This window comes from Hoplias malabaricus, chromosome 11, assembly GCF_029633855.1.
Source record: "Hoplias malabaricus isolate fHopMal1 chromosome 11, fHopMal1.hap1, whole genome shotgun sequence".
In the NCBI taxonomy this organism is placed as follows: domain Eukaryota; kingdom Metazoa; phylum Chordata; class Actinopteri; order Characiformes; family Erythrinidae; genus Hoplias; species Hoplias malabaricus.
Window position 1 is genome coordinate 9,509,271 of NC_089810.1, and position 71,817 is coordinate 9,581,087.

The 71,817-nt window shown below is 46.0% G+C and overlaps 1 protein-coding gene across 1 annotated transcript; it reads left to right on the forward strand.

Moving 5' to 3' along the window:
* The first annotated feature begins 20,214 nt into the window (after positions 1 to 20,214).
* Positions 20,215 to 46,330, forward strand: tle3a (TLE family member 3, transcriptional corepressor a). The gene is made up of 21 exons (XM_066684671.1): positions 20,215 to 20,629; positions 21,831 to 22,043; positions 22,782 to 22,882; positions 23,121 to 23,184; positions 24,406 to 24,450; positions 29,181 to 29,243; positions 29,794 to 29,898; positions 35,771 to 35,972; positions 36,306 to 36,313; positions 39,192 to 39,314; positions 39,411 to 39,461; positions 39,603 to 39,755; positions 40,335 to 40,464; positions 40,762 to 40,925; positions 41,341 to 41,414; positions 41,644 to 41,893; positions 43,058 to 43,305; positions 43,404 to 43,551; positions 43,747 to 43,897; positions 44,217 to 44,293; positions 44,767 to 46,330. The coding sequence occupies exons 2-21, from the start codon at positions 22,020 to 22,022 to the stop codon at positions 44,872 to 44,874; spliced, it is 2,289 nt and encodes a 762-aa protein (XP_066540768.1). The 5' UTR covers positions 20,215 to 20,629; positions 21,831 to 22,019; the 3' UTR covers positions 44,875 to 46,330.
* Positions 46,331 to 71,817: the final 25,487 nt, after the last annotated feature.

Below are 71,817 nucleotides of genomic sequence, written 5' to 3' on the forward strand. Positions count from 1 at the left end.
TTAATTTTGTGTTATAGGTGCATGTTAAAATTAATTCATTCCTTAGATGTCTGTAACCCTTATCCAGTTCAGGGTCATGATGGGTCTGGAGTCTACTCGGAATCACTTTGCGCAAGGTGGGAACACACCCTGGAGGGGGCGCCAGTCCTTCACAGTGTGACACACACTCACACCTAGGAATGCTTTTGATTCGCCACCACCGACTGTGGGAGGAACAGCGCACCAATGTCCTCACAGACAGTCACCCGAAGTGGGGCTCGAACCCACAACCCCCAGGTCACTGGAGCTGTGTGACTGCGACGCCACCGTGCCGCTCATGTGACCCATCCACAGGTGTGAATCCAGGGTTTGAAACTCTTCTACTCGCTCTGTACCTGGTTGGTTTTCCACTGTAGTTGTAAGCCACCCTCTCTAACAGGAACTGGAGGCTTTGGAAAGTTAAGCTTTGTTTATTCATCATGTATTCGTTTGCTATTTGTAGACGGATCCGTTTTTTCATTCCTTCCGTGCACCGTACGATCTCTCACATTCGTAGAGTCTTTCGTCTGCCACTAATCGAGGAACCTATGGAAACTCTTGAGAAAAAAGCACGGCAGGTTTATTCCCTTTGACCAGCAGGATGCGAAAAATGAGGAGTGAAAGACCAGTGCTGTCTCCTCCTTCAACATCCACAGCTGAGTTGCCCTTGAGCGAAGCGTCTAAACCCTGACTCCTCCCTAGGAGCTGGGAGGTCTGCCCACAGATGGATTAAATGCAGAGACACAATTGTGTTGCACATAGTGCAGTGACAATTAAAGCATGTTTTTTTTTGAGTTTACATTTCTTTCAATCAAAGTTGGTGCCAAATTGTGGCTCAAGTCGAGGCCCAAATCATGGCTCTACTCCCAAAGACCTGGAGGAGGTTTCTCCTTGCTTCTGAAGTGCAAATGTCAGTGGTCACATATCTGCAGCGTGCAGGCTGTGGTGCAGTTTGTATTTCATTGCGTGTCCCGTCTTCCTCAGCCTCCGCGGAGGGATGAGGGTTTTGTGCCGAGGCATCAAAGCGTTCAAAGCGGGGGAGTGCAGTTCATGCCCGGTAGTGCCGCAGATGACATGCTTTAGTGCCGAGAAGAGCCGGCTCCGAGGCCGTGAGTTATTATCTGCCCTTCCAGCGCTTTCATGCAAACTGAACCTTTGAACCTCTCTTTCAAATCTGCGGGATTAAGTGGAATATTAGTCCCATATACACAGCCCAAATTCCTCCGATGGAGATAAACCTCCTCCGTATCTTAATGGAAGGCAGACACATCACTCGGCGGTGATGATAAATGAGTCGGCCTGCTCCGCGCCGGCAGATTTGCCAGCCCCGCTGTAATGCTGCGGATGTTATGATACATTATCAAAGCTCCCAGTTAGTTTAGGGCGGACAAAAGTGCAAGCTCAGGACTTTTCCGCTGTGAATGGAAAGGCCGGGCCCAAACAGCCAGCCTCCCTCCCTCTCACACGCTCTTTCAAGCTCACATACACACATACATCATACACACACACACACACACACACACATTCTCTCTCTCTCTCTCTTCCCTCGCTCTCAGAATGGCGCAGCTGCTGCACCTGCCCGTGTTTGCCGGCTCCAGGGCCTCTCCTGCATCTCCTCTCGTCTCTAAGCTCCGCTAATGAGGGGGATTTTAATTACTGATAGCGTGGCCCTATCCCTGCGCTAACTGTACTCAGCTTCATTAACCGCCATCAACAGGAGAGTGCTGCACATAAACACAGCTCATTAGTGCTGCCTCTCCACCTCCACTCAGCTCCCTCTCTCTCTCTCTCTCTCACACACACACACACACTCTTTTCCATCTGACCTTCTTTCCTCCTCTCTCCCTCTACTCTCTCTCTCTCTCTCTCTCTCTCTGTGTGTGTGTGTGTGTGTATGCAGACCTCCCTGTGGAATAAGAAGGCAGGTCATTTTTCAGTCCCTGCTGAGATTAAGATGCACAACTTCGTAAGCAACAACAGCAGCTCTGGGAAAATACAAAACTGTTTTTGTTTGTGCTGCTCTTTTTTTTTTAAACTCTGAGGGAGAGTCAATATTTGTGAGGTTCATTCAGATCGCCGTTGGATACCGAGGGAGGTCAGTTAGATGCAGAAATGTACGCATGGCTTTTGCTGAATTATCTTACAGAAATGTCAACATGACCTGGTTTAAAACCGGATCAAGTGAAAGGAATGGAGGAGAGAGAGAGAGAGAGAGAGAGAGAGAGAGAGAGAGAGAAGCCTGTCAGATAAAACAGATTAATCTCACTCTTCACACTTCACAGAGAGAGAAAGAGAGAGAGAGAAGGAGAGAGAGATAGCAGCATACACCTTGCACGCTTCACTCCGGACTGCTGCTCGGTGGAGTTGAAAATGTGTTTTCACATCTCTCATGTCCAGAGAGAGAGAGAGAGAGAGAGAGAGAGAGAGAAGTGAGACAGACAGGAAAAGAGAGTTATAGAGAGAAATAGAAAGAGAAAGAGCGAGGACAATAAGGAGAGTGTTAGAAAGAGAGGCACCTTGCCACAATATGAATATGAATTAGAGAGAGCGAGAGAGACAGTCACCACAAAACCATCCTGATCAAGTTTATTGATCACAGCTCCCCCTCCCTCACCTCCACACCTCCACCAAGAGGCCCACAGGCGTAGAACCCCAAGGTTAGGATTGGGGGTCTGGTAAAAGTAGGATTAGGACTAGGTAAGGGGTGTTTATGGTTAAGTTTCGAATAGATGTCTATGAATTTAATGTAAACATGCATTTATTTGTCATTATACAGTGTACAATGAAATTGTCTCCTCTATTTAACCCATCTGTGGCAGTGAAACCCCCACCCACACAAACACTAGTGCAATAGGGGCAGTAAACACACACACACACACACACACATACACACAGGGCCTGGGGAGCAGGTGGGAGTTAGGTGCCCTGATCAAGGGCACTGTAGTGCACATAGGCAAAGACACCACTCAAAATGGCCCCCTGTAAGTCAACGTCCCCACAATGAGTGGAAATAAACCTTGTGGGGACCAAAATCCGTAGTTGATTTGTCTTCCTTAAAGGGACAAAAATGGGTGTGAAAAGTTAAATTATAAGGTAAAGACATGTTAAGGTTAGAGTGAGGCTAGTGGTACTTTGGGTTCAGGCTGTGGTAAGAAACCATAAAATAATATATACAAGACTCTCTCGCTGTCTGTCTCTCTCTCTCTCTCTCTCTCTCTCTCTCTCTCTCTCTCTCTCTCTCTCTCTCTCTCTCTCTCTCTCTCTGTCTGTGTGTGTGTGAGAGCAGCTGCCCAGTCCAACCAGGCCTGACACATTCATGTCACTTCAGAGCGAGGCAGCGTCTGTGACATCATTTCCCCCTCGGATACGAAAAATGTGTAAATGCAAAAAAAGAAAAAAAACGTCCTCAACCCTCACAGCTCTCACAGACCGGAGCCACATCCAAAACCAGAGTCATCCGCTCCAAACCAGTACACCACAGCCTACAGACTCATTAAATACCAAAAAACAATCGATTATCTACAAACGTATTCACTGGAATATGATCAACGTAATGGCCATTTAGCGAGAAAACAACCAATAAACGAGAGACGTTACTGTACATTAACCCACATTACACATTAACGTAACGTGCTAACTGTGTTGCTAGCGTGAGAAGGTCTGCTGGTGTTGTGAAATGGTGTGAAAAATATTAGAAGCCATAAAACGGAGTTACAGGGTTTGGTGTTCCAGCGACGCTTTGATGTGATCAGAGGGGGATTGTAATGAAAAGTTAAAAGTTTAGAGCTTGGAGAGGCGGCTAGCTGTGATGTTGCGCTGTGTATGAAAAGTCTCCCACTTGCTCGAATGTGATAATAAGAGAGTAGGAGATAGATGCAGCGCTGCTGTGAGTAAGTGTGTAATTTGTAGTCCTTGGCCTGAGGTTGCTGTCGCGTTTCGAAGCCAATCCCGACGCCGTACGTCATCGAAGGCCTTGTGCTGCTAGCTGTGTTTACCCTCTTCTCTTAGCAATCTGGTGCACAGATGGCTAACAATTATTTCTCTGTGTGCTCATTGCTCCTGGCAAACCACCAGCGCGCTCCGAGATTTGGTGTAATCTTTTATTATTTATGATTGTCTAAGATTTCTGGATCAGGATTTGAGCACACAAGCTGTTGAATAGCTGAGAGGAGCGATTGTGAGAGGGGGAGGCGGAGGAGTGAAATTGAGTGTAAACAGAGGGCCCGGAAGCAGGAAGAAGTGGGAGAGCCGCCGTAATGAAGTTGTGAATGTTTGGGGGGCTGTTTGGAGGAGCGGCAAATTCGCCCCCTGAATTCGAACGGATTTTTAATCCCATTACCACACACTAAATATACAATTTGTTTTAAGCTTGCTGTCGGTTGTGTTTATGATAATAGGAGCGGTGCTGCGGGCGTTTTCCCGAAGACTTTTGGAGGGCACGGGCTAATAATTAGATTTTAAAAGGAAGTCAATTTGGATCCTCATTTGAAGTGAAAATAAGAGGCTTAGCTTCACACTGTGGAGCTGTATTAATTTGCTTGGTCTCTCTCTCTCTCTCTCTCTCTCTCTCTCACTCTCTCTCTCTTCTCTCAGGAATCCTTGCGGTCGATGAAACTAAAAAGTCTCAAAATAACAAACATGGCTTCCCTCCAAGAATATGTAATGGGCCAATGAGACGTCCGTAAATGGAGAATATTGTCATTTGTTAAGTGTGAAGGGAGTCGTTGGCAGCGCTGTGCTAAAAGCCGCTTGTGTACAGCAGAGGTTTAATACAACGCTGGTGTTTTTCTCATCCTTTGTTTTAACACCTTTCAAACTCACCAGCTGTCCTTTACATTGTGTGAACATTTCATAATTATGCTTCCAAATGACTCGTTATGAAATGTTGCCAGACGAAAGAGCCCAGTCATGGAACCAATTTGGTGTCGCATTGATGTTGTTTACACTGACGTTCCCTAACACACTTCTCACTACGTATCATCAATACCTTCCACATGATCCGAGCTGGCAATGAAGATGCAAAACAGTCTGCCTTCTCTTCTGTTATTAACAGTTACAAGAACCTACAGAAGTTTAGCTCCGCCCAGTAATTTTGAAGTTATAAGATGTGTTTCAGTCTGAACTGTTTTTGAATGAGGCACAATACACAGCAGCCAATCAGAACCAACATCATTCACATTAACCTTTGACATTTAAAAAACAAGACTGTCTGTGAGGAGTGTGGTGTGTTCTCCCTGTGTCTGCGTGGGTTTCCTCCGGGTGACTGTCTGTGAGGAGTGTGGGTTTCCTCTGGGTGACTGTCTGTGAGGAGTGTGATGTGTTCTCCCCGTGTCTGCGTGGGTTTCCTCCGGGTGACTGTCTGTGAGGAGTGTGGTGTGTTCTCCCTGTGTCTGCGTGGGTTTCCTCCGGGTGACTGTCTGTGAGGAGTGTGATGTGTTCTCCCCGTGTCTGCGTGGGTTTCCTCCGGGTGACTGTCTGTGAGGAGTGTGGTGTGTTCTCCCTGTGTCTGCGTGGGTTTCCTCCAGGTGACTGTCTGTGAGGAGTGTGGTGTGTTCTCCCTGTGTCTGCGTGGGTTTCCTCCGGGTGACTGTCTGTGAGGAGTGTGGTGTGTTCTCCCTGTGTCTGCGTGGGTTTCCTCCGGGTGACTGTCTGTGAGGAGTGTGGTGTGTTCTCCCTGTGTCTGTGTGGGTTTCGGTTTCCTCTCACAGTCCAAAAACACACGTTGGTAGGTTGATTGGTGACTCAAAAAAAAGTGTCTGTAGGTGTGAGTGTGTGAGGGAATGTGTGGGTGTGTGTGTTGCAATGTGAAGGACTGGCGCCCCCTCCAGGGTGTATTCCCGCCTTGTGCCCAATGACTCTTGTGACCCTGATTTGGATAAGCGGTTACAGATAATGGATGGAATTTTTACCAGATTAATTTAGTACTCGAATTAAGCTCATCATTAATTTATAGTTCATTCATTCATTACCTGTAACTGCTTGTCTAGTTCATGGATGCGGTGGGTCCAGAGTCTATCCGGGATCACTGGGCACAAGGCGGGATCACACCCTGTAGGGGGCGCCATTCCTTCGCGGGGCAACACACACTCACACATTCACTCAGTCTTGGTTCAGTATAGTCAGTTCCTTCAGGTTCCAGCGCTGGAGGTGCTCCAGTTTTGGATTATTTAAAAAAATAAAACTAATTTAGTTCCAGCAGCTGGTGCATTCACTCTTTAATAGCAACGGAAGTGTTTTGCACCTCTGACACAGTGGGTGAATACATTAGTTGTACTAAGCGTGTAAATGTAGCTAAAATAACTACAGGCTTTAGCTTCCACAACTGCCTTTTCATGAACGGTAATGCTTTAACAAATGATGACCAGGTCCAGCTGATATCTCCGGTGTCCAGGGATCATCCTTTACAAGCTTGGATAGGTGAGCATCCCCTTTTATTTATTTATTTATCTATTTACAAAGAAGGTACCAGGCTTTTTTCCTGGCTGCGATGATGAGTATGTTATGGTTCAGCTTGGTGGCCTAGGTCTGTTCCTCATTCTTTTCAGCAGATCTGTACAGAGTGTTTGATGGACTCTGATGGTGCTTGATAGTGGTTTGTGTGTGTGTGTGTGTGTGAGTGTGCTATGCCGCTCAGTGGATCTCCTCATCACAGTGTGTGATCTGTTCTGAAAGAAGGCCAGAGGCCCTCTCTTAACACCAAGACTCATCTCCTGTCAGAAAGCCCTCCCTCGCCTTCCATCCACTACTTCATGCTTAAGAACTGTCTGTCTCTCTCTCTCTCACACACACACACACACCCTCACCTTTCTCTATTATTTTTTTCGCTCAACTCATCCCTCTCATTTTCCTCCACTCTCTCTCGCTCACTCTATCACTCTATTACATTCCCTCCCTATTGCTCTCTCTCTTTCACTCTCTCTCTCTCGTTTTCAACTTAATAGCAGAATGGAGCCCCCCTCAGAGGCAGCGAGCTCGACGGATGGAGGAGTAATTTTTTTTTTTTAGGGGAGCATGTGTCAGTCAGCAGCTCTAGGAGTGCTTGTGCACAGGCAATTTTGCCTGGAGGAGCAGCGGTTTATTGCTTTTGTGGCAGGAAATAAGAAAAGAGACTCTCTATGGTGTGGAAGTCATGAAATTACAGTATCCTGGAAGAAAATGAATAGGGGGCTCCTTCGTGAAGTAAGCGGCCGGCTTTGTTCTGCGAAAAGCACGCACTGGCCGTCCTGAGCCTGTCCAAGTACTACGAGCCTCTCTCTCCCTCCCACTCTCTCTTTCTCTATTTCTCGGGGGTAAGGATTTGCTCATGGAGATCAGAAATATGAGACAGATATGAAATGTATATCTGTTCAAATGGCAAGGCCGCAATATCTGAGCACGCTTTTCCATTTCGCTGATAATTCCAAAGCGCCTGCGAGACGGGTGTTGAAACCAAATCAAAACATCAGACTGCTTTCCGTTCACTCCTACAAAGCAAGAAATTAAGATAGTGTCCCTAAATTGCCATTCAAGCCTCTCCATCTCCCCCCCTCTGTGCTTTTGGTGCAGTCATTTATTAGCCTAGCTCCTCTGCTACCCTACATTATGTGCGGTAAATCTACAGCTGTCATACGTAATGCTGCTCGGTGCGATATATCTTTATAATCACACAGCACTGTTGCTAGACAAGTGATGACTTAATCCCCCTCCTAATTCCCCACCAAGCCCTGGTTTGCGGTGAAGAGCCGCAGTTATTTCTGAATCCGTGACAAAAAAAAATCCAGAACATGTGATGTCTGCGGGATATTTCTCCAGTAATGCAGTACTTTCATTTGAAGTTTAGATGCTCATCAGGGTTCCTGCCAGGACTCGAGTCACAGATCTAGTCATCGGGCTTTCATTTCCTTTACTGACTGTACATCAGAGGTCCCCGTGTTAATAAAGCTCTAAACGTCGCATACTGTAAACTCCGTGGCCAGCGTTTCATGAGCAATATTCAGTATTTATCTTCAGTGGGTTGCACTTTTCACACTTTAAATGTTCCCATGGCAACTGCACCCTGTCTTTACAGACAGATCACGTTGTGGTGATGAGCATTTGCAGATCCTGTGTTTACAGGGAGTCCAAGTAGGCTCTGAATCCACATTTGAACACAGTCACATAAAGTCTGAGTAAGAGGAACTTGATTTCATTTGAAAGTATTAAAATATACAAAAATTCAATCAAATTATTCCTTGAAGGTCTCCCTCGCTTAGACTTTATGTGACTGTGTTCGAACGTGTGTTCGGAGCCTCCTTGGATTCCCTTGGATCTACAAAGGCTCGTCACTGCGATGCAGTTCACAGAGGTGGGAATTATTTGTTAAGATATTATCAGATAAAGCAACCACACACTGCACTGGACATTATTCTGCTGCACAATCCACAAAGCAGTTCACAGTTCCTGTGCTTCGTGCTAAAGCAGCTAATACATAACAGTGATTTTGTATCAAATAGCATTTTATAACAGGGTTAAAGAGCATCGTATTCAGTGGAGAGTATAGATATGTGAGAGTGTTTGACCACCTGTGTCAGCAGTTGGTGAATGTGAAGTAGCACTTTAAGTACTATACAGCATAGAAAATGTGTCCACAAACTTTGGGACATACAGAGCTCACCCACACAGGCTATCACTGACACAACAGGTTTACTGCTGTCATTTAAGTGTTAAATCAGGTGGCATAATCCATATAATGAATGACATTGTCTGTATGTGGGCCGTATGAATCTGAATGAATGTTTGACAGAATGGTTACGCAGGAGCAGTGACAGAGCTGCAAAAAAAAAGGCACAGAGAAAGTAAGAGTCGAAAAGCACTTGCAGAGAATGCCATGAAATGCTCTGAAATAGCGCACCTGAGCAGGCAGGCAGTGAAAAACGCTGACAAGGTTTAGTTAGCTTGTATTTGTTCATAGAATTAGCTTATAGCCATATGTAGCTTATAGCGTGCTGTTAAATTTAAAATAAACGTAGTAAAACTAGTTTGAAGTATATCCCAGTAAACATTTGGCTGTTGATTCAACGTTGAAATAACGTAATGACTGCCGTCTAATCAACGTTCTCTTAAGGTTGAAAATGAAAGTTGAAAAGACGTCCAAACACAGACATTGAAAAGACGTCCACTGACGTTATTAATTGGTCCCGAAATAAATTACTCGTATAAAACGCGTTTTGGACGTCCACTGACGTTATCGATTGGTCACCACATAATAACTAACTTATTACGATGGAATTTGGACGTCCATTGACGTTTAAAATATGTCCTTGACAGACAGACTACTTTTAGACCTATTTTGAACGTCCAGGGACGTTCCTTGTTTACTGCGATCACTGTAAGGTTGGTTATCTCCAAGATAGTAAAAACGATCCTGGTCCAGTTTAGGCCAACTTCCCCAGGTTTTATTTTTGCCACACAAGGGACACGTCAGCCACGCATTTGAATCTTTTGGCAACTTTTGGCTCACACTCAGCTTGCTTCATCTATGTCTTTACCAGAAGGGACTGTTTTGTGACACATGCGCCAAATGAGCAAGACAGTTTTGGTTCCCAAGCCGTCACCAGCACTGACAATGGGCTATAGTGCCATGTCTTTGCCAGACGTTGCCCACATCCGCATGCAGTCTGGGTCAATCACAAGCTAGTAGAATGTTAATTATAAAAGTATAATCTTAGTATAATAGTATAAGCTTAAAATGAAAATACCTAGATTTTAGAAAAAGTTGTTGTTTGAATGTGTAAACTAGCCTTGACTAGCCTGCATTGCTATTGTCTCCATTTTATATTCTTACTTTAAACTGTGATCAGTTATAAGGTAAACCCAAATAAACTGGCTTGAGTGGTATCTTACCTTGCACAGCATACTTTAATCTATTAGAACTGACCATGAACAAAGCATGTGCGTATATAGTATAATCCCTATAGACTTTAATTAAGTTGCTAATTTTTTTAGCTTTGTAGCATAATTTTTGTTCATTTTTAAAATAACGGTACACCAAACAACGTCAGAAACCACATATAACCCAGTCTCTATCAGTTGACAAACGTCATCACACAATATAGGTTTGCACAATGCTAAAGTCTGGCTTTGGACTTCATTACCATTGACTACCAATGAAATGCCATTTAGCACCAATGCAAAGCTAAAGACGTTTGGATGCCAAATATGTCTTGGCTGACTGAGTGTGTTTCGGATCCACCGGAATATTTCTTTAAGAGTAACGCACTGGTACCAATTGGGAGCCAGTTGTTCACACTGTTTCCAGCATTGCATTATTGATTGGTTCTGGCACTATTGGTGTGAGTGTGGTTGAGTGAGTGAGGAAGTGAGAGTGCTGCGGTGGTGTTTAGTGCGTAACTCTCACATAGGCGGTGGCAACTTGGCAAATGGGCCTCGTCTGCTTTAATAAGTAGCCCTTTCATGGAAAAAGCAGATAACGAGAGGAGTCATGAAAACACTCAACATGTTACAGTGAAGGAGGTGTTGCTTATGTTGCGGAGGGGGAGGTGTGAGTCTGCGAGCTGTGCCGACACCTCCCGTTGAGCACTGGTAGGGTGTGGGGGGTGTTATTGGCCACATATTTGCACTGAAGCCTTCACACTGCCCCCTATAGTCTGGAGCCAGCATCTCCAGGCATCTTCCAACAACACAGTTGTCTCTGTGGCTGGCATGTGTGAATAGAAATCCCATGGCTTTGCGGCTACACGTAGTGGCCCTGAAGGGGTCCGCTCTAGTTTCTGGCTCGGAGATGACATGATGACCCTGACGGACCACCTGCAGCTTGCCCTGAGGCCGGCATTCTCAGCTGCAAACAGACGACTGCCCCTCGATCAGCCCAGGCAAGTCCCCCCATGATTGACCCACAATCCACTGGGCCTTCAGTTCCCATGGTAACAGATTTCCATGCAGTCATGAAGTGATCTACAAAATAATGCACATCAGCGTTTCGTGTACTGCTCTCTCTCTCTCTCTCTCTGTTTCTCCCCCCCCCCACTTCTCAGCAGCTGGGAGCTCACAGTAAAAAACCTGTCAGACAATTAGTTTTGCTTAGATTCATCTGCAGCGCTGTCAGTCATGATGCTTACATCAATTACACTCCACTGATTTTCTCCAACTGCTGCTGCCGGAGCTCAGGGCACTGGAGATGTATGACAGCTAGTCCTAATTTGTGTGAAAATTAGTTTGAATGAGAGAGAGAGAGGAACTAATTAGAGTCTGCTTAATCTTTGAGGCTGTAGTAAGTCTGTAAATCATTAAATTATTAAAGGTACGATAAATAAGTTTTGCCTCGATGTTTTAAAATATAACCTTAAAAATAAAGGTGAATTTTTGAAACTTCGTTTAAAGGTTCGTTTTAAAAAACGTAGGGATCTTAAGTGGCCCTTCAGTAGCATCGCTCCAAAGAACAATTGAGGGTAGAGTTCCGTACACACATACAGACTTACATTAAATATAGAGGAACACTTGTGTTATGCTGTTTTCAAAAAGGAACAACGTAAATTAGATTTTCCATCCTAGAGACAAAGGTTACAAACTATTCATCCTTCTGGAGTGTTCTGTATATTAGCACTGTCTTCACTACAGGACGCTTGAAGTACCATTGAAAGGGGGTGGTACGTGGATAAGGGGTGGCACTGTGATGTCCTAGGCTGAGCAGAGGAAGCCATTTTGTTCGTCTGTGGAAAGTGGACGTTTCCTTGTTCTGTATCGCGACGAGGCATGAGGCCTGTAGCAAGCCGTCAACAAGCAAACATAAAAATGCTACTTGCATAAAAAGGCTCCTTTTGTCCTGCCTCTATTCCAAGCTAACAATGACGTTTCAGAAGAGCCCCCACCAACACCCCCCACCAGCTCCTTTGAAAGCCTTTGGAGGTGTGGTGACTTCTACACACTGATTATGGCCCATTGTGTTGACTATCCTTTGGGCACAATTCAAGCTGGAGCTCTGTAAGCTTTATGACCCTAAAAAAAAAATAGGAAGCACCCCTGTGGGGGTGGGGTGTTTTTATATGTGAGGAGGAGGAGGAGGGGGTGGATGGATGCTGGAGATTGCAGAGAGAGAGAGGGGGGGGGGGGGTCAGTGTGAGTGTTAGACAAGTGAGAGAGCCGCCTGTTGATCAGTGTAGAATAACGACGGCACAATGCCCTATTAGGCTCTGCCTTCCAGTGAGTAATCTTCCCCCGCTTTAATGAGAGGGAGCGGAAAGGCGAGACGAGACGGAGAGTGGTTTTATGCTTAGGGAGTTCAAAGGGACGGCTCTGGGAACTTTAGCAGCTCATTGTGAAAATTGATGTAAATGCCGAGGAAAAGTGGCTGTAGCAATTACCTAACAGCGCTGTGAAAGCGGCTCCGGCCTAGCTCGAGTTAGCGTGGTAGCGGGCGCTAGGGCATGTGAGACAGTGTGGACAACTCAGGGCCTTTTCTCACATCTGTCTTATGAAAGGAACAAAACTAGCAGAAAGCAGTGAGCACAGATTGACCTCAGACAGAAAAATCCCCTCAAAAGGAGAGGGAGAAAAAAAAACAACAACAGTTCATTACATTCATCTCAAGTGTTGTCATTTTCCCCTGCTCCACACATTAGCCTAAGGCTGTGTGATTGTGTATACAACCGAATTAATGGACTACTAATCAACAGTAGCACCAGAGGGTCTTTCAGGAGCTGGCGCTAGCTAAGAACGGCTGACAGGAGGTCAGTCTTCAAGGGGTTTGATATCATGCGGCCTGCCAGGCAGAGCGGAATCGATGATGGCCGTTGCCATTATGGAGGAGGAGAGGCTTTGTAAATGGGAGCGTACAAGCCTCTTGACAGATGAGTCAGGCGCAGCACACAATAGTCATTAATGGTGCTCTGTTCTCCAAGCGGGCCTCATTGCAGCCTTTTCTGTATTGTCAGCCACTGAATAGCATTAACCCCTGCTTCAGGGACATGAATGTAATCTTAACAGATCCTGCAAATGGGAAAAAAATGACCATCTGACCAGTGGTGGAATACTATTTGGGGGACGGTGGACACAGGGAGAGCGAGTAGAGTGTGTGAGGGGGCATCTGTGTGACCGTTAGGCCCCTCTAAAGGCCGCAGAGACAGGGCTATTGATTTTTCCCGACAGGGCGGTGAGGAGGTCATTGTGGCTGAGAGATTTTTAGGAGGATCTTTGCTGTTCATTCTGCCAGCCCTTTACCCTTACGGGCTGGTCCAATTGGTCTGCCGACCAATGCACCTGCACAGAGATGGTGGATTCGCTTGTTTTTAAGACTAATAAAACTATTTCAATCACCAAAACAATTTATCCACACGAGAAAAGGGTTGTTTTCACAAGAAATATAAAAATTTTAGGGCGGCACGGTGGCGCAGCAGGTCGTGTCACAGTCACACAGCTCCAGGAACCTGGAGGTGTCTGTGTGGGTTTCCTCCGGGTGACTGTCTGTGAGGAGTGTGGTGTGTTCTCCCTGTGTCTGCGTGGGTTTCCTCCGGGTGACTGTCTGTGAGGAGTGTGGTGTGTTCTCCCTGTGTCTGCGTGGGTTTCCTCCGGGTGACTGTCTGTGAGGAGTGTGGTGTGTTCTCCCTGTGTCTGTGTGGGTTTCCTCCGGGTGATTGTCTGTGAGGAGTGTGGTGTGTTCTCCCTGTGTCTGCGTGGGTTTCCTCCGGGTGACTGTCTGTGAGGAGTGTGGTGTGTTCTCCCTGTGTCTGCGTGGGTTTCCTCCGGGTGACTGTCTGTGAGGAGTGTGGTGTGTTCTCCCTGTGTCTGCGTGGGTTTCCTCCGGGTGACTGTCTGTGAGGAGTGTGGTGTTCTCCCTGTGTCTGCGTGGGTTTCCTCCGGGTGACTGTCTGTGAGGAGTGTGGTGTTCTCCCTATGTCTGCGTGGGTTTCCTCCGGGTGACTGTCTGTGAGGAGTGTGGTGTGTTCTCCCTGTGTCTGCGTGGGTTTCCTTCGGGTGACTGTCTGTGAGGAGTGTGGTGTGTTCTCCCTGTGTCTGCGTGGGTTTCCTCCAGGTGACTGTCTGTGAGGAGTGTGGTGTGTTCTCCCTGTGTCTGCGTGGGTTTCCTCCGGGTGACTGTCTGTGAGGAGGGCGGTGTGTTCTCCCTGTGTCTGCGTGGGTTTCCTCCGGGTGACTGTCTGTGAGGAGGGCGGTGTGTTCTCCCTGTGTCTGCGTGGGTTTCCTCCGGGTGCTCCGGTTTCCTCCCACAGTCCAAAAACACACATTGGTAGGTGGATTGGCGACTCAAAAGTGTCCGTAGGTGTGAGTGTGTGTGTGTGTTGCCCCTCTAGGGTGTATCCCTGCCTTGCGCCCAATGATTCCAGGTAGGCTCTGGACCGACCGCAACCCTGAACTGGATAAGGGTTACAGATAGTGGAATGATGGATAAAAATTTAAGTTTTTCAGGGTTAGAGACAGATTATCTCTTCATAAAATGCTCTAGGTCACATGGGCCTCTCTTAACGAGAGAGTTGTGATTCTTCTGAACATTTTGATATAAAACACGTGGGCAATATAATTATAATACAAGTACTTTAAAGACGAATTTCAGAAAATTGAGAAAATGTCCTTAGACCCCAAAGGGTTAAAGTGCCCATACGATGCCTAAACAACATTTCTGAAATAAAATAATTTGATGTAGTATGTACACAAGGCCCATTTTTAAACATCCCACTGAATCCTTAGTCCTTACATAAAAGCTAAGAACAGCACGTTGGAATTCATTGATTTTGCGCTGTCATGAATACCAACATTTATACAACACCAGCAGCAGTGAAGCCCTACACACAGGTGTTATAAGGAGTGATTGATTTTCTTTAATGACAAACAATACACAGAACAGAGGTCATTTACATACATCAGTGTCAAATGTGATGTGACAAACATGTTTAAAAAAGAAAGAAAAGCATAAACCCGACCAAAGTCGTAGGCTAAGTGCCTTTAACAACTGTACGTTTAAAGCCAAAATCCAGTTAGGAATTTATTAAACGCGTAACACCCACAGAACCGCACTTGGGATCGTTTTCGGTGGGCGCTGAAGGTGAAGTATTTGCATTAAAAAGCCTTACAGAGCTCGCAGCCCCTTTAGCTTCCAGCACACTGTGCTGATGCCTGTACTTGAGGTTTTAAGATATCGGTGAGTGGCTGTTGATGTCAGAGAATTAGAATTTCAGAGTAGTAATTGGCTCTGTTTCCCCCCGGCTGGCTGCATTGAGGCCCGGCCTGGAGCCCCTGCCAACGGCTCCATCCCTTTTTGTTTGGCGACACTGTTCATGTCTGCATTTGTCCCTTTTGATAAGGCCTTTCATCCTGTTTGCATTGATTACAGCCTGTCGAGTCACCCTGATACACTGTGGGCCATTCATACCCCACCACCACACACTGGGCCCATTGTGGGGGCAGGAATGTGTTTGTGTGTGTGTGTGTGTAGGTCTTTCCCTGGCTATAGGCTCTGGTTGGAAAGCATGTCAGTACTCTGGAGACAGTGGTGCAGAACAGCACCCACCCATCATGGAAATAAGCCCCCCATTTTCTGCTCCATGAGCAGCAAACTCGGATGGAGTGCACGCAGGAGAACAGCACGTTACTCATTTATGTGATGAGAGTTTGAATTCCTCTTTGGGTTGTGTGTGTGTGTGTGTGTGTGTGTGTGTCACATTAATGACCACATACTGAGCAATCTGCATATGGCACCAATCAGCTGGTGATGAATACGACTGTGTTTAATAATTTATCTGTGCCTTGTTTTTCAATGCGCGAACAGTAAATGGAGCTCCAAAGATGTATGGCCTCCTTAACAACAGACGTCGTATCTAAAGCAGCAGCTAGGCTCAGTGCAATAAAAATAGTTGACGCTGTGAAAAATAGTTGATGCGTTTACACTTAAACTAACATTAGTGTAAATATGGCTAATCTCACTGAGCAACACAGGGAAATGTGCTTAGCTTAGCTTAGCTGAACCTGGTACTCTAGGGAAAGAATATGACCAGCTTTTATTAAATAAAAATACACCAAATAAAAGGCAAGCACTGGGTATCGTGTCTTAAAGTGTAACCGAAACACATAACGTTAAAGTTTGAAACGTTGCTGTGAAGTGGGAGGGGCCTCCGCGAGGGGGAGGAGCTTTGCTGCATTGCCGCTTGTTTTGAAAGTGCGGCCCAGGGACACTTTCTTCCAAATTTGCATACAGTGACTTTACCTTCGTAAATATATTATTATTTATTTTTATTTTTTGCTTGATTATTATTATTTTTTTATTGTTATGAAACGAAAAAGCAGAAATATATCCAGATAGACTGTATGAGTGTATATTTACTCTCAGATTCCCTTCTTTTACAAAAGGGTAGGTTTTGACCATTTTTAAAAAAAATAATTTTAACAATCCCAGTCCTACGTGTGAGATGTTGTCCCCTGAGGAATAATACATTCAATTTTGACAGCGTTATCCATTTCCTAAACACCTGCATCAGCTGTGGTTTCTCTCCTGTAGTAGCACGCAGAAGTGTTAACGTCACAACAAAGTGGACTAGTGGTCATTCTGTCGTTTTGAAGACTGTGTGTGTGTGTGTGTGTGTGAGGAAAGCCAGGTGGGTGTGTGGGAATCAGGCAGTGGACTTCGGGTTGAAAGTGGAGAGGGTGATCCCTTGTTCTGTGAAGAATTAAAAGCACCTCCGCAAATAGAGGCATGTGTAAATCCTGGGGGTGGGAGGTTCACAGAGGCTGGGGTTTCCGTATAAATAAACAGTGAGTGAGTGAGTGAGTGAGGACTGCGTGGGTGGATGGCCCCTGGCCCCTAGACCCCGACCCCCCCCCCCCCATCCTTTCCTCCACACACACACACACCTCCCCTCCTCTCCTCCTCTCCGGGGTTAGGGCCAACCTTTTGTCGCTCTAAATCCAAGCACTTTCTATTCAGGAGGCTGGAGGGGGGTTGCCTGGGAGAGATTAGTCTGCCAGTTCTGGTGCACACACACACACACACACACTGCTTCTTTCTCAGCCAAAAGGAATGGCCCAGATAAACACCTCCTCTGTTTTTTTTTTTTCTATAACAAGGATGGTGCACAAAAAAATGGTTTGTGTCCCTGTGTCTGACACCATCGCCTCGCCACCACGACCATGGGGTCCTTCTATAACTCTGAGCCATAAGAACCCCCACCACCGGGATAGGGGTTAGGCTTCATGGAGCATTGCGTTTTCTCCAAATCTCACTTTATTTCTGCCTCTGTTTTATACGATGCAAAAAAATGCAGTACAAAAATGTATTGTTAAAAAATACAATTCTATTATTATTATTATATATTTTTTATTTTTTTGCATGGATTGACTTCTTATTCTGATTGGTTGTTGTCTAATTGTCTTCCCAATGCCACAGACATATTCTCCAAACAATTATTCGCTCAGAAATAAAAAATAAATAAAAAATCCCTTTCCTTTTCTCTCTCAAATAAAAAAAAAAAGACAAACACAGATAGCTCCAAAGGTCAGAATGACATCTCATGCTCTCGGTAAATAACTATGGCTGAGAGAGAGGGCATGGTTTTAGCCCAGAAGGCGAAGTGCTGTGTCTGTTTGACGTTGTTGTGCTGTGGAGACGTGCACCTCCTTCTGCTGTTGTGCGTTAATGGCCAACAGTACGTATTTTGGATTATTTTGCGTGGACGGAATTCTCTCTTTTAAAAAATCCGCCATTAAGTGTTTGCATGCTCCTTTGCTCCTTTGTTTTATGTAAGGCTCTCATTACCACGTGGTAGTAACAGATTGTTTGAACTGGAAAGAAAAGCCATTCGGAGCTAATTAAGCAGCCATTCCGGGCGCTATTCACGGGCAGAAGACCGAGAAGCGCAGGCATTTGTCAGCGCTTGACCCCGCGTGGTATTGATTGACAACGAGGCTGCCTGAATGACAGGCCCGGGCCGCGCCGTCCAATCCGCGGCGAGGAAGTGGGCGAGCCGCGCGCTGTTTGGCCGAGGCTCTGTAAAGCGGCGGAGCGAGCCCACGTGGGTCTGAGCACTGCGCCGACACGGGATTGGCTGCTGCTCTCCGGCGCGGAGACATGGCGATGTGCGCGGGGATCAGAGCCGAGCAATCATCTTATTCCCAGCGCGAGCTATCTGTCCGTCTGTCCACAGGACGGCTCGCGTCCTCCCCGATGTGCACCTTTAACGGGGGCGTTTAACAGAAATCAGAGCGACCCTCCGTACCCGGGCTGAAGCCTGCCGTCGCCGCGTTGTGAAATTAGACGCGCGAGGAGCCTATAGCGTCTCGCTGTCCTGTCTCGTTAGCGTCGTGTGTGTTTGTTTGGCTGTGGATTTCATTGTAATGTGTGCTGATGGTCTGGGGGCCGTTCCTCAAAGCGGGATTTCTTCGGTTCGGGCAGATAATTTAAGCCCAACAGTGAGGAGTGTCTAGAAATGACCCTACCCCTGTTTCAGTTGGACGGGCTGGAGGTATCTGCTGAACTGAGAAATGCTGCTTTGTGTAACCGCCGTCGTGTAAACTGTACACTTCATGTAGTTCCTGTTCTGTGAAATGTGGAATGGACCCGTGTACTGAGGAATGACACAAAGAGCACTCGACTTCAGGGGGGTTTCTCAGTTTAACCAGATTTAAGCCTCAGGTCCAACCCGTCCACGTCTAAGTTTATCGGGCTAACTCAGAAACCCTGCTTCGGAACAATGTAGGGAACAATTCCCTGTTTTGTTTTCTTCTTCAATGGTTATTATTATTATTTTCACAATGTGGCCAAACTTCATGTTGTATTCATATAATAGAACAGATATAGTGTAAACATGGGGTGCACCCGTATCGTCCACAACACAGGCACCGCATTATAGTTGCAGATTTTACAGGAGGGGGAAATAAACATTAACAAGGTATAGTGAGGAACCACATTCTCAGAAAGGCTAGGATGCAGCTTTACGTCTCTTAAAATGCAATAAAAAATGATGTGCGTAATATATAAATATATGATTACATGTTGGGAGTCATTTTCCTGATAGCTAACGATCACAGAAGATTGATACAAATAGGCTGAGGCCAGGAATTTCCACTAATGCAGATTCAGTTTTAGCATGTAATGGCAGTGCAGTATGATTAGTGTGGGAGTGATTTAACGGGAAATAGCCAATTATATCCAATAACAATTATATCAGCTTTGTTTTTAACTACCATCCTGATAGTTCTTGCCCCTAAACACGATCTCATATCATGTAAATAATATCAGGGCTCCCTCCCTTTGTCACATTTGTGTTAGCTTAATTAGCTTAACAGCCACACAGCTCCAGGGTCTCACGGTCCTGGGGTCATTCTGCCCATTGGGTTTTGGTGTGTTCTCTCAGTGTCTGTGTGGGTTTCCCCTGTGTGCTTTGGTTTCCTCCTACGGTTAAAAACAAATAAACCAAAACAAACAAACAGTCCAAAGTGTGTGGGGTTTTTTTTTGTTTGTTTTTTGTCCACAGGTGTGTGTTGGGGCATTAGTGTGTATGTGGTGCCCTGCGATGGACTGGGGCCCCAAATGTAGACTCCAGACTCACCGCAGCCCTGACCTGAATGAAGTAGTTATGGATAATAAGTAATGAGTTACATTATTTTGATAGTAAAGGTAGTAGGGGATGTTGTTGACATTAATAACAACAGCCTTAAATTTGTCTTTGTGCAGAAATACCTGGAAATTATTTACCAGTTGACTTGTGACTGATTGTATATGTGTTTTACGGTCTTCTAAGGGGGTCTTCAAGGTGTTGAACCACGTGGAACTAGTGATCTCTCGTGGCGCCCATTCAGCCAATACTCATTAGAAAGCAATGACATCAAGTTTTAATCTTAATGGATATTATAATAATAGGACTCTTTATATGGTGGGAGTAGGATGGACTGAGAGCAGCTTTTGTAAAAAGTCAGCCTTCATCCTTTCATGCCGCTTGGAAGAAGGAAAGGCGCAGAAAAGCCTGGAAATGTGGGAGAGTGTTGTGATGAGGACAGCTAGCCAGGCTGCCTACCTGTGCGGATCTAAAATGGCGATGGTGACGTCATGGGTGGGAGCTCTGTCCCCACGTGGGGATGCTGCGCTGTGATTGGACGAGGCGCTGGTACGCCGTGTTTGTGCTCTGTGGTTGGCTGAAGGGAGGCGCTTTGGCTGTGGCCCGGCCCTCGTGTCTGTAGACTGTCTGTGTGTGGCACACACAGAAAGAGAGAGAGAGAAAGAAAGAAATGTGAGAGTGGAGTGTACAGAGAGACAGACAGCGGTACTCTCCGAAAAACCTCGCAAAACCTCTTCAGCATCGGAAGTACATTTGGCACCGTGTCTTTTTTTCCCTCCCAGGATTACACAAACTTCTCTTTTCCCTTTATTTTTTCTTCATTTCACCTCGGAGTTTTTTGGTATATTATTTTTGTGTGTGTGTGATCGTCCTGAGTTAAATCCTTGGGGCGCGTAGCAGTCGTCCTCCACTCGGAGGAAGAAGGAGAGAAAGCTCGGGAGATGTGGACGACGCTGTTTTTCGACGCTTGGACGCCATAAAAGTGCACGCGCGGCGGCTACGGCTTCTTTTCACCCTTCTTTGAAGTTACCTCCGTTATTTTGGAGTGAGGGGACGGCTGAGAGACGAAACCGGAGCAGGTAGGGCATGAGGGCTGAGCCACACTGGCGTGTTACTCAACAAAGAGCCCGTTCACACCTGGCCGTTTACACGCGTCCTCGGTGCTCGGGTTATAGAGCCTCAATCGCGTTAAAAAGGCAGGTGTGAAAGCACTCGAGGCGCATTTCATACACTTTTCATTTCAGTCGCTTACACCGACACAGGAAAGAGGTCGAGATACAATTTAATAACATGTTTCTCGACTACAAGTGCAAATGCGAGTAGTTGGGAGTCTCAAAACACTATTTAGATTCAGATAAAACTGGAGCGAAATGAGAATAAACGCTTCAGATGTAAACGAGGTGAAAGTCTTCATTCAGCTCCGCTCATTGAAACTGAAACGAGCGCAGAGCTTGAGTCGCACGGTTAGAGACTGCTTAGATGTTCTCTGTTTGGACTATTGTCCGTGTTTTTCGGTCATACCAAATCCCAAAAATACCAGAACAAGTATGTGCGGTTAACTAAGGTCCACACAAAAGGAGCAGAAGCCACCGAGGCTCTCGTTAACGGTTCTTTAGCTCGGTGTTGTTCTGTTTACCGAGGCTCCGCTTCTGACCAACAGCCCGAGAGCTTGGCTGCGTCCGAAACCACACGCTACAGCGCCGCACGTTCCCCCACTAATGAATGGAATTCTGAAGGTAGTGCACTAGGTCTGACCCACTCCTCAGTGTGAGTGCGCGCGGTTTGGGACGCAGCCTATGGCGACGTTCTCAGCCAGCGTTGGCAAACGGCAGTAAACAGCGCTAAGCAGTAGCTCGTTAGGTTTTAGGAGGGAGTTTTTTCTGTTATTTTAAAACGGCTTCTGACATGTATAGCGAGGGTTGTACGAGGGAATTTCATCCTGTGACACTCATGTTTTTTGTTTTTGTGATAATAGGCTTTTCTGTTAAATCTGTTACATTTTTTCTTACAGAAAAGCAGAGTTGGGCTAGTCTTGATTTCTAGCTTTATTGTATTACTATGTAAATGGTATTATAATGTGGTTTAATAACATATTATTCAATTTGTACCCCCCCCCCCTCAAAAAAAAAAAATAAAAATAAATAAATAAATAAATAAACTGCCTGTGGGCTTCCATCAAAGCTGTAACATACAATTCACCACAGTGTGCTTTGAGAAGCTAATTGTTCTTCTCTCTGTTTTCTGTTCTTCGTCTGTTTTTCTCTCATTGTTTCTATGAAGAGGTAAAAGGGTTCAGGGAGGGAGCAGAGCTCTCACAGCAGGGTTTTTTTTTTGCTGTCCAGGGCTTTTGTTTTGCCCCCAGCGGCCAGTTTAGTCTCTTGGTGTCCGGCTCATGTGCTGAACCGTGCAGAGCCACCTCCGCAGAGACCAGAGAAAACTCTCCTGCTGAAATTAAGGATACATATCAAGATGTATCCACAAGGCCGGCATCCGGTAAGTGGTGTCTTTGTCATTCATACCATAAAGAGCCAGTTATTTCTGTTGTTTTTGTGTTTTTAGCCCATATTTGAGGGGAAATCCAAAAAAAAGCCATATTCATTGACATCCTTAGAGCCATCTGGTTAGCTACCCCCCCTCCCGCCCCCCTGTACATGCCAGAATTGCTCTGAAGTGAAAAGCAGGTCAGTGGGAACTATCATGTAATGTTTGGCTATAAAGACACCCCTCCACTGCCATCCACCCTCGTCATCTCAGCAGTCAGAAAGACCCAGCCAACCTTGAGTGAAAAATTCCTTGAACCGTGTGCTCATCTGTTGTCATATTTGTTTACTAGAGCAGGGCCATGTTTTCAGCTAGCACCTGGTTAAATACTGGGGGGGGGGGGACACCAGCAAAGAAAGGAAGCAGGATTTTTTTTTTCTCCATCCAGTTTGGCCTGCTCGAGCCCATCCATGCGAAGCGACCTCGTTTTCTCTGCTGGTGTTTATGCGAGGCTTTAAAACAGCCACAAAGGTTTGTCCCCCGCTTCGCCTGTCAAGGCCCGTAGCTATCGGGCAGATGTCACTGTAGCAGAGATGTCACCCCGGCCCTCGTTCCAGGGGCTGAAATATTAGAGCCGCTCCCCTGCGGGCGCAGAATGCATTAGAGCCTTTGCTACTGCAGTCAGTGGAAAACAAATTTGGTTCTCAGAGGATGTAATTGAGTTTGATTGATGTGATGGCTGTCTTTCAGGCGCCCCACCAGCCTGGTCAGCCGGGCTTCAAATTCACAGTGGCAGAGTCCTGTGACAGGATCAAAGACGAATTTCAGTTCCTGCAAGCGCAGTATCACAGGTAATAATCTAGGACATGAGGATGGTGGAATAACACACTGTGCGTTTACAGCAGCCCATGATAAAATGTACTCAAACACCAATAATGCATGCTTTGTTAAGCAGAGTCAGACGTATAGGGGAAGGCTTCATTTGTTTTGCTAACAGCATGGGTACAGAGAGGCACACTGATATAACTGGGAGCTCGAGTGAAAACTGGAATTGCGGTGTCTTTAAAGCCTGTGTGTTGTTATTTTCAGTCTTAAGGTGGAGTATGACAAACTGGCCAACGAGAAGACTGAAATGCAGCGCCACTATGTCATGGTAAGCTGAGATCCAAAATCTAAGCTGCAATTATGCTCTTATTTATGGAGAACATGGGGGAGGTGCTGGGTTATGCTTGGTGTATACCTGCACTATTTCTTTCTTTCACTGTCTCTCTGTGTGTGTGTGTGTGTGTGTGTGTAAGAAACCTCTTCTAGTGCCTCTAGCTTTATTAAAGGGTCCTGAGTGACTGCTCTGAGCCCCAGGCTCCTTTATACGCCACCCCTTAGCCACAGGGGTCAATGACCACTGCATTGTCCCCTTTTTTCTCCGCCCCCCCCCTCCTATCTATCCCTCCCTCCCTCCATCCCCCTCTCTCTGCCTCCCTCTGTGCGAGGATCTGATTATTCTCCAAGGAGACGCCGCTCTCAGACAAATGCACGGCTGTAAATTAGGTGAGGGGTGATGGAGGAGGGCCAGGGGCAGCTGTGGGAAAATACTCAATCGCCGCAGAAACCTCAGCGTACAGTCTCTCGATAATGAGATTTAACACACAAACAAGCAGCTCGGCTCGAAAATCGGCATTAATCTTAAGCACAGGCTTAATCATTTACACAATATCTGAAGGCCCAGATTCAATTGTAAACGTTCTGCCATCGCTAGGCTTTATGATTAGCGGAGGAAAAAACAAAGGCTTGATGTGATGTAATGCTACAAGGTCAAACCATGGAAGTGTATTCTCTTATCTTGGGTAAACACGCGAGGGATGACTTTAACCAATACCCGGGGACGCTAGTTAAACATTCCGTTCACAGGAAGAAGCTTGTCAGCCTGACAGGAGGAGGAGAGGTTAGGTAAACATCGAGAAGAATCCCCCATGCTAACTGACTGTGCTGATAGTGTCTGGCGTGCAGCCTCTTTGACTTACAAAGGAATTATCTGGGGGGCCAGAGACACTCCTGTAGTAAAAATTTGGGAGCATCTTCTGTGTTAATAGGAGCCCTGATTGAATTCGATTGCCCTTCTTCAGCCTAGAGTCAGTTGGGCAGCCTATAGAAAGAAAGAAGGCAAATTTGAAATTCTGCTGTGAAAGGGTTTGAAGTGTTCATCAAAAGCTCCCTCTTCCTTTTACCCCTTCTTCATGTTTAACAAAATAAATAAAAATAAAATCCCAGGAACGCCATCCACAGGTCTTCTCTGATGTAGTGAGAATATTTGATGTTGTTGTGATACGGTGTTGGAAAAAAAACACTTATTTGTTTCTCTTCTGTTGCTTTTCAGTACTATGAGATGTCCTATGGGCTGAACATCGAAATGCACAAACAGGTATGTAGTCCTTTGATTTCTTCCTGACTCTCCCCTCGCTGCCTCTGGACCATGGACTGTCTTAGAGGGTGTAGCGGTGTGCGCGTAGATTTTGTGCGGAGCATCGGTTGCGCTGCCAATTTAAGTAAGATCCATAGACTCAGTAAGAGCTTCTCTATTCTCCACTCACTCCCGTACATAAACATCCTCATTCCTTTCCCTTTTGCTGCCTCTGCTGAGCTAACAACACATTCCCGTGTGTTCAGGCAGGTTTGATAAGATTAAAGTTGGGCATTTGGCAGGAAGGGCCTTGTGTCTTAATGACTGAAGAGAGAGGAGTCTGCCCAGGCCCCATTATGTCAGCACATTTAAGACACCCCTATAAATTAAAGCCGGCAAAAAATAGCGCCCGCCGTAAATTCAGCCTCTCCGATCAATTCCTTACCACGCTGGAATTTCACAGCGAATACACCTGACTCAGGCTGTCTTTTGGAGTCCATCTACAGATTGTTTTTTCATTTTCCACAGGCCGATTTGGAATATATGTCTGGGAGCGTGTGTGGAAGTGTGTAGTGTTTTTGATTTATCGCATGGCTCTGTACTCCAGATAATAAGGGGGATAGGAGCAGTTAAGTTGATGTGGTTTGCCCATCAGAGCAAAAGGGTGCTGCCTTAGCTTAGGATACTTCCTCTCTACCTTCCTGCCACCTTTTGAAGGTTAATGGCATGAGGGTGGAGTGTGGGAGCAGGCGATCCATCAGTGTCCTTCGTGTGTGTGTCAGAGCGGCCCAGCCGTCCATCAGGTCTCATGTTCTTCTGATGGCTGCTGTCAACCACTTATCTCTCAGGCAGGAATGGTGCGAGAGAGAGAGGGAGGGAGGGAGGAGGAGGGGGGGTCGCAAAAGCAGCAGGGGTGGGTGAATAAGAGGGCCAGCCCTGTGTAAACAGGTTAATCGACTGATCCATTTTAGCGCCTTGACTTTTATCAGCCACTGCCACTGAACCCATGGAAGTGCTTGAATAATTCATCCAGGCTCAGCTCTAACCTGCTAGAGGCGAGAGAGGAGGGTGCTAGTGAGCAAACACACACACACACATACACATACACATACCCCATCATCCAGCTCAGCCCTCCCACATTAACCCCAGCCTAGGAACAAGAGTGCAGGCAGGGAGTGGTTAACCACCAGAGGTGGCTTGGATTACTGCATCCACACTGCCATATTATCCTCCAGCCCGAGGATTTATTCCCACCGACAGGAAAATCCGTCTTTGCATCTGCTGTGTTTATTCTCCTCCCGTCTCCTCCTCCTCCTCTTCCTCCAGTGTTTTGTATTTTAAAGAGACGAGGCGTAATGCGGATTTTCAGGACGCGTGTTAGCGTTTGATATCTGCAGACAGCCATGGCAGCAGACGGAAACGAGGCTCTAGCAGCTGAACCGTATCATTGAGCTGCCGGTACGGGTTATTGTTATTATGGCTCGATCCAGATTTGTCTCACCTGTTGCAAACACACCTTCTAGTCCCCAGATCCGGCCAGGTGCTTGTTCCCTGCCTGTAGAGATCAGGATTGAGCTGGTCTGCCTTTGTGGTTGACACAGGGACAGTGATCAATGATTTATACAGAGGGACTCTAGTAAGTGTTTGCTAACTGCTGGATGGCCCTTCTTAGCGCGAGCCAAAGCAAACAAGACTCGCTCTGCGAGGTGAGCACACACAGCCCCTGTTAAAAGAAAACACAGAGTGGTGGAGAGTAAGCAAGGGCTCAGCTCAGGCCAGCTCCTCCCCTCGTATCCTCGCTGATTAGCCTCATGTATGGAAGAATGTGGCGACAGGCCGACAGCATGAGTTCGTGAAGGAAGGCTGTTTGTGATGTTCCGACTTTCTTTCCACTGATGAGGAAGGGAAAGCTAGTCATCCCCCGTGGAGCTAAAGCCCAGGCCCCTGCCTCGTGCTGATCGATACACGTAAACTCAAACGCCAATTTGAGTTTAGCCTCACGCTAACAGTGCTGTTAGATGGCGTGTTCGACTCGTGCAGCGGATGTTAGCTCTTCATTACTGGATGTCAGTCATCGTGCACAATTTCACTCTCTGCTGAAAAGTAGAGCCCCATCGCCCTGGCTGGGTCAAGTATTGTTTGTGATGGGGACACATGGCTGCGAGCACCAGTTGTTTTCCCTCTATATTCAATGCTCATCAGTGTCTCTCTCCATTCCGCCGCCGCTGATAGCAACAGACAAATAGCTTTCAGCATGCCATTGACAGGCTGGCCCTAGAGTGCTCTTGAAGGGGTGCTAGACAGGTCCGAGTACCTGTAATTGTGTACCAGAGCGTGAAGCTCGCCACTCAAGAGCTGGGCTTTCATCTGCTTAAAGTGACAACGTCCTATTTTTATCCACAGGCAGAGCTAAAAAGCTTCTCGCTCGTCCAGCTTTGCACACACGCTTGCAGTTGGCGCACACGTACATATGTACAGGGCTGCTTTACATGTCCGCCCCCTTCTCTCACAAACACACACAGAGTTGTAGGGATTTTTTTTCTTGCCTGATAGAGTCCGAAGGTTTAGAGTGAGTGACAGATAAGTCAACCCTTGACCCCACTCGGCCAGCTGTCAGCGTTGTGGTAAGCCCTTAAGGAATGCGCTTGACGCTCTCCAGGCCTCTCAGCAAATCCTGTCAAATGTTCGGCTGCTATTGACAAGGTTTATCTTGGCAAATAAAGATTATACACTGAGCTGGCTCTTCAACCATTTTTGTTGATGTATTCGTCTAGCTCCCCCCCCCCCCACTCTGTGAGCACTCAGCCTGCAAATTCTAGATTTGAGTCATTTTTATTTTTCTTTAAAGCCAAGTGTTGTAGTACACCCCATTACATCAGTATAAATTCACGCATGCTTTCATACAAACATCCTTATGCTGACAAAATTATAAGGCAGGCTGTTTATTACATGCAGAGCCAGATGTCTTTAAAAGTTGCTTTTTGAGAGCAGGGGATGTACAGAAAGCAAGGAATTTTTGGTATGTCCTCTAAACTGCTTTCATGTTGATACTTTGCCTTTGATGTGGAGTACTATCCGCTTCAGATTACTGTCAATATATCCCTGATTTCCAGCTGCCTGCTTGGCTATTCCACACTGTACACTTGTCTATAGTCAGGCCTGAAATATCTCTTTTTATCAGACGGAGAGCTAAGGATGAGGGCAAAAAAAAACCCACTTTCTTCAGTGTTACTGGTCATCTCATAGAAATATTGTGTTTGGCCACTTGGCATTTTTCACCAATACGTTATAAATAATTTCCCGGTCAGTGCAGCGCTGCGTGTTTGCCATTGAAATGAGAAATAGGGCTGAAGAGCTCTGTGATGTGTTTGTGCTCTGCTCTGGCCCTGGGTTGAACTGAGGCTCATAAATTCCGTACATGATGCATCTGTAGCTCAGTTCTCTCCACCACCACCACCACCACCTCCCCTCCACCGCACCCCCTTCTGCTTTGGTCTCAGTCAAAGCCTGAGGTAGACCTGTGATGTGAGGCTCTTTCATCACTGGACGGGGCTGTGATTTTGGCAGTACTATATTCCTGCTGTCTGCTGGCAGGGAGAAGAGAAGGAAGATGGAGCACGAGCTAGTGTAGCTGTTTTTCTGGAAAAAAAAAAAAAGACGTGGCGTGCTGGCTTAGAGTAGATGATTTAGGAGGATGTGTGGAGAGAAAAGGCCACCCTTTCTCCTTGTCAACCCCCCCCCCCACCCCCACAAAACCCCCTAGCCACCATTCCCTCTCTTTATCCACCTTCCGTGAACAGCGCTCATCTGATCGACAGGCTGAAAATTCAATTTAATGACCTGCCCGTGTGCCTGTAATATGATTTTACAGGCTGTTACGGTCAAGCCGAGGTAGCATTTGCATAATGATCGGAGCGCGATAGGAGACCGGGGCCGCTCGTTCATAGTTGCCATAGCGACGGCCAGGCGGGCGGAGAGAGAATGGAGGTCGGGTCCCTGTGGCGGGTTGGATGGATGGTGGGGTGGGGGGATGGGGGAGTGGAGAGGCTGGGAAAATGATGGAGGGTGGAGAGGAGGGGCTGAATGTACCCAGGCTGCTGACAGATCTGGCCCTAGTCCACCCTCTCTCATTAGTGAGTACTGACTGCTGGCACCTACTGCTTATGCTGCAGACATTTTCATCCCCAAGCAAAAGCCTCATCTTAATTCCAACATCAACACAAGTGGCTTTTCAGTATGTAGCCAAGCCTAGACTAGGCTTAACTTTTGGTGTTCTTGCTATGCTTTCTCAAACACGACTGCGGCTCAGAGCATTCATCATCGTCGGATGTCGACATGTGGGTCACAGCACATCTCCGTGATGTACGCGGAGTAGCAGGGAAGTCCTCAGCCGCAGTAGACTGCATTACCGGCCTGACAGTGGGTGAAGTGTAATGGTGCTCTTAACGCGGCTTGCCTCTGGCGGGCTCGTGTTCTGTGCAGTTTGGAGTGTACACTCATCGCAGCTGCGCTCTCTCTCCCCTGGGCTCTCCTAATGCTTTAAATATTTCACATGTCAATATCACGCTGTTTGGAGTGTGTCGAGTCAAGCGCTGCTGATTGCCATGGTAATTGACTTAATCGTCGTAAACACTAAAAGGGGTTGAGTCAGGCTTTTTTTTTTTTTTTTATTTGTGCTGTTGTATTTTCCAGTGCTAGTCAATTGCCTCATCTTTTTTTTGTGTGTGTGTTTCTGTTTTCCTCTCTTCCAGACGGAGATTGCTAAACGGCTCAATGCAATTCTAGCTCAGATCATGCCCTTTCTGTCACAAGAGGTGAGAGTTATGACATGGCGTTTACCGTATGAGAAGCTGTCAACTTCATTAGTGCAGTTTTGTCTGTAATGAGAGGCTGTGTCGACACGTGACGCAGAGATTAGGAAACGTTAAATAAAACAGGATCTTCTGATTACTCAAAAGTAAAAGAATCGTTTTTAAAGAATCAACTTTAATGAGAACTCAGATCTTCAACGTGAGCTTATAAATGTAATGTATAGGTTGTAGGTCTGAGATATTGATTATTTTAAGAGGTTTTTAGAGGAATGAACTGAGATGAACTGTTGATATAAGCTTTAAATTAATTGAGTTGTTGTAATCTGAAAGAGACAAAGTTATAGAAACACTGGCTGGTAGCTACACTATCAGCATTTATACATTGTCTTATATTTAGAGCTCTGTTTAATGTTAATTCAAGTAGCGTTGGTCCTAATTTCTGCACTTTCTATATGTTTACTTCCTATCATTGGGAACCAGTTGCATATCACACATTCTTTGCCTCAAGTTATTGGTCTCTAAGTATATTTCTTGACTCTCTTCTTCTTTGCAGCACCAACAGCAGGTTGCGCAGGCTGTTGAACGTGCAAAGCAAGTGACAATGACAGAGCTGAATGCAATCATCGGGGTACGTGGACTTCCCAATCTGCCTCTAACCGTGTGTATACCTCTTTTACTTCTTTCATTTGACTGTATTTGGGGGCAAACCTGCACTGATTGATTGATCATGTACAGTTTTGCCCCCTTTCTGTAATGTTTTTAATGTCTTTTATAAATTATTAAAAATGCATGGGCTGATGCGCATGTCTTTATCACAAGAATAGAACCATGGCAGGTTAGTTTCACCTGTAACCCTGACATTTCACATGCTCCTCTGTTGATACACTGCCAGGTCTGGTTAGTTATCTAATGCGTGCTTGGGATTAGTGTGTCTGTAGTCTCGACCAGCTGAATTAGGGCTAGTGCATGTTCCCTGGCTCTGTCCTGTCCCTGAATGTGAATGGAAAAGCCCTTCAGATCTCTCTTCTAGAGACTGCATGTCTTTAATTGGATCAGGTTTACTGGGGAGGCTCATCCCTTACCGCTGACCTGGATAGCACTGAGGAATAACAACAGATATACACAAGGGCTCAGACAGCAGGCACCGTGTTACTACCTGAAATGACTCCTCTCACCTATGAGTTCCTTCAGTCCAACTCCTAGCAGCTCGTTTTTGTTTTTCCCATCTGCTTCCCATTGAAAGACCTGGATTGGTGTAGAAGTGAGCAGGTCCAGCCTCATGACCCCTAAGCTGGCCTGGCTGTGATCTGATTATAGGAGCTGACCCTGCTTTGATTAGCCTCCTGCTTAAGGGTCATTCCTTTGGTGTGTGGGGGGTTGGGGGACGATGACACCACAAGGGGTGTCTGTGTAGCCTGATATCGGAATTCAATTAGGGCCTTAACGCGGACATACCACCCCTCTCCCCATTCTTAGATAATGACTTCCTGGAATCTGAAGGCAGGCATGTGGCCACTTTTAAATGCCAGCCTATCTACTGGGAAGATCCCTTCTGATCGCTTTGATGCTGCATTACGCCAGACCCGCCTCATTACTGTCATAGAAGGAGAGGATCTGAACCGCGGTTCCTCTGGATGTCGTCTTTCACCATTAAGATGTGGTCATTATTTTTGCGGTTATGAGCTGATCACCTTTTCTCCTGCTGTGAACAGAGTAAAAATGCAGTTGACATTTATGCAGCTCAACTTCAGATTTTTCATTTTGAATGCATGGCATTTTTTTTTTACCTACTTTCTCTGCATCTGTAGGCGAAAGGCATTACCTTGTCTGGAGGTGCTGGTATGGTGGAAAGTTTATAAATATTTTTGGAGGGGGTGAGCATTTGTAATTCGCACAGCAGGGTGTCTGAGCGTGTGTGTGGTGCCAGAGTCCTCATGAATACTAGAAGGCCAAGGTGAGATGAGACCTGTGTACCCAAACACACACACACACACACACTGGCAGTGCAGAAGCTGCCAGCATCTCTTATTGATGGACCCTAGAGCTAGTAATAGGATGCATCTAGGACAGCTGTGCTGCTTTTTTTTTTGCCCTCCCTTCCCCCCACACCCCCCACCCCTCTAGCACTATGACTTTGATCAGAGGTCTCAAGATGGCCTCCTCCAGCAGCCCAGCAATTCTGCCCTTACACGTTTGTGTGTGCATATGTGTTTATTTTAGATCACATTTGCCTTATTCCGCCTTTTATTTTTATTTTTCCCAGTGGTTATATTTGGGCTATATTTAGCCATCACTGAATTTAGAATAAACTGATACAGTCCTGTGACTGTGTGACATATTGGGGCAGTTTCTATGATATGACTATGTTTGAGATTGGTTTAGGACAAGGATAAAGGTTTGGTTTTTTGGTTCAGATTTAATGCTGAACATGGACTTAGTTTTGGTTGTATTTCCAAGTTCATGGTCCATGGTGGGGGTTTGATTCTTGTTTCCAGGCGTGTTGTGAACTCCCAGTGTTATCTCAGTATTAACTCATCTCTGTTCATCAGAACGACATGTTTAGAAGTAGTTCTCCAAAATAATTACATTCCCAATGCATTTAAAAGTGAAAACTAAAAGATTTTGAAAATAATCTGAAAAGATTAAAATATCTGACACTGTCTCACATCTAAAGACAGTGAGTTGTTAGTCATTGAAAGGTCAATATTAGTGTGAGCCAAGACTTAAAAACTTGTAATAATAAACATGTCAAGGTGAGGAAAAAGTCAGGCTTAATGCAGCTGCACTCACCAACGTTACACCAAATGACTGCGATCACAGGAGCTTGCCTCGCCTCCAGCAAAATTATTTAATTTAGAATTTGGAGATGTGTTTTGATAGTAAACTCACTTGAATAGTTGTTTGTAAAGTGGGCATTAGTTGCCATGGTTCACCACTCATGAATCTGTGAACGTGAGTTTCCTCTCTACCCCTGTTGCCAAGCCTTTCACCTGCAGTGCTCAAGTTGAAGGCATTATTCTCTTAGGTTTATGGCGTCAGCAGCTCAGACCCAGTCTTTGGAACACTGTAGTGTCAAAACGGAAATGTTCAGCCATGACACTGGCTGCTTATATCCCTCATAAATCAACGTCTAGCATCTAAACAACATCACTCCTGTAAACAACATTAAAACTTGATTTAGACTGGAGAAGGGGCCCAAAAATAAAAAAGTTTAAAATTGCAGTTTCAGGTTAAAATTAATCAGCCGTAGCATTACATTTAATGGAAATGTAGCTCAGATGGATGCAAGCACTTGCTAACTGTGTGGCTGCCACAGCAGCTGCTGCAAGATGTCTTCCCAGACCTCTCAGAGGAGTACTATTAAGATGGCCTCCACTTGTGTTAAGGGTCCAATTAGTGTGTGTGTGGTAAAGGGAGCTGTAGATATTCTAAGGCTGCATGTTGCATGGTTATAGTGCTAAATTGTTCAGCTTATCCCACCTGAGGACAGGAGTAAATCGAGTGTCTCATTTGGCCAGTTGGCTTTCCCACTGTCCAGCCATTTTTTTTTTTTTTTCGTTTTCCTCCTGTTGTTTTTTTCCCTTACTCCTTTTTTTCATCTGGTGGCCAGCCAGCATTTGGCAGTGGTATTTCACAGTTGGGGAGGAGATTAACACCAGCAGAAGAGGTCTTTATCTAGGAATATTAAATTAGAGGAGGCATTTTATTTCTTTATTTTCTTGTCTTCATAGCCAGGGCTCTAATGAGAGTTCTCGATGATTGTCCATGCATATTACACATCAGTGGCTCATTAGCCAGAATGAGCAGGGAAGGGCCTCCCCCGTGAATCAACTGCCTCTTTAATTTCCCTTGTGGTCCGTCATCCTCTTTAGCTCGCGCACACACACAGCCTCCTTCCCCTTTTTTGTTCCTGTTCTATCTTCAAGCTCACTTTCCTGCTGCAAACATACACCTTACAACCACCTGGCCACCTACACGGGGGTTCTCCTCGTGCGTTCGTTCACCGCCCCCTCTGTTCTCTGCCTTCTTTCTCTTGTCAACACACTCCCTGGGTTTCTGCAAACCCTCTCTCATAACTGACTTGGCAGCTCCGAGTTGGAGAGCAGGGCAAGGTTGCAGGTTCAAGTCCCAGGTGACGCTCCTCTATATACCGTTCTCTCCCTTGCCATTCTTCAAGGCCCTTTGCCGTAATATACGGCCAGCTGTGCAAATAATCGGCAAAGCTGTTAGCAATTATAGTCACCCCCAAATACGAGCTCGTGATGGACATCTTAATAATGATTTATCCTCTGGAAAGGGCAAGCTTTCGGAGCATTCCAGACTTCTAAATAAGCCTTTAGTATTGATATTTACTCTTGGCATGGCATTAATGACCTGCTGATAATTCGGAAAGGTTGTACCTCCGTGCTCACAGCTCTTAGCCAATAAGATCTACCCTTTTCACTTCAAAAAGAAAACACACACACACACACACTCGACCAAGATTTCAGTGAGCATGGCCATAAATGGTCATTGATTGAGTTGAAGTCGGTATAGATGGAGGGAGGTACATGCCATAACAGCAGCTAAATTATTCAGCTCGCCAGAGCATGGTAATAAATTGTGGAGAGGTTCTTTTTTTTTTCTTTTTTTATTGGTGCTTGTGCTAAGTATTATTTAAGCTTGCTTTAAACGGCACACTTTCCATGCTGAGAGGCTTTTAACTCCCGTCTGCTTGCCCCAAGCCCTTCAAATATTGATGGGAGTATTGGAGGCTTGAACACATGCCAGCACAGGACCCCTGGATGTTGGCCACTGTAAATGACACACACACACACACACATGCTTAAACATTCTCTCAGAACCTCAGCCCAGCTGTGGCTGGGGTGGTTTTTTTTACAGTTTAGTCTTCATGAGTGATTATGTGAATGAACCCATTTATATATAATTTCGTTTGATGAGGTTAAGATTAAACACATGGTATAAAGCCCCTGCGCTGACTGCGTTCGAGTGGTTGTTGTCTCAAAACTAGACTTGTAAAAAGCCTGGAGAGCTCTTCTGTTGCGTGTGTTTTCCCAAGCTTGCACAGACACTGTTGAATATTAGCGTGTGTCTGGAGTTGTAGGGACTTGCTTCTTTATTTCACAATATTATTTTAAAGGACACTGATTTGTCGTTTCCTCTCTGAAACCCTGTTTTCAGTCATTAGTCCAAGCTTTATTGGGTTTCCTGGTTTTCTCTGCCAGCTGGGATTCTGAACTCCTCTTTCCTGTGTCCTGAATATCAGCCATTAGTTTTAGTCTCAGTTCTTTCCCATGCAGCTACTTTACAGTATGTGTGCACGGCTCAATATGGAAAAATATAGGGTGTTTTGACTGAGTAGTAACTTTATAAGTAACAGTAGGCCATTTTGGATTTGTACCGTTTCAGAACAATATTTGATTGTGTTTGTTGTGCTTCAGAAGTGCATTTTAACCCTAAATAAAGGGTGTTGATCAAGGTGGATGTGTATGGCGTCAAAATAGGTTCTAATCTTCTGACAACCAAAAAAAACAGAATCCATAACCAATAAATCTCATTTTATAATTGAGAAAACTGTCATTAATATTGGGAGTTATAAAAACAGGGTTGTAAACAGAATATTTCTGTATATAATCGTCTATTTTGAGTTTAATATTCTCTTTCAGCCTCGCTTTCGCCTTCAGAAATTTCTCGATTTTGACTTTTGACGGTGTCGGGATCTAGACGGTCATTGGCTGCTAAAGTTAAGCCCCGCCCACCCAGCAGTTTCTGCACACACTAACCCTGACTGCAAAATGACTCTAAGCCTCTATGAGGAACTGTGCATTACTAAAAGACATAATGGTTAATAAATATTCGACGTGGCTTACCTGTGTTTGCCGGTCGGTCTTTTTCCAGTCAGGGTCAGATTGCCGCGCTCTCGTTGACGTAGCGGGGTGTGCAGAATCAGCTGGTTGGGCGGGGCTTAACTTAGGCAGCCAGTGGCTATATAGATCCCGACCCCCGTCAAAAGTGAGAAAGCTCCGGATGCGAAAGCGAGACTGTGGCGGAATGAAAGCGAAAACGTATTCTTCAAGAATTTTTAACTCAAAATAGACGATTAGATACAGAAGTATTCTGTTTACAAAACTGATTTTATAACTCTCAATTGCAAATTACATTTATTGGTTATGGATTCTGTTTTTTGGTTCTCAAATTTAGATTATGACGTCATAGATATGGCCTAATTTCTTTGGCCTGAGAGCGGTTAAGTGTCAGTGTCTGCAGATATTCGTTTTTTGGACCATTTCTATTGGTCAGCTGGCCATGATTCCTTCAGTTAATATAAACAGCAGCTGGCATGAATGAAAATGAAAGGGACATGAGCACTCTACCTGGAAGGGTTGCATGGTTTTGATACTGACAGCAGTGATTAGATGATGAGTGCTTATACCCGCTCTTCTCAGGCCTGCAGTAGCTGAGTGTGCATGTATTTCTTTATGTCCTGCTGTGTTTTCTCTCTGGCCCACTCGTAGTATGTCTCTCCACAGCAGCAGCAGCTCCAGGCCCAGCACCTGTCTCACGCTGCCCATGGTCCTGTGGCTCTTCCCCCACACCCCTCGGGCCTGCAGCCCCCAGGCATCCCCGCTGTCACAGGCTCCGGTTCGGGCCTCCTGGCTCTGGGCGCTCTGGGCAGCCAGCCTCACTTACCTGTAAAGGATGAGAAGAACCACCATGACCTGGAGCACAGAGGTGAGTGCTGTCACACACAGCTCTGATGAAGGTTCGCACCTTTACGCCACGTAAAACCTTTTACCGATGCTGAGGATTCGAATGTCCTGCGCACGTTGGAGAATTAGCTGATTATACATTTCCATTGTCTTCACTCTCAGCACGCACATGGCCTATGACAATCATAATCAAGATAGCGTTCTGAGGATCAGACTTCATTAAAGGAAGATCCTGTAGATGTTGTGAGTTTGAAATTGTAGACTTTGCCCTAGGTGACTAACAGCCTGGCTGATGTGTTGTTTATCTCTTATCTCCCCTCTCTCTCCCTCCTCCAACCGGATGCAATGCCTGCAGAGAGCACGGTGAGTGCCCAGTCCTCCATTGGCTCATGTGTTTCTCTCTCTATTACTCAGCTGCTCTCTCCCATGCACTCTTACTTTCGCTCGTTCTGTCTCCTGCTTTACCGCTTTGTCTCTCATTCTTCCTGCATGAAAGAGCTTCTTGGCCCGTTTCACGCCTAAGAAAATTTCCATTAATGTAAATGTCAAGTAAGACTCCTTTTGCCTGAAACGCTCACAAGTTGCTCTGCGTACAGTAATCTGCTTTCATTAAAGTGACTAATGGGGAAATGAGGGTTTTTTTTTCCCTCTCCTCCTCCCTGAAAAATGAAATAAGCCTTCACATCTCCACGCAGATGGGAAATGACTCGTATCACAGTCTACGGATTAGCGCTGCTCCCTAATTTCATCACAATTAACGACGACTTTGACTCCCCTCCCTTCATAGCAGATTTATTTGATCCCCCTCCGTCAGCCCTCTCTCCATCTTGTCCCTGTTTACAGCCCATTTTCTCCCGTGCTGTTTTTTTTCGCTTGGCCAATACATATGCATGAACGCAGGCAGCCGGATTGTTTTCTTGCCTCTCATCTCCTAGCAAAAAGCGTTTATTTGACGCAGGCTTAAATCTCTTCGATAGCTGATTGTGGCAGCGAGATTGGGTTTCTGATGCTCCCTGCCACAGCTCAATAGGTGCAGTCATGTCTGAAGGAAAAGAAGCTCCTCTAGCAGTTGGTGTGGCCCAGGGCCTGTGTGTCTCGGTGTGTGTGTGTGTGTGTTGCGGCTGCTGTTGTCTCAGGTCATCTGATAGCATAGTGGTGACTTAGTTTAATGAGTCACACTAAGCATCTCTTTAAAAGGTCAGGCATCAGACACACACACACACACACACAACTGTGGGCCTTCTGCCCAGTCTGCTACTTCATCTCACTTCTCAGCTTAGTTTCCTTTTACACTTGCCATGAACTTAAGCTTTTTCACCCTCTGTTGTGTTTTGCACTCTCTCTCTGGGCTGTGAGGGAAGCCTAAGAGAAGTTCTCAGTGTTGGATTATGTTGAGAAAGTGCCCAGAGAGCACTCTAGAAAGGCATCTCTGCTTTACTGGCACCTCTTTCAACTGTCAGGGTGTGCATACTGATGACCACTGAGGATGCGCCATAGAATTAAGGAGGAATCCTGTGGGTTTTTTTGTAGAAAGTAGGGTTTTCTGCTGATGAAGTGCTTATCTTGGCTTCTGGAGGCAAGCTAGCAGTGTGTGTTTGTGTGTGTGTGTGTGTATGGGTAGGGGGTCTCACTTTTCCAGTGTTTGAGTGCGACTGGAAATAAACTGAGGCAGAGGAAGTTCCAGTAGATTGGGACTAACTGCTGGGGAGCAGCTGCCCGCCTATGGCCACAGATAGCTCTGTCTGTCTGTAGCCTAGTAGCTCCACAGGCCTGGAGTCAGAGCCAGAAGGTGCCCAAGCACGCTACAGCAATCAATGGCCATTACATGGTCCTACACACACGCGCGCACACACACCCCCACACACACACGCAGAGCCAGTCCAAGCCTGGTTGCTCTCAGATAAAGAGCCGTTGTTCAGGGCTAGTACACCGCTCATGTCTTCCTGAAGCTGTTTGTTGTCTCTTTTAGGAATGGAGGGAGGAGGGTTGTGGAGGGCTGCGAAAACAAGCCCCTTTCTTTGGTCTTCTTAACTGTGGCTGCTCTGTTGTGTAGCCAGCACATTCTTGTGTGTTTAGCCTAGTGTAGGTTGTTAGATGCATTGTGTTAGGCCAGTTTTTGGTGTTTGAAGGTGGCTCATCGGAATGAATAGGCCTCTTCTGCCTTTTTAAACCGTGGTTTGGAGTGATAAGAGCTACTGTGCTCTCCTTATTCTCTTACTTTCATTTTTCGCCTCACTGTTTCCCGTCTTGGAACTCTTTCAAGACCCACAGCTGCAAAGTACCTGTCAATTTTGTCAGCAGTTATTTTCAAATCTGGCTCAAATTAATACTGTTGTCACAGGGCATATTACCAGCGAGTAATAATAAAGTTTGAGTGCAGAAATAATCAACACTCTGTTGCTAGCCGCGTGGTTTTAAAGTGTTATTTAAAGCCTGGATCAAAAATGGACCCAAACCAAAATGACTTTTATTGTTCCATTCGACATTTATGGCTTCATGCAGTTGATGGGTTTATTTAAAAAAAAAAAAGACATTTTATTGTACAATATTAAAACTAATATGAAATATTCTCTATAGAATTTCAATTTCAGATTCAGATTTTTTTTTCTTCTTAAATTCTAACTAGTTATAACTTTCTTCCATTTTCTAGTTCTCCAAAGCATTCATTGACTTTTCATAGTGAAGCAGCTCCAGCAGTTTAGAGACTCCCCGTGCAGTCACACACCTTAATAACACATTTATTTAGAAGAAAATAAATATGCATACAGAACTTTGTTTAGAGGAAAATATCAGAATAGAGGGCGGCACGGTGTCGCAGCAGGGAGTGTCTCAGTCACACAGCTCCAGGGGCCTGGAGGTTGTGGGTTTGATTCCCGCTCCGGGTGACTGTCTGTGAGGAGTGTGGTGTGTTCTCCCTGTGTCCGCATGGGTTTCCTCCGGGTGACTGTCTGTGAGGAGTGTGGTGTGTTCCCCCTGTGTCTGTGTGGTTTTCCTCCGGGTGACTGTCTGTGAGGAGTGTAGTGTGTTCTCCCTGTGTCTGCGTGGGTTTCCTCCGGGTGACTGTCTGTGAGGAGTGTAGTGTGTTCTCCCGGTGTCTGCCTGGGTTTCCTCCGGGTGACTGTCTGTGAGGAGTGTAGTGTGTAAGGGATAACAACTAAACGAAATGCATTTCTCTGCAGTGTTTTGTAGGTTATAGAAAGATGGAGACAAATCACTTATTATTTTCCTCTTACTTTTTCAGAACAACTCCATCTCTCCGTCCGATAGCCTGCGAACCTCTAGTGAGAAACACCGCGGCTCGTCAGATTACAGCTTGGATTCCAAGAAGCGCAAAATGGAGGAGAAAGACAACATGAGCAGATATGTGAGTCTGGAGCTTTCGATTAAACGGGCTAATGAAAGTAATTCTGTAATGTTTATGTTGTGTGGAAGACTGACAGATGTTTTTATTTTTAAACAGGACAGCGACGGAGACAAAAGTGATGATCTTGTGGTTGACGTTTCGAACGAGGTGACAGTTTTAATCTCTATAGAAACAGTAATATATTCACATTGTTGTATTGTTATGCCAGGATCAATCAGTTGTTGTCAAATGTGATCAGGCTTGGATCATACTTAACTTGGGTATGTGCGTTGTATTTTTATTTTGTAGGATCCTGCCACACCCAGAGCAAGCCCAGCACACTCCCCACCAGAGAACGGCATAGACAAGCCTCGCCCCCCGAAAAAGGACACCCCCAACAGTCCAGCATCTGTGGCCTCCTCTGGCAGCACACCTTCCTCCAAAACTAAGGAGCATGGCCATGTAAGGGTAAACTAATAAACGAACTTACTTCACATACCACCTTTTGTCTTCAGGGTTTCATTGCCTTTTCTGTCACTTGTGGGGCATGTACTAAAAGGAGAAGTATATAGAAAAAGAGAGGAGTGAATTGGCCAGGTCTAGAGAGGTGCCAGAGCTGTGATCTTTTTCTGTTATGTGCCCCTCTCTCTCGCTCTCTCTCTCTTTAACTAATGGCTTAGGAGTGAATGTCTGTTTCCCAGCCACGTCTTTAAATACATCTGTAAATGTCAGGGATAATGCATTCCCATAGCAGGATCAGTCGTGTCTTCTCTGCTAATAACTCAATGCGTTTAACCATTCTAGGCCTTCTGCCTCGGCATAAAGATTAAAGGGAAAAAGCGGGGGATAGGATAAAAATGAGCCTCATCTCCATTGTAGCAGTAATGGGTTTTGGGATAAATAGCAGGGTTTATAGCTTCGTAGGAGTAGCGGGTTTGTCAGAATTGGATTGGATTAAGTTCAGCAAGCACTCAAATCTTCTGCCTGGATGCCGTCTCACTTTTTTTTGAGGATTTCTCTCTCTCTCGCGCTCCCTCACAGAATGACAAATCTTCTACACCGGGTCTTAAGTCCAACACTCCCACTCCACGTAATGATGCCCCAACCCCTGGCACTAGCAGCACGCCTGGGCTGCGGCCCATCCTGGGCAAACCTCACATGGATGCTCTGGGTGAGTGTGAGCTAAGCATCCACAACACTGCAAAACAAACCGTTCTCTGTACGTTGTAAATTGTACGCTGCATGAGTAGATTTATTCTGTGGTGGAAAAAGAAGGGCTTAATATGTAAATGTCTTTCAGGATCGTCTGGGATCTGAAAGTAGCTCTCTTAGGGGTTCTCTGTTACCGTTGTGTAGTAAGGTTCTGTGCAGGCCAGATTGATTGAGATGAATCTCCATTCTCCTCAGCCTGGCTGCTCTGCCTGTCTGCCACTGATTCTGATTTATGATGGGCTCTGTTTTTATGTAGCTGCTCCTGCACTGCGCACCCCCCTTTCTTACCCGACGCCTTTTGCAATGATGGGCCACCACGAGATGAATGGCTCGCTTACCAGTCCTGGAGTCTACGCCGGCCTGCACATCTCTCCTCAGATGAGCGCCGCCGCTGCCGCCGCCTACGGCCGCACGCCCATTGTGAGTGTTTTTTTTGTGTGAATGTGCGCACTCAGGGACCTAAAGTGATGCAGGATTGAAGTCAGACTAGCAACAGACTGAGGAAGCAGAGGACGCTTGTGCTGTGTGGGTGCTTGTGTGCATGAGTAATGCCAAGGTACCAGCCAAGTTTATTAAAAACAATATTTTACATAAAAACGAATTGTTGAAAGTTTATTGAGCTGCATATTTCACCTGCTTTGTATTTACTCTAAAATTAGCATAATTTTGCCTGGGCTTTCAGGTTGCGTAGTGAGCCTAGTGTTTCATTCATTCATAAATCTTAGGGCTGAACAGTGTAGATAGTGTGCTACTTGGCCATAATTCTTTAAATGCTGTAAGCAGGGCATTTATAGAACTGCCGTGTACTGAACAAATGTCATTTTCTGTCTTTTAGGCGGGTTTTGAGCATCCACATATGAGAGCACCAGGCCTCCCTGCCAGCCTCACCTCCATTTCTGGAGGAAAGCCGTAAGTTTCCTTTAAAGATGACCTCATCCTGAGCTTTCCTTTCCCGGCCCTGTTTACTTATCGTCTCTGCTGGACAGTTTTTACTACTTAATAACTCATTCCAGGCCATTTGCTCATTTCTCTAAACGATTCAATTAAGCCCCTTCAATCAGTAGCCCTCCTGTGGCCTAAAGGATACATAACTTAGGAGACCATTTGAAGTGTGTTTTATTTCTGTTTTCCATCTCAGGGCCTACTCCTTTCACGTCAGCGCCGACGGACAGATGCAGCCGGTGCCCTTCCCTCCAGACGCTCTGATTGGCCCAGGGATCCCACGCCATGCCAGGCAGATCAACACTCTGAGCCACGGCGAGGTGGTGTGCGCCGTCACCATCAGCAACCCCACAAGACACGTCTACACTGGCGGCAAGGGCTGTGTCAAGATCTGGGACATCAGCCAGCCTGGCAGCAAGAGCCCTGTGTCCCAGCTAGACTGCCTGGTAAGAACGGAACCCACTATAGAAGCCATTTACTGTTATTAGTGTAATTATGGGCATGCATTATTGAAATACCTTGAACATTTGGAAGTTAAAGGGGCATACATAATGCATAATTTAATATTTGTATACTAGGAATTCAGCCAATGTTCCCCTGGCACTCTTTTATCTGTGGAGAATAAGTTTGTGTGTTTTGAACACAACTCATTTGCATTCACTTTCCTCTCCAGCAGATGCCAAATCATGTGCTAGTAGCTTGAGTTTGTTATTAACCTTTCAGACCCAATGCGACATAAATAGATATATTAAAAAATATACTTCTGCCTTTTAATCTGACCTCTGGATTTCTTAATGCTGCTTCTGTTCTTATTTGAATATGTATTATGTATAAGAATTTGTATTATCCCCGTGTCCGTGTGGGTTTCCTCCGGGTGACTGTCTGTGAGGAGTGTGGTGTGTTCTCTCTGTGTTCGTGTGGGTTTCCTCCGGGTGACTGTCTGTGAGGAGTTGGTGTGTTCTCTCTGTGTCTGCATGGGTTTCCTCCGGGTGCTCTGGTTTCCACCCACAGTCCAAAAACACACGTTGGTAGGTGGATTGGCGACTCAAAAGTGTCCGTAGGTGTGAGTGAATGTGTGTGTGTGTGTTGCCCTGTGAAGGAATGGCGCCCCCTCCAGGGTGTATTCCTGCCTTGCGCCCAATGATTCCAGGTAGGCTCTGGACCCACCGCGACCCTGAACTAGATAAGGGTTACAGATAATGAATGAATGAATGAAGGATTTATATTAGTTGTTGTGTTTAATATATTAATGGTAAAACAAAGCTAAATATATATATATATATATATATATATATATATATATATATATATATATATATATATATATTTATAATTTTAGAACAATGAAAAGTGAGCATCACTCAACTGGGCCCTGAAGCATGCTCTGAGCTTGCAAACTTACTCTAAATTAAGTGCACAGCCTATGTACCAAACTTGGTCAAAACCTACATTTGTGTGGCCAGTGAAGACCCATGATTTTAAAAAAGCAGCTTCCGTGTTTGAGCGAGAATGTGCCTGCCTGGTACAAGATGCATTGGACAGGATTCAGGATGCTGTTTTTTCCTTTGTTTGTTGTATCGGATTCACTGTGTTCCTCTCTTCCGGAGCAGAACCGGGACAACTACATCCGTTCCTGCAAACTGTTGCCCGATGGACGCACGCTGATTGTGGGCGGTGAGGCCAGCACTCTGACCATCTGGGACTTGGCCTCACAAACACCTCGTATCAAGGCTGAGCTGACCTCCTCGGCCCCAGCCTGCTATGCTCTGGCCATCAGTCCTGACGCCAAGGTCTGCTTCTCCTGCTGCAGCGATGGCAATATTGCCGTCTGGGACCTCCACAACCAAACTCTGGTCAGGTAAGCACCTGTGGCATGGCTGTGGGTGGAATTTTTGCAGGCGTTTTTAGTATTGGTGCCGTGAAGCTGATCTCCACATTGTCGTGTTGGTGTTATAGGCAGTTCCAAGGCCACACAGACGGTGCCAGCTGCATCGACATCTCACATGATGGTACCAAGTTGTGGACAGGAGGCCTGGACAACACAGTGCGCTCGTGGGACTTGAGAGAGGGCAGGCAGCTGCAGCAGCATGACTTCACCTCTCAGGTAAAACCCTGCCCCCTACAAAGCTCCAGCAGTTTGTTTGTAGCCGAATTGAACCATTAACTTGTTCAGGATTCTAATGCAAGTAGTTCAGTGTTTCATTAGGAATCCTAATACATAAATGAAAGGTATATAATTACTGCTGAAGCTCTCCATGTCATGTTTACACTCATCTGACTGTTCTCATCACGCCCGCAGATCTTCTCTTTGGGCTACTGCCCAACTGGTGAGTGGCTAGCTGTGGGCATGGAGAGCAGCAACGTGGAGGTACTCCACCACACGAAACCTGACAAGTACCAACTCCACCTGCACGAGAGCTGTGTGCTCTCACTCAAGTTCGCCTACTGCGGTAAGCTCCAAAGACCGATTTGTAATTACCTCAATTAAAAGTACAGACTCAGATTGCACCCTTCGTTCTGCAGTGTAGTATACGATGAACATGTAACTGCAGTGTTGTGCCGTTAGATAACATACGTTTGTCTTGGAAGTTACTTAAATTGCATGTCTCTCGATGTTTACGCATGAGCTGCGTCTCTCTATTGAAGAGGACTTTGAGCGTCCTAACCCATTAAACCTGCCTTCAGTCTCTTTGCACATATCTCCATTTAGCTCTCTCTTGCCTCGGCAGCCCAGCAAAGTTCTAATTACGTTTGATTTCCCTTGACAAGGTAAATGGTTCGTGAGCACTGGGAAGGACAATCTGTTGAACGCATGGAGGACTCCCTACGGCGCCAGCATATTCCAGGTACGGAGATCAATACAGGCTGTCTGCAGGAAGCTCGTGGGCAGCCCGGCTTTGCCCTAGAGGGCAGAGTGACCGCTGGCTGATAGACAGGGCCTGTATCAGCGGAAATGGGCCAGAGTGTGTCATTAACGCAATGGCCTCGACCACTTAGACAGGATGTGGGCCGGCACACGCGGCCGCCGTCCACCAGTAAATAACGCTAACCCTTCAAGTGTTTATGGCTGGAGAGGTCGGCGTAAGAGCTAATGCAGCATGATGGCGCAGAGAGAAGTGCTTATGTATACAACTCTGTGTTTTTGCTTTGAGTGATTGGTTGGGGGACGGAGGGGGGGGGTGTGGTTGAGTCATAGCTTCTTGCAGTTCTGCCATAGGACACTAAGTGTTTTGACAGTTAAATTTCAGTCGACTCACTTTTTTTCCCCCTCACTCTCTCTCTCTCCTTTTGTCTCTCTCTCTTTCTTCTGTTCCACTAGTCAAAGGAATCATCCTCGGTCCTGAGCTGCGACATCTCGGCAGATGACAAGTACATCGTCACCGGCTCTGGCGACAAGAAGGCCACGGTGTATGAAGTGATCTACTAGACAGAGAGGTAGCTGAGTAGAGAAACTTGGGCCACTCGGAGCGAGAACGGAGCGTTCGGGGTGCCACACTCTCTTCTCCACTCCAACGACTCTTCTAGTCAGACATACAGGACAGCGCCTGTCTGCCTGACTATGTCTCACTCTCATCCTCCCCCATCAACCTGCCATGGACAGCCTGACTATCAGCAGTCTGGATTAGTCATGTATAGGCTGGAATTAACTGTGCTGGTCTGGACTGGACTACCATCATCCACTAATGCTTCTTATTGCTCATCTCTCCTTCAACCACCACATCCAGCGCAAGTCATATGGCACTAGAGAAGAGAATATCTTATTTTTTTTCGTATCTTGTTGGATTTTTTTTTTTAAATACAGAGAGAATGTTCCATATTGCAGCGTGAAGCGGCGCTTCGTTCTGAAACTTGATCCGTTTGGAGGTTCTGTGAAAAGTGTACATAATGGAGTATTAAAAGGCCTTTTATAGATTTATATTTTGGTGTCCAGTTACACTTGTGATGGTTCTGTCTCCCCCCCCCATCCCTTCCCTCCTCGATGCTTTGTTTTTCCGCTGGGGTTTGGAAATTAGATTAGGATTTTTTTTTCTCCCACCCTCTTCTAAGGACTCTCTCTCTCTCTCTCTCTTCCCTATCTCTCTCACTCTCTCTCTCCCCCCTCCCCTTCTGAGAAGTTCGTATTCCAGGCTAACCTTTTATGGAAATCTAATTTACTTTTTTTTTTCTCCCCGCTCTGAAAAACAATTTTGAGCTAGATCGCGTTTCAGAGAATTTTTTTTTTTCTTTTTTTTTTTTTTTTTTTGTACAATGGCCTGTGGATCCTTCCTCTCCTCGTGGTGGAGAGCTCTTGCCTTAGCTGTCCTGTAAAGCACCTGAGGCTGCAGCTGTGGATCAGCAGGAAGATCGGCTCCTGCGAAACACTCGAGACTTCATCCCGACAAAAATGACTGCCAAGCGGCCTCAGGACACAGCCCAGCTTCCTTCAGAGGGACAGCCCTATGCTGTGGACAGAGCGTGGGCTACGGAATACGTTTGTTGGTACTGTCTGACGGGGCGACCCCTCCGTTACCCGTTACTTCATTGCGTTAGTGTGTGAACAGGACACAGCATTTTGTCTTGTAGTGGACGGTCATGTTGGGATAAAAACGCTTCATATTTCCCCAGGCCCCTGTGACGGTCTCCAGGGTTTGTTTGCATTGTCTCCAATCTGCAAGAAGCACAGAGTCCACTAATGTGTCAGCAGCTAAGCCAAACAGAGCATAACGGCCAAGACTAACTTCAGATGATTGGCCAAGTTGCCCCTTGCATCCCACTACTGTCATCCCTGCCCTTCCTTTTACATAGAGCCTGAGAATACAGTCATGTCTCAACACACACCAAAGTATGTAGCAAACTGTGTTGTCACTGAAGATATGTACAGTTGTTGATAATTCAATAAACTGTTTTTGTAAAAAAAACGAAAAATACATACATATATTTATATATTAACTGCTATTTATTCATGTTTTACTCCATGTTACTTGTCGGTGGCGCTGTCAGGGCGATGAGTGCCAAAGTGAACTTATTTAAAGCCACTTAAAGGAAGCATGACGCAAACCGTGCTCTCCAGCCTCTCTGAATGCTCTATTGCGAGTGGAGTACTTTTCGGGGCCTGGAAGAGATGAATGGCCTCTCCCTCTCTGTTCCTCTGCAGGAGCAGGGGCTTTTACTTTGAGCCCCTCTCCTGGCGGCCTCTTCAGTAATGTTGTTGTTGGCTAATAAAAGCCAAGGCGGATGCTTTCAGCTTTCTGAGGCTGTCTCTCCCCTGCACTCACTTCTGCGCCCACTCTCTCTCTCTCGCTCTCTTTCCTCTCCCTTTAACCCAACCACCACTGCCCCCCACCCCCACCGTGCTCCTGAAGTGTGCATTTGTATGGCGGCTCCCCTGCTTTCGTCCAGCTTTCTTCTTCCCCTCTCAATCGAGAAGCTGAGGGGCAGTGCGGCGGTGAAAGCTCTCAGCCCGTTCAGGGTGCTTGACACTGGGCACTGGAGGAGGCCATGGGGCGCCTATTGTTCCAACCTCCATCGATCTTTCCTCCACTGTGCTGGGGGTTTCGGCGCTCTGTCTGCACTAGCTACACGGTTTTATAGCCCCTGAAACTCTCATCACACGTTGTTAAAATGATTGATGGTGTTACAGATGGTTTAGCGCGATGTAAGGAGTCATGCAGTTTTCTAATACTATATGTAAAGCTTATTGCTGGCAAGAGGAAAATCAATTAATTAGAAAGTCATCCACTGGTTTTATAGGCTGCTGCAGATTTGTTGTGGTCCCACAGTGATGATTTTACACCGGAGGCTGTTCCTGCATGAACTTAGCACACTCTCTGTGGATTATTTAGCTCTGTTTTTTTGTTATTTACCATCAGTACCCATTGATAGTCGGCCAGTTCTGAGTTTGATGTTTGAATGCTAGGCACTGCCTCTGTTGGATGCTGGTGTGAGTTAAATCATGGCCGGTGCACACACCCAGTTGTTAACATGCTTGCTTTGCCATGCCACGTTCTCTAGCCGCTTCCGTCCCCTCTGTGCTCTTTAGCCAGCGGAGATGATGCTGTTTGGGCGGGTGAGAGGCTGGCACGGCGCTGAAAGACAGAGTAATAATCCCCTAATCACCTGAGCGTTGCCAGGCCGGGGCTTTATCTGCCGCGGATGCGAAAGCCCCCTTGGTGCAGTGTGATTACAGCGTTTGATCTGGGTAATAATGTCTTTACTGTGGCCCAGCCTCAGCCCTGCGGGCACCGCTCGCCTTTAATCCACACAGTGCATTCTAGTGGAATCGCGTTACACAAAGACCACCAGAGTTTCTCTGCAGACTGGGGGAAGGGGAGGAGAACTGGAGGTTGCCATGGAGACAGAGCCTCTCTCTCTCTCCTTATTCTCACTCTCTTCCTCACAGTTCTCTCCCTCTCTCGACAGATAAGCACGAGGACAGGTTTCTGTGTTTACTCAACACAGTAGGGCCCTCCAATCCCTGAGCAGGGCTGACCCTGATAACACTCGGCCGCTACAGCAGCCGACCACTGACAGTCGATAAGCAGCAGCACAGCTCTCTCTCTCTCTCTCTCTCTCTCTCTCTCTCTCTCTCTCTCTCACACCCCCTCTTTCGCTCCCTCTTTCCAACTGCGTGCACCGTGTTCATTTGGATTAGTGTGGATTGGATTGGATTACCCCCTCTGTGTTCAGAATGTTGATGTCCAAAAGTGCAGCACTGAGTGTGGGAACTTCTCTCTCCGTTCCTCCGCCCGCCCCTCGTTCCAAAACGCGCCTTCCACGACCTTGATTAACTGGATGCTGTAATCTTGTAATACAATCTTCAGAAAAGCGAGCAGCCAGAACGGCGACTGCTGACCTGAACGGTTTTGTTCGCAGGGTTGGAATGCTGTACCGAGTGCTTGGCATTCCTCTGTTTGTCTTCACTTTGTGCCGCCGGCCCATGACCGTGGTCATATGACGAGCCCGTTCCGTCCCCTTGACTTGGCTAATTTGACTCGATTAGAATCCCACAAAGTGGCTGTAAAAGAAGAGGTATTTTCAGGCAGCGCTGCCAGGCCCCGGCTTTGTATTCCTTCCAAGTAAGCGTTGAATTCCAGGGAGTAATTAGATATCGTCTGTAATAAGATTTGTGTGATACGTTTTGCTCCGAGAAGGTACCGGCACTCGCTCACTTTGATGTTTAGATCAAGACAAGCGCAAGAACCCTTTTACGGCGCGCATTAAGCTAACATGATAATTACATTTTCACACAAACGCTAGGGCTTTAGGCACAGCTGGGGGGGAGGAAGAAACACGCATAATTACCAAGAAACACGGAACAAATATTACTTCCTAAAACGAAATGTTCACTGTTTCTGTTTGGCTAGTTTTACCTCATCAATCTCAGCCCGTGTGTGTACATATTTGATTTGTGGAATGGTTAATTTCCTGTGTTTAAGGGAGTGTGTTATGGATTGCGTTTGGAGGCCCATGTGGGACGTGTCCTTGAGTTGCTTTGTTTTTGAAGCTGCATAGAATTACTGTTCTCGTATTTTCAGACCTCTCCTTTTTAATCTTAACGTGACATCAAGGTTCACTCCAGAGTTTTCGTTTTAGATGCTTTGAATGCCTAGCGAATATTTCAGGACTCGTTCTCAATGTTGTGGACACAGCTAGTTGGGCATCTCTTGAACCCTGAAGGCCAGGCTGCTGACATGCTTCAACCTAGTCTCAATTAAACTGTCGTGCCAACAGATGTCGCTTGCTTCATGTTTGTTTTCTGAAGCTGGTTCAGTTTCTCGTCTCCAGATGCTGGACTTCTCCATGTGGAACTGCTTAGGTGGACAGGATAGGTTGTGTAATGAGTTCAATTTAGGTAATAATTACCTCTAATGGGATCCTAAGCAGGGTCAGGACCAACCTGAACAGTGGCTAATTTGAAATAATTAGCAGGTTCTCTTTCCCACTTTAATCAACCTATTCCATTCGGATGGTTTTATTCTGTGGTCCGATTGAACCACGCAACGTTGAGGAGGATTGGGTTTTGTCAGAATGTGGACAACCTAGACGTTTATAAATAATTTTTAAAAAATTGTTCTAAAGCTTTCTAGTCAAAGACCACTGGAATTAGCCAAATCTGTCTTCTCCAAGTGGCCCTTTTAACACGTGTGTTCTTTGTGGGCTGCCATCAGACCGTGGAGAGCAGACGGGTGGTTTCAGTGGACAGAAATAAAACATCTGAAGGTCACAGTGAAAGTAGCAACTCCCCTTCTGCTTTAACAGGCAAATCGCTGGTCTCCATCTTTCGTGCATCTCTAACGTGTAAGCAAATCCACTGCAGGGTGGAAGTCTCTCCTCTGCCAGGATGGCTGAACTCAAACAGAGGATTGTTATGCTGCTTTGGATAGGTCCACACTCGCGGTGGTTTCCTGGCCAGTGTCCTGTTTCTGTTTTTCACTGTTGTTCTCTATTAGTTTCACTGAGAGATCTTTATCTGATCGTTTGGATCGTTCAAACAAATGTTATGAGTATGAGGTATGAATGATTAGCTATGCAAAATGTGATGGCTAAGCCTGATTTGCCTTCCCTAAGGTACCAGTGCTCGCCGAGGCATGCAAAGGGCAAACGCACTCAGCCGAACGTGTGTATTTTAAGCAGATGTATGCAAAACCTAAGGGCTAGTGCCTAGAGCCTGCGGTTGTGCTTAACGAGAATGAGTCACTGCCATGTACAACATGCGCTGTTTTATCTTTTAGCCGTGTTCACGGGGGGCATGTGGATGAGAGCGAGGGAGGGAAGCCGTATTAACGTTGTCGAATTTCTCTCTCAGCAAGGTCAGAGCTTTGTTTCTGTTGGGACCGACTCAGGCCGGATAGACCTCGAGTCACGCAGCACTTTTATTTACTTGACAAGATCTCGTTGCTAATGGTAATTGTTCCTTTAGGCTGTTTCCTACTTCTGAGTTTGGCCTAAATCAAGCTTAGTGCATTAAGATCTAACTACAGTGCCCTGGCGATTTAAAGCATAGTGTCAACACCTTAATCCGACGACTTTTGTTATGCACCCTTTTCGCTTGAGGAGCAATTATGCCCTCAGCTATAGAAACTAAGAACATATATATGTGTACACACACACATTCCTGTTCTGTGGGTCAGCGACATGATTCAGTGGCCTTACATCCTCTTAAATCAGAGTTCTTGCCTGTGGTTAATAGCCATGGCCTGAGCCCGTGGCCCGTTTTCATCGTCTTGCAGGGGTTTTAATGGTTGATCAGACACTCGGCTTACGCTGCCAGAGCAATTTCCCTCATGTGCCTCGCATTCTCCTAAAGCAAGCCTAACGTCAGTGTACGAGGCTCTCCCTTCTCATCCAGTGTGATGTAGCTTTTAATTGGCTTAGACAAGGATTTGACACTGTGTTCTGGTGCTCCTTTTAATCCATTACTTCGTTTTCTATAGAAGGCTTCCCCTGAAGTGAAATGAGGGCACAGTACAAGATACCGCTACGAGTCTATTTCTGGGGTTATGACATGCCCTGAACGTCGTAGGCTGTAAGGACACGGCCTGTGTTCTCAACTCAGAGTATGGGGCTAGGGGAAGTTCACACAGGCTTGGTTTCCACGCGGTCAGCTCTGTTTTGAGAAACGGCTGGTCGCGTTCATAATGTAAATGGACACATTGGGCTGTGAGCTTTGACGCTGACTCATAGGGGACTTTCTCATTTGATTCAAACAAAGAGGTGGAGTGAGTGTAAATGCGTTTTAGCTGTATGTTCAGTGTCTTAATACTTGTTTCTCCGAAATAATTCTTAATATTGACGTTTCCTAACTGAAGAAGAACTTGAATTATTCACTAATCTGGTGGAAAACTCACGTTATTGTCCAATACTTAGTACTTTATTTATTCATTCATTATCTGTAACCCTTATCCAGTTCAGAGTTGTAGTGGGTCCAGAGCCTACCTGGAATCATTGGGAGCAAGGCGGGAATACAACCTGGTGGGGGTGCCAGTCCTTCACAGGGCAACACACACACTTACAGACACTTTTGAGTCGCCAATCGACCTCCCAACGTGTGTTTTTGGACTGTGGGAGGAAACCCATGCAGACAGAGGGAGAACATACCACACTCCACACAGTCACCCGGAGGAAACCCACGCGGACACAGGGAGAACACATCACACTCCTCACAGACAGTCACCCGGAGGAAACCCACACGGACACAGGGAGAACAAACCACACTCCTCACAGTCACACAGAGAAAACCCACGCGCACACAGGGAGAACACACCACACTCCACACAGACAGTCACCCGGAGGAAACCCACGCTCACACAGGGAGAACATACCACACTCCACACAGACAGTCACCCGGAGGAAACCCTCGTGCACACAGGGAGAACACACCACACTCCTCACAGACAGTCACCCGGAGGAAACCCATGCGGACACAGGGAGAACACACCACGCTCCTCACAGACAGTCACCCGGAGGAAACCCATGCGGACACAGGGAGAACACACCACGCTCCTCACAGACAGTCACCCGGAGGAAACCCATGCGGACACAGGGAGAACACACCACGCTCCTCACAGACAGTCACCCGGAGGAAACCCATGCGGACACAGGAAGAACACACCACGCTCCTCACAGACAGTCACCCGGAGGAAACCCATGCGGACACAGGGAGAACACACCAAACTCCTCACAGACAGTCACCCGGAGGAAACCCATGCAGACACAGGGAGAACACACCACACTCCTCACAGACAGTCACCCGGAGCAGGACTCGACCCCACAACCTCCAGGACCCTGGAGCTGTGTGACTGTGATACTTCTGGAAACACTGTTCTTCACACTTGTTAACAACACGTCTACTAATAAACTTGTAATTATATGTAATTTTATGCAAGCCCCATGGTTATTTAGCGGATAGTTTGTTAATAATAATAATTAACTATAATAATCTGAGGTGCCCAAGACATAAGTGTGATTATTATTTTTTTTTTCTCCACCTTTTGGGGTGTGGGGGGTTAAAAAGCTGTGTCCTGGCTGCTTTAATAGTGTGTCCGTCGACCCCCCTCCTCCTCCCCAGCGACCAGAAAAAAGCAGGGCTATGCTTGGACTGAAAAGGCAGAGAAGCCTATCTCCTAAATAGATCTCTTTTCGAAAATATATTATGACATAATCATGTTTCCCTCTGAAAGCCCAGGGGAAGGCTGTCTGTCAGAGCCTGGGCCCCTCTCCTCGATCGCCTCCCCCAACGGACAAAAAAAAAAAGAAAAGAAAAGGGAAGAGGGGAGAAAAAAACACGGCTGTGTGCTAATAGAACCCAGAGGCACTCTGAAACCTTAGCCGTTCTGTTTTTCCGCTCCGAGGCGGGAGATTAAAGCCGGGGAAACATTACGGGAGGCTGGATAATTGCCCCTGTGTCTCCAGCAGACAAAAGCCAATGCTCAGACAATTCCCCTCGGTAACTTGTCAAGAGGGGCTCAAGGATCCTTCAAGACTGCAGCAAATTGTATAGTCCTGTCTAACAAACTACCAATCTCTGAATATTATGAGGCACCCATACAGTCCCGGCCCATAATGACAGCTTGCACCGCTGTAATAGAGTGGAGGCACAAAATGGCTTTTCTTTTTCCTTCCCTTTTTTCCTTCCTTTGATTCACAAATGCACTTCAAATGGAAAAATTGATGCTTTGAATTCTTCCTTTTTTTCCTCAATTCTTTTTCTTTTTCCCTCCCTTATTTTAACGTTTTTGTTTGTGTAGGATTCATGCTTTTATTGTTTTTTTAAAACTCTTATTTCCGTTATTAGAGCTGAAGAAGGGCACTAGCTGCTGCCACCATCACCACCAGATGTTTGAAACCTTCCCTCCTGAGGACCACTTGATCCTTTGCCTGGGAAAAGGAAAAATCTGTAAGCAGCTAATAAGTTGCCGCCCAGTGCCTAGTGTTGGGGGCAGATGCAAATGAACAAGAGCGTTTGCCCTGATCCCACCCCCCCCCACTCTCCCCTCTGTCTCTCCCACCCCATCCCTTTTTCTTTCCTTTGCTTTCCCTGCATCTCTCACTCTCTCTACCTCTGTTTTACCTGCTTCATGCCTCATTGCCTCTATGGCAGTCGTCTGGCTTCGGAGCGGCCCCTCTTTTGTCGGTTCGGTTCATGTTTAGAATTAACCATTTGACAAGAACAAAAGAAATTAATTGCTGGTTTAAGCCCTAATGAGACGGCTGTGAAATTAACAGGCCTCATCAATGGAAACAAACAAAATCCTTCAGCGCCGCTGTTGAGGGAGCACTACTCTGACAGAGCTTTTGACACAATGATGAATAGCGGGTCAGGAGAGACCATCTGTGCTTATTTAAGCCCCTGCAGGAGGGGGGCTGGGCTCTGTGGTCTGGCTGGGAGTGATGGTGATAAAAAAAAAAGGGAGGGAAGGAGGCAGAGAGAGAGAGGGCAGGAAAAATAAGCCGAGAAAAGCCTCAAATTCACCAGCTTTATTCATCACCCTTCAGCATGACACCACTGCCCAACTATGGCTACAAAGGGAATAGAAAGCACTCGCATTTGCATGTGAAAGGTTTCGGGGACTCTGACTATGCGTCCAGAAAGCCAAAGCGCTCTGATTTCAAGGGATATTTAACCTCCATTCAGACGGCAACAAAGGCCTGGCTGTCGGGCTGAGAGCGCCGGATCAGGCTGATTGGGGCTCGGGGGGTGGGTGGGTGGTGAAGGGGTGGGAGGGGTTGAGGAGGAGGAGGTTGAGAGGGGGCTTTTGGGATCACAGACCTCATTTGTTCCCCCTCTTTACTTTGGACTGTCTCGATATTCACTGAGGAGCTGCTATTTCCTAACCACCAACCCTGGCCCTCTCCCCCCCACCCCACCACCAACCCACACCACCTCACCCCCCCCTTTCACTGCACTCCAGAGGGCCTCTCTGCTTTAACCTGCTTTGTAAAAAAAAAAAAAAATAATGACTGCATTATTGGCCCGAATGTAAATGTAGTAATAAAAAGGTCTGCCACATGAGGTAGGGTTGTAACCTGTGTGTGTTAAAGGTGGCTGCACTTGTGTTATCTCCCAGCACAGTCCAGACCTGAAGGTCCAGCCCAGCCCATGATGCCTGTAGCTGTCTGTCCAGCGTTTTCCCCTGTTGCCCTGTTTGTGGATCACAGGGGAGTGCTGATAAAAATAAACAGCTTGTGTTAGCCAGGACTGGGGGGGGGGAGGGTTGATGGTGATGGCGTGGGAGAGGGAGGGCAAGGGGGCGGGGATGAGAGAACGCTGGTGTCTGTGCGATGTTTAGCTCTCTCACAGTTAGATAAGGAAATGTTTGATGAGGTAGGGAGGGATGAGAGCGATTTAGGTCATCTAATCTGATTCTCAGAGAATTGGCTGAGCCTCAGTGGGGAGCAGTAATTACATAGTGGGATTAGAGGGAGCTCCCCCCGCCCCCCTGTCCCCCCTGGCCCCCCCCTCCTCAAATCCAGAACACCTTTTCTAACCCAGCACCGTGGGGGTGGAGAATTGTTTGTCTGGGTGTCTGTGTGTGTTAGAGAGAAGGGGAGGGGGGCTTGTTAGTCAGTGGAGGCACAGTGTGTGGCGTGACATAGTGCGGGGCGCTCTGGGTAACGTCCGTGATCTCTGTGTAGGGCCAGACCCAAAAATATAAATAGGTAAATCCATTGCTCTCTAAGAATGGCTTGGATTGCTCCATGTCCTAACAGGGATTATCCCAAAAATACGCTGCCCTCTGCCTTTATTTAGTTGTCCGAGTGCAGGGCATTAATCAAGCGCAAACTAATATCTAATTAGTGCCTAATTCATCTGGTTAGGGGGAATTAGGCACTAATAAAGCTAGAGTACAGCCTATTTTTTGCTTGTACTTGTACATCTGAGCCTTTCCAAGTACAGACTTGTTTATCTGTTTATGTCCCTCATGGCTAGCCGTACTTAGCTTGCTATGATTACATTAAGAGCTGCAGGATGTAATCCTTTAAGGAAAACACATGATAGCCAGCGTACCACTTTTGAAAAGCTCTTCCTTTTTTTGTTTTCCTGTGTGTGAAGGTAATATATACGGCTCGGTGTTTAGTAACGTGTTTCTCGTCACACGGAGAGAAAGCTGAGCCGCGGCCGTCAAGGCAGGGGATCGGTGACAGAACACTGAAGCAGATGCATGAGATTTGCACTGAAAGCCTCCTGTTTTAGCTTGATCACGATAAATGTACTCCTGGGGTCGTCGGAAAGAGCTTGTTCCCTGCCCTTCCTCCCTCTTGCCTCCTGCTTGTGCCAGGAACAACCATCAAAGTGTCTTTTTTTTTTTTTTTTTTTTTGCATAATTCCCAACCGCCATTACAGCCTGGGTTACAGGGAGTTAACTTCCCCCCAGGGCCCCTGGCTGCTGACTGATCTGCACAATAGATATTGGAAACCCAGCCACTACCTCCGTGTGTGTCTGAATGTGGATGGACCACGTGACAGATCGGTTTTAAGAGCTGTGTGTTACACAGGTCTTCACTGTGATCAAGTGTGGGATGGTTATCTACAGCTCAGCGATCTCGAAACGGCTAAGGTTTTTCCTATTATGCGCAAACTTGAGTGTAAATCAGCCCTTTTTCCACCTACAGATCTTTGGTTCTTCAACCGGTTCCATTCAGGATTCCTGAAACCATGGTGCTCTCAACGAACACGTCGCTCCTCCATCAGTTCTGATGCGACATCAACGGGGGGCCAATCCGCCATTCAGAGCTTGAACAGTTGGAATCAGGTTCATGGTTTACCCACTGTTTACAGCAGCTTCAGATCAGTGATATATAATACACATATGTAAATGTTGCCTAACACTCCTCCTGAGCTTGAACAGTAGAGTTCCACACTGAACACACGTACAGCATTTTTTTGTAACGCACTGTAAATGACCCCGTTCAGCTCCACTGTGCGATAACACAACAGTCAAGGCTCTGTGCTCTTTCTGGAGCTTCTTTATCTCGATTCACCCACTGACATCATCACGGTTCACACTAAAAACTACTATTCTTTGGTTCCAGCTGATAACCTTTCTTGTTCATGAACCAATTTACAGAATGGTTCCAAATTGGGCTCATAAACGGAAACCGAACCGGTTCCACATTGTTGGAGATGGGCTTATGGTGGTGCTTCAGGATCCCGAGGCTGTGGGCTCCAACTCTGCCGCCGGTCATTGTTTGTGGGTCTACTTTGAGGGATTCCATTTCCTCCCACATTCCACAAACATTCCATCACTTTCCAGTTAAAAACATTGAAAATGACTGGGAAATATGTTTTTTGGTTTGGCTGTTCAATTCTACACAGCGACTAGCTCTACTAGAATGTGTTTTTGGGCTGTGGAAGGAAACCAGAGCACCCAGTGGAAATGCACCATGATGCAAGGATTGAACCCACAACCCTAGGACCCTGGAGCTTTGCAGCAGCAACAGGACCTCTAGCACCTCCATGCTGCAACTGGAAACAAATATCTACTTATAAAAACATCGACTGATCACCAGCATTTACAACATCTGCCCTTTTTTAGCTGCTGTGCCACCTGCCAGAAGTCTGCAGCTGTACACACTGTAAATGTGTAGTGTGACTGGGCCTGCTGTACGTTCATTCACACTTACCTGGAGCACTCATCCCGCCTGCACCGTGCCGTAGTGTAAATTCAGATGCACCTTTTTGTTTCTTTTTCGACTGTGCTCAAGAAGAAGAGGCACAATTCCACGCGTGGCTGACGTTTGGAAAGTGCACTGTGCTAATCCACTGCCTGCCCTGGGCCTGTGCATGAATCAGCGCCGCTGAGCAGAAAGCGCTGCGAGGATTTCTGCTTAACGATCGCCGGGGAAGCGCTTTAAACGCTTCTGCTCCAGCAGTCGATAGCGCTCGGCCCATTCAATTATGCAGCCGGCCGTCCCTCATTAACAGCAGCCCGACCTTGACATGGCTGCCCTATTTCTCCACTCCTGCCAGCCTCTCTCCCTCTCTCTCTCCACCCCCCTCCCTGCATCCACTCTGTTTGCTTCTGTGCTGGCCTGGAAATCCATGAATATCGATTAGTTGTTTGCAGTGTAATTGAAAATGTCAGTTATGAGACCCGCACAGATAAAGATCTGCACCAACAGCGGAGGCTGGCGGTAGTACTGTCTGCTGACTGTGTGTGAGTCGGGGAGGGGGCTAGCAGAGGTAGAGGAGGTGGATAAATAATGAATTTCATATAGTTGGTTGTAAGTCTACAAATGGAGATGTCTGTCTTTTGACCCCTTGCTCTGTTTCCATAGTAATACAGAGGTCTATATGGAAAAATATTCATGGAATCTCTCGGGGCAACTTTTTTTTTTTTACTCTCCCCGCCCTCCTTTGCTAACCTTTCTCTCGTGGCGACACATTTGACGGATTGACACCCCATCACTCGATCCGAATTCGGAAGCAGTTTGCAAAAGGTCAAAGGTTGCTTAGCATTCCGTTCACACGTGGCCCCGACCCTGATCATGTAGTGTCTGACATACGCCTCCTTGTTGGTCACGTGGGTCCTTCATGACTTTGAGTCCATGTGGAAGTAGGTACCTCATCTTTTCTGACCCTGCACCCCTGAGCCTGATAAGCTTGTCCAATTTGTGCATGGTGATTGTTTTTAACTTACAAATTACAGCAATAACCATGGATCAGTGAATACAGTCTATAACCATGAGGGTAGATCTACACACACTCTATGGACATCCCGTCAATTATAATGATCAGGTGTGTGTCACTACACCCACTGCTAGATTCCACATAGCCAAGCAGTCTTCATACACAAACACTAGTAGTAAGAAGGGTCTTAATGGAAAGCTCAGACATGTTCAACATGGTCTCAGTCCTACACTCATAGTTTCCACAAGTTAGTTGTGAAGTTTCTGACCTGCTAGATCTGCCCCAGTCAACTATAAGTGCTTGTGGAATGGAAGTGTCTAAGGGCAACGAATGCTCAGCCACAAAGCAGTAGACCATGCAAACTCCCACAGCGCAAAAGGCAGCTGGGTGCCTAAGGGCATAGCACATAAAAACGGCTTATCCTCTGCTGCAAGATTCACCACAGAGTTCCGTACAGCCTCGGGAAAAAACATCAGCACAAGAACGATGTCAGGAGCGTCATGGCGTCCTCACAGTCTCAGGATTACTTTGTACAATGAGAAGTGTTGGAGAGTGGTGTACAGGCACTGGATGTGTTATCATGTTTGTGATTGTGGAATCTGGGTTTGGTGGACACTAGGAGGACCTTTCTACTGGAATTAATAAAATCAAATACTGATCAGTGAGATTTGAGGCAACAGCTGGGGAAAGGTCTTGCTCTATAAATGCCCTTACCTTTTGTCAACAAAGTATTTAAATATCGTCTTTCTCCTGTGCATGGTGCAGCCTGTGTAGGGCCGTTTTAAACAAGGTATTCCTGGAGTAGTGCAGCCAGCCATTTTGCAGAGTTCAGCGGGTTTATACTTCAGTATGCGTCAAATGCCATTCCTCTTCTTACAACTGCTCTATGTTCTTGTGGTTCAGGTCGAGTTTTCTTGTTGGTGTCTTGACAATGGCTTATCGTCTGGATGACACCCACATCACTCCATTCTGCTTGGCTCTACTCACATTTTTGTTCTGGGTACCTGGTTTGATCTCCACAAAATGCAGCTGACGTCATAAAACACGGTTACTAACAGGAACTGCAGGCTTTGCCACAACAACGATGGCAGTAACATTAAGCATAGTACAAGTTTTTTCATTCCTTGTTGCACTGTCCGGCTCTCACTGGATTCTTCGATGCCGTAATTTTACGACCTGAAGTTATCCACAGTTGGATAAAAACAAATGTGATCTGTGCTGTAGTTTGGAGAATTTACAGATGGCAAGTTGGTGCTGGATGTCTGCATTTCATGGACTTTTAGTGCATTTTTAGACTTAAAAAAATGTCCGGGCGGAATTTCACAAACGTCCGGGATTTTGTTTTTCTGGAGCTTACAAAGAACTTCGAGAAGTTTCGTTCACAAACTAGTCCCGCCCTCCCCTACTCCAATTGGTTCGCTTGAGTGAGAAGGGGGCGTGGTGAAGTAGCCTAAAATCTTCTGATTGGACGGTCTGACTGTAGAGTTACCGTTATTGGCCGATAACCTTCTCTGTAAATATTTAATTGGTCAGTCTGCACGTCAGTAGTCCTTGTTTACGTCAGGCAAAGCTCATGTACCTACCCTCATCTCAAGCAGCTATGCCGAAACGTAAATGTAAGTTCTCGGATAAATTAAAAAAGAAATTTCCATGTTTTCCCATGTGTAGCAAATAAAGGTGTAAAGGACCACCCCCCCATGTGAGATATCTTTGCCGTGTTCTTTTTACTGTTTATGGTTGGTTTGTTAGCGGTGTGTTAGCTAACCGCACTAAAATAGACTGTTTGCGATGCCAGTTTTGCAGCACTACCTCGACCCCACGTATTTCACAGAGCGACCTCGACTCTATACCGTTACACTTCATGGAACCATTTCATTCCAGAGGCCTGTTTTTAGAACAAAGTTCACAGAGATAAGATCCATAATAAGATCCATAATCTCGTTATTGACAGACTGCATCCAGGCACTGAGGCATGGCGAGGGCAGCAGAGGGAGTTATTTGCGGCATGTGCAGTGGACATGTATCGTTCCAGTGTCAGGGCCCTGAAGGACTCTTCTGCTGCTGACCGTATTAATTTGCTCAACGGGGTTCCGCTCTCTGGGAGGGAGCGGTCACAAATATTTCTACGTAAACAAAATAAAATCCCCCTGGAACTTTCCCTCACCTCACCCTCCCACTTTCTGATGTGTTCCCCTCATTTACCCCCCCCACTCCTCCTCCTCTTCTCCTCTCTCTCTCTCTCTCTCTCTCTCTCGCTCTCTCTCAGACATGCCTAACCTCCCAGGATGCCCGAGCGGCGGTGCTGCCCGCCTGCTGGTTCTCTAATCGATTGCTAATGGCTTCAGTTCCATCACTGCAGAGCGGCTTGGAACCCGGCCCTGGGACTGAACGGAGCGGAAAGACCATTTTCAGCTCCATGAGCCGTTATACTGCGTCGAGAAGCCCATTCGGCATGCTCCATAGCCCCGCTGACGGCTAGTGCACGGCTGCTAGATGGCTTTTTACTCTCTCTCCCCCTCTCTCTCTCTTTTTTTTTCTTTTTTCTCTTTCTAATAAAGGCCTCCCATCTTCCCTATTTTCTTTCCTGTTGATTTCCTTGCCACCTCTATGACGTTGAGTCACCGAATCATTTAGCGTACACAAAGCGGTGCTCTGCTCCCTCTCTTTTCTCTCTTATCTGTTATATCTTTTAAGGGGGGGGGGGGGGCTACATGTTTTGACCTTGCTTATGACATCATATAAGGCCCCAAAAAAAGCACCAAAAAGACCCAAACTCAGCAGGATAAATACAGAAATATCCTGTATATGAATCCATTTTTAAAACCGTTTTTTTCTTTTTTGTTTCTTAAAACATATTTAGCTGTTACAGCGTTTGACTCAACTTTCTCCTCTTCTTTGATTGCATTCATAATTAAAATCGATATCTCCTAATATTACAGTATCTGTAACGACGGTTCCTTAACTTCTCTTAAGGAAGCCAGACCTGCTGTAATTACCGCTGTATAATCGATCCAGTGCTGAGACGCTTATTCCGTTATGGGGCACTCAATGTGCTAATGTGAGTAAGAGAAAGGAATGCAGTCAGTGAGCTGGTACTGGTGCTGTTTACTCCGCTGCTGGCTGGGTGCCAGGACAGGCTGACCGTTACGCCTGTGTGGAGTGTTATTCTGCTCAGTGTTTGTGTGAGTGTGTGGTAACCCAGGCCTGTGCTAATCTGGGATTTCTGCAATCTAAGCCGAGACACACTGTTAATGACCACCTATGGATTACAGCCACAAGCTTCCCTGGAGGCCACCTACAGGCCTCCAACAACAACAACACCTGCTCCTACTGTGTGTGTGTGTGTGACAGAGAGAGAGAGAGAATTGAGCAGATTCCTCCCACAGTCAAAAATCACTTTAGGATTGGCTGCTTGAATTTGTCCACAGGTGTGTGTGTGTGAGTGTGTGAGTGACTGGGTGAGTGTGTGAAATCTCCCACAGATGTGAGTGTGTGAATGACTGAGTGAAACTGTCTACAGGTGTGAGTGTGTGAAACTGTCCACAGGTGTGAATGACTGGCTGAGTGTGTGTGATTCCCTGTGATGGACTGGTGCCCTGGGTGTTTTCCTGCCATAAGTTCAATGATTCCATGTAGACTCACTTACAGAAGATGAATGAATAAATGAATTAAAAATGTAATGAAATGGTGAATCAGAACAGAAGTTTTACTTTCCATTTCTGGGAGTTTGTCCGTGGCATCACAAGTTTGAATTAAAAATGAACAAATATAATTCAGGGTCGTGGTTGGTCCAGAGTCTACCTGGAATCACTGGGAGCAAAGCGGGACACATCCTGACTTCACAGGGCGACACACACTCACACCTACGGGCACTTTTGTGTTGCCAATCTAACTACCAATGTGTGTTTTTGGACCGTGAGAGTAAACCCACATGGACACAGAGAGAACACAACAAACTCCTCACAGTCAGTCACCCAGAGTGGGAGTCCCTGGAGCTGTGTGACTGCACTAATAAGAAACCCCACAAGGTATAAATCACCCATAACACTTCCCCAAAGTTGGAAGTTTATTGGGAATTCCTCCAAATGTCTCTAAAGCTTGTCCAACCTCGCTACTGTTGCTATGACAGCAGGAGAGTAATTGTGGGCGGAGCATGGAGAGGTCAATTAGGAAACTGCTAACAAAGCATTGAGGTGGCTTTTTAATGTGTCTGCATTTTCCATCCTCTGCCAGACATCTGTTATATTTCTTTCTCCCTTTGAGCTTTATGTCTTTATTTTCCTTAATTCACGGGAAGCGCAGCATCTGGAGAGCAGAGAAAAAACTTCAGCATCTTAAGCTTAGACATCTTACATTCTCACCGTCTTAAGCGACATTCAGTTATGGACTGTTTTATGCTCATGCAGAATAATGATAAGCACTAATCCACTTAGCCAGCCACCAACTGACACACACACACACACACACACACACACAGAGTCTCATGCCTGCCTGGCTGTTATGAACCCATCAGCTGCAGTTGCTGATCACGTTAAGCTTGCCTTCAGATTTCGCCTCCCAGCCGCAGGGCGGCCCAAGGCTTACTTCTTTCCTCTTTAAAAACTCCGTTTGTACTTCCAATGGCTCCATGTGGGGGAACAAACACATTAACATCCCCCAGACTTCCTTTTGGGAGGCAGCCAGTAGCTGCCTGTGCAAGGAGAGAGGCAGCAGTGTGCCTGAGCGTGCAGAAACGTGTGAGGTGCCAAGGCGTTCTGTGGGACTTCCGTGTGTGATGTGCTGTTTGAATGAAGCTCTGTTTTCTTTCCCCAGTGCCAGCACGCATCTCTGAGCACACTGCTTTTTTTTTTTCCTTCTCATAAATATTGCATATCTGACAGGAATATGAAGCGAGCGATCAAACGTCTGTTTGCAGAGCTCATGTCATGTTTCTGGGGCCTTGGCTGAGATCATATCCATCTGCTTTGTATGTTTCTACGCATGTGCTTTTTTACTTGATGTGATTTTGGTTTTTGATCTGTGAGTTTTGGCTTTTCTGGTGTTTATAGGATCATGTAAAACATACAGCAGCTATACGTGCTAATCATATTCATCACGGCAGTAGTAAAGCCAGAGAGACGTGATGCATGAGGTGCTTTGATGTATATGACAGGCCTTATGCTACATTTGTCCCGTTTTCCCCCTGAGGTCCACTAAGGACATTTGCATGGGTTAATTTTCCAAAAACAGTCATGACTCATGTTTCCCTATGAGTTAAAGAGGCCGATACTGGTAAACAACCTCTGTCCTCTTATGCGCCAAACTGGAACACTATACCGCAAACATAACTGCTGTAGGCAGGACAGACGCATACAGCCAGCCCTCCATATCCACAGGGGGTTGTTCCAGGACCCCCCGTGGATGCTCAAGTCCCTTATTTGGAATGGTGCAGTAGTTGCATATAACCTTCACACATCCTCCTGTACACAGTAAATCATCTCCACATCGCTGATCATCACTAATACAATGTTAATGCTGTAAACAGCTGTTATAGCGCAAGGCGAACACTGAGTGCTGGGGAGAGACTGAGGATGCGTGAAATGGCAGGGGGCTACAGCAGGGTGTGCTACACATCAGTTCATTGGTGTGGGGCTCAGTGTGTGGCAAATTCAAGCTCTGCTTTTTGGAAATTTAAAAATATATATGTATTATCAATGTATGGTTGGTTGAATCTGCGGATACAGATGAGCGAACGTACTTGTAAATACACAGTAAGTTCATAATAAAAGTTGTTTCCAAAAAGGCTGTTTTTATAGCTTTGAAAGTTTTGAAATTTAAAAGAAAAATGGAATTAAAATTATAAATATTTTCTCTATGATATATTCCATTTAAAATATCGTCCCCGTCCAAACAAAAGCATGTATCTTTGTTGACATGTAGTTTACTACATCAATTAAACACAGCCACTGTCCTTCACATTATGTAAAAAATTCATGACTAATTACTTGGAATGAAATCTTTTTACTTTGACTTCCACTGAAATATTGGAAGGTTTTTTATTCTCCTCTAAAATTACTATTAATTTTAGATTGACATGTTTTTAATTGGGCGGCACGGTGGCGCAGCAGATAGTGTCGCAGTCACACAGCTCCAGGGGCCTGGAGGTTGTGGGTTCGATTCCCGCTCCGGGTGACTGTCTGTGAGGAGTTGGTGTGTGTTCTCCCTGTGTCCGCGTGGGTTTCCTCCGGGTGCTCTGGTTTCCTCCCACAGTCCAAAAACACACGTTGGTAGGTGGATTGGCGACTCAAAAATGTCCGTGAGTGTGTGTGTCTGTGTTGCCCTGTGAAGGACTGGCGCCCCCTCCAGGGTGTATTCCCGCCTTGCGCCCAATGATTCCAGGTAGGCTCTGGACCCACCGCGACCCTGAACTGGATAAGGGTTACAGATAATGAATGAATGAATGAATGTTTTTAATGAGACAACGACGATATCTTAGTCCAGTGTAGAACTAACATACACTATATGGATAACAGTACTGAGACACATTACACCCCAAGAGCTTTCATGAAATTCCTTTCCTATAACAGCTTCCACTCTTCTGGGGAGGCCTTCTACAAGACCCAGAGGAGCATTTCTGAGGTTAGATACTTATTGTGGGTGAGAGGGCCTAACTTGAATTTTTTACACTACTTCATTCCAAAGGAGTTCAGTGGGGTTGAGGCCAGGGATCTGTGTGGACCAGTCAAGCTCTTCCACACCAAACTCACCCAGTCATGCCTTTATATACCTTGCTTTGTGCACTGGGGCACAGTCATGAAGGAGCCAAAAAGAGACTTAACCAAAAAGTTGGAATACATAAATTTGGAAGCATACAGCTGTCTAAAAAGCCCAGGTTTGCTGAAGAACTTGTGATTTCCCTTCGCTGGAGATAAGGGGCCTAGAACAACTCATGAAAAACACCATAGATTTATCCGTCCTCCAGACAGGTCCTGTTCTCCTGGCATTCGCCAAACCCGTACTCATCCATTTACCCAGCCAGTTAGAGAAGTGTGATCCATCACTTCACAGAACACATTTCCACTGATCTAGATTCCAGTGGCTGGGGCTTACACCACACCAGCTTATGCTTGGCATTGTGCCTGATGATGTAAGGCTTGCATGCAGCTGCTTTGCCATGGAAACCAATGCCGTGAAGCTCAGTATTTGTGCTGATATTAATGCCAGAGGAGGTTTAGAGCGCTGCAGTTATTGAATCAGTAAAGCATTGGTGGCATACTGTGAGCCTCAGAAGTCCCCCATTCTAACTTCACATGGGCTTCCAGTTTATGGCTGAGTTGCTGTGGTTCCTAAATGTTTCCAAATTTTGAATAAGAAGTGGGAAGGAATTTCATAAACTGGCATTTTTCAGCAGCTGCATCCCTTTACAGTGCAGTAAGTTCTACAGAATGACCCAGTCTTTCACAAATGTTGGTAAAGGCAGGCTGCTTGTTTTAATGGGAATATATGAAACACTTGAACTCATGATTAGGTGGTGTGTCACAATACTAGTCCATATAGAATACATATATGTCCAGTGTAGTTTCTGGACACATATTTGGCAAATTGCCCTCAGTATTAGACTTCTGTGTGAAATGTGAAATTATATAAAATAAATAAATAATAAATAAAAACCTCCCAGTTGTTTCGGTCCATCACTTATCAGTGATAATATAACTCAGATTTGTGGGCCTGAAAGGATGTGTTGCTCTCATTACATTATTGCTGAGAAAAATACTGTAAATCCTATAAGAAACCTGCTGATGATCTCAGAACAACGGAATCCCCTACATACCCACCCACCCCTCTCCCCCAAGTCGAGACCTCAGCCTCACTGCATGTGTTTGGGATCCTGAATCATGAGCTGCAGAACAGTGAATCATCCTCCACTGGTGCCTACACTACATCAGAATTCAGCTTCCTTAAAGTGCACCCACTGCGAATACAGAGGGTTAGTTGTGAGCACACGCCTTTTAAACTCCTTATAGGAAATCCTAAAATGAAGTAGGATGCTCAAGCTCCCCATACTCAATGCCAATGTGGGACCAGCGGGGGCTAAAAGCCCACAGCACTGGGCTCTGAAGCTGTAGAATCTGAGATGGTGCTCCATCCAGTACTTCGATGAGTTGGAGGGAGTGGTTTGTGTGATCCAGAACTAACACTCCACTGTCAGTACCGGACCTCAGAAATGTTCTCACGACTGAATGCTATAAAATCAATACAGCTATGTTCCAGAGTCTAGTGTAAAGCCTTCCCAGAAGAACAAAGGGTTTTACTGCAGCAAAACAGGAAGGAAATACCGATTCACAACCTTCAGAAAAAGGCTGGATGAGCAGGTGTCTACAATCTTTTGGTTATATATTGCAGCACCCAGGCCTGTAGACTCACGAAGAATCTGCACTCGGGAGTGTGTGTGTGTGTGTGTGTGTGTGTGTGTGTGTGTGTGTGCGTGTGTGTGTGTTTGTGCTTGTTGAAATGCAAAGCTAAGCAGTCAACACTGCTCTACATTTCTGAAACATTCCCAGCAGACTTGGTGCTCTTTGAAGCATTTCTGGGCCAGGGATACAGCCTTGTTTGTTCAGTGCATCTGAAGAAGAGAGAGAGAGAGAGAGAGAGAGAGAGAGAGAGAGAGAGAGATGCAGGCTATTTTTTTGTTCCCTCAGTACAGTGGAGTGTAACGCTCTTTGACGTCTCAACAGAAGGCCTTGTACTACAGCACTTACTGCCAGATGCCTTGATAGAAACACCCTTGTCAAACAGGAAGAGAAATAAATTCTGCATTGAACTGAAGCTTAGTTAGGGGGAGGTTCACCCAAGAACTCTCTGTCAGCTCCTGCTGCACGCATGTGTGTGTGTGTGTGTGTGTGTGTGTGTGTGTGGGGTAGTGTTGGTAGGGGTGGGGGTGGTGGGGTGGGTTGAGGTGGGGTGGGGAAGTCATGAGAGTATGTGTTTATTTACTTACAGTATTAGCATTAGTATGCTCTGTTTTGTGTGTTCCTTGTACATTCTTCTGTGTGCAGTTGTGTTTATGCGTTAACTGTACAATCCTTAAACGTGTGTGTGTGTGTGTGGTGGGGTGGGGAAGTCCTGAAAGTATGTGTTTATTTACTTACACTATTAGCATTTTCTTACAAAATTAGCATTAGCATTAGTATGTTCTGTTTTGTGTGTTCATTGTACATTCTTCTGTGTGCAGTTATGTTTATGTGTTAACTGTACACTCCTTGAACATGTGTGTGTGTGTGTGTGGGGTGGGGGAGTCATGAAAGTATGTGTTTATTTACTTACACTATTAGCATTTACTTATAACATTAGCATTAGCATTAGTATGTTCTGTTTTGGGTGTTCATTGTACATTCTTCTGTGTGCAGTTATGTTTATGTGTTAACTGTACACTCCTTGAACACGGGTGTGTGTGTGTGTGTGTGTGGTGGGGTGGGGAAGTCATGAAAGTATGTGTTTATTTACTTACACTATTAGCATTTACTTATAACATTAGCATTAGCATTAGTATGTTCTGTTTTGTGTGTTCATTGTACATTCTTCTGTGTGCAGTTATGTTTATGTGTTAACTGTACACTCCTTGAACACGGGTGTGTGTGTGTCTATGTGTGTGTGTGTGTGTGTGTGTGTGTGTGGTGGGTGGGGTGGGGGAGTCATGAGAGTATGTGTTTATTTACTTACACGATTAGCATTTACTTACAACATTAGCATTAGTATGTTCTGTTTTGTGTGTTCATTGTACATTCTTCTGTGTGCAGTTATGATTATGTGTTAACTGTAAATTCCTTGAACACGTGTGTGTCTATGTGTGTGTGTGTGTGTGTCTATGTGTGTGTGTGATTTAAACCCACAAAGGGTTGATAATTGGGCAGCTGGTCCAGATCTTCTATTAGCGCTACAGCAGAATTATGGCTATGATACAAAACACCACACTAAGTGGAAAACAAAGTACCCCCCCTCCCCTACTTCTTGATGCCAGCGTTTGAAAAGCAGATGTTTGTGTTTGTTCTTTGAGGCGCATCCCCCCCCCCCTCCCTCGCCCCAAGTGGAGTACGAGCGGATTTACATTCGGGTTCCTTAATCTGTGTAAGCGAACCTGTTTCAGGATGTAATTCACATGGTATGTCTTTTGATTCGGATTAGTCTGGGCAATCCTCTTAGCCGCCGGCTCAGTATAACTTATCACTGACAAGGCCGTCTCGTGGAACACAGCAAATCCACATATCCCCCCCGCCCAGACTTCCAGCGCCTAATTCTAATCGGCCTAAATCTGATCGCAGACTTTAACTTCCCAAATGCCTCTTGAAAACCATGGCTCGGGAGGGTGAGTTCATGCAGGGCTTCATTTCCCTACATTGTGCACTGGATCAAAATATTCTGTAGTCCCTGAAGGAACCAGTTTAGAATATAAAGAATAATATATTATAATAATAATAACAATAATCTTTAAAAAGTTACACAGATGCTTCTTTTTCTTCCCCCTCTCGTTCTCTCATTAGGTCCATCATCTGGCATGCGTAGTCAGAATCTCTGTATAAGATGTATGACCACTAGGTGTCGCTGAGCAGAACTTGACTGATGTCTCCTTTAACGTAGAAGCAGAGGTCAAACACTTACAGCAGTTTCAGGCCCAAACATCTCCCCTCGTCTGTGTCCCGATCCAGAGAGTTCAGTGAGGAAATGAAATGTTTGTGTGTGGTTTTGTCTGGTCACATACTGTGGATGATTTGGATTTAACGCACTTGTGGACTGATGCAATCAGTGGCCATTAAGCATCTGTCGGCGCATTAGGCCCTGTTTGGTTTTTCAGTGAAGATAATAGCCATAGAACTCTCCAAATCTTACTTTCAAGGGCGGGAGCTCACACATGGCCGCGCTGGCCCTGCTCACACTTCCATATGCTGCTTTTAGATTTGTTGGGAATACATCTTGTCGGGGGTAGATTTTAGAATCAGGCCAGGGTTTTAAAGGGAAAAAAAAAAAACCTTGCCGGTTTCTAACATTCTCCGGTTCCGGCTTTTCCTCTTTTTTTCTCTTTTCTCTCCCCTCCCTGCGCTTTGACTTAGAAATACCATGAAATATTTAAATCCTTGAGTCATATTCTTTATCCTTTAAGGTTCTTTATAATTCAATAAACAGGATTAAAAAGCAGAGCAGGCATGCTCCACTTTTCTGTGTCAGCCGGCAGGCCACAAACAGGCTCTTATTAAACGCTGTAAGATTACGCCTTAATCTCGCCGAACACATGTTGGGAGGAATAAAAGCAATTTTATTTCAGAAGCAGGAGGCCGAGGCTCGCGCCATAATCTCATCTTCGCCTTCGCCGTCTAAATGAAAAGACGCTGTATGTGTCAAAGCCGGTGTGAGGGTGTTCGGAGGAGGCTGCGAGACAAAAGGCACAACATGTGAGGTGTCTCTCTCTCTCTCTCTCTCTCTCGCCCACACACACACACACACACACACACACACACACACACCTGTTTTTCAGTCCCAACCCCCCCCCCCCAACACACACACACACACACACTCTCTCTCTCCACCCCTTCCCCTTGCATGAGGCTGCTTACTTTAATTTGCTTCCCAATCATGCAGGATTTGGTGGCGTGGTCCTGCGCCGGTGTGAGCCTGGTGTGAAGATGACGATAAGCCAAAGCCCTAAATCCCAGCCTCAGCTGTCTTATCGGGAGCTGCTGGGGCGAGTGGCATGCTTTAATGGAGGCGGCTCTCCGGCTCGGCTTTAACTCCAATCGCATTAAGATTCGCCTTCGCCACCGCGCCTGATTTCTTCTTCTCTTTTTTTTCCCTCTCCCTCCCTCTCTCCCTCCCTTCCCTTCTACATGTTTTCCGTTTTCTTTTTTTTCCCTCTTCTACCCCTCCTTTTCCTGGTGATGGAGTACGTTATGAATTGAACTTGCTGCATGGATGTAAGGAAATCCAGCTCCTAAGCTCCCACGGTTAATTCTCCGCTTGGCCATTTGTCTCCCTGACGTCTTCGTGGCCGCCTCTCTCCAAGGATGTAGCGCCCGTTTCATCGCAAATGACTTTTAGCTTGCTTTTTTCCCCCGAGCTGATACTCTTGCTTTAATGGACCAAAGGTAAACTCGGGACACCAGTTACAACAAGATTGTTAACAGTGGCGTTTTAAAAACATATCCCCAATCTGTCAACGTGCTTTTAAGACTTGGTTAAAACTGTATTTTTGCACCAGGCTTTGCCCGGGAGCATGAATATTTTCCTTTGGCCTGTCAGCGCCTGTGGTTAGCCACAGCCTTGCTCTGTGATGCTAATTGTGCAGAATTAAGTCGTGGCCTCACTTGTGTTTTGGGGGGCGCCAGGCCTCACTCTGGGCTTCCTGTACACTTTCACTCCGGCATGTAAGTCTTTATTGTGTGACCTTAGGGCAGCAGGCTTCAGACATCATTTGAAAACTTAAACCGGAGTGGCCAAAACTACCCTAGGACCAGCGCTGAGTTTAACAACAAAGAGCATGTTAAATTAGCCTGGAGAAGACTGTTCTGAACCTAAGGACATTTCCATTGATTTCACTCCACCGAACCAAGCTTGCGTGACCTGAACTGAGATCTCCAGTCATTTTAAAGATGGAGAAATCCATGTACTCCAAAAGGAAAGTTTAGTTAGGGTTCAGTTAATGGCATAATTCAGGGTGTGGAAGTCAAACAAATATGGGTCCTGGACGTGTGACTAGAGCAGGACGACAGATACACGGTACAAACTGAATATCTAGGTAAACAACTTTAAATTGTTGCAGAAAAATGCTCACACCTCAGAGAGATCAACCTTATTTGTGCTATTTTCTGCATCAGGTGTGCTCTCTCTCAGCGTGAATGGAAACCCGTGCTTTAGGTGTGGATCAGTGCCTGTGCAGCGCGTGCAGGAGATGCTCCGGAATATTACCCACGCTGTTCTCACATGCGCTGACTCTGATTTCACCCGGAGTCTTTACTCAGGCGTGAGGAGAACATTGGTCAGTATTTACTGGAGTGATGGAGCTCCATTCAGTGCTTCGTGTGTTGGAGTGGTGTGGATTCAGGACTAGGATCTGACGCTTACATGATTGAATGAAAAGTGGACAAAAAGCTGAGGGACTGTGACAGGCTGGTGTCGTGTCCAGGCTGGGCTCTGTTGCCAAGTTGTGTCCAATGTCTCTGGAGCAGCTCTGATTATTGTAACCCTGATCAGGAGGAAGCCATTACAAGAAATGAGGTGTTCACAAACTTTTAGCCATATAGTATAACAATATGGATTGGCTAAAGGTAAATTTTATGATTGTAAAAAAAAAACACTTTTTATACAATTCAGGATGTGTCAAATGTGTTTATTAAGCCCAAGTGTCTGTAAATGGACAAAAAAACTAACTATGCTAGGCTTTCTCTCTGATGGCAGAGGCATCTGGAGCTTTTCAGACAATGGAGACAACTCCAAATATTGAAAAGCATGAACGGAGATGGGGATATTGCTCTATTCCTGCTCCATAGGTGGGTAATATTGACTTATTTTTGCTGTTTTGGATCACCAAAGGTGGAAATGTCTCCAAACTCTGGAGGTGGCTAACTGCATTACCGACAGTGCTACTCGAGTTACAAACAAATTTATGTGGTAATTCAAACAGTAAACAAAAACTTACAAAAATTAATTTTAATCTTCAGTCACGTACAAAAAAAAAAAAGTTATTTACCTTCAAACATACCATTCCCCCTTAATGAACACAGACCTTAGAACTGC

Coding starts and splice junctions, on each gene's coding strand:
- tle3a (XM_066684671.1), top strand. CDS start 22,020: ATGTATCCACAAGGCCGGCATCCG. Junction 22,883..23,120: donor CTGCAAGCGCAGTATCACAG/GTAATAATCTAG, acceptor TGTTATTTTCAG/TCTTAAGGTGGAGTATGACA. Junction 43,898..44,216: donor ACTCAAGTTCGCCTACTGCG/GTAAGCTCCAAA, acceptor TCCCTTGACAAG/GTAAATGGTTCGTGAGCACT.